The following is a 72,089-nucleotide window of genomic DNA, read 5'->3' on the forward strand; positions in this document are numbered from 1 at the left end:
TATACAATGAGAAAATGTTCTCAAGTATAGCTTCGACCTTGTCTATTTTCTTGGCCAACTCTACCTGTTCAAGTGCTATACCACTTGATATCTTCTCATTTACCTTCCCTTGAAATTTTCTTTCTGACCATTCCATGAGTTAGCATTAGTATCTTGGTCTTCATTGGTCACCTAGTCAACTATATTTGATAGTTTTTCTATTATGGGTCTTTGCTTCATCTAGTGATTGCAAGCTGAAGGCATCCATAAAGATGTCCTTAATCTTATGTAGTGCTTGCTTGTGTTTGAACTCTTTCCTGAGTATTTATTGCCTCATCCTTCTATCTATTGCATTTTGCATTTCATTTTTTTCCACCATTGTGATGGTCTTGGAATCTTAGGAGGGTATTACAATATCTTCATCTAATTCAAGGTCTCTATAGTGAAGTACCCTAGCTACTCTAGTTGAGCTTGAGCTTGAAGTTGAAAATTGCAAAGGAATGGCTTCAGTGCTTGGCTTCTGAAGGGTCTTTGTAGGAGTGTCAGTCTTTGATAGTTCTACGAATGTTTGAATGGTGGCTTGCTCCTTTTCTTTTGATGTATCCTCCTTCTCATCTGATTTTCCTTCTTCTATGCTTGGCTTCTGTGTGTTGTCACCTACTGTTATAGGTGGTCAAAGCATCAAAATTTTGGTATAAGTAGTTGTATAAGTGAAAGGTGGTTCCTTTGGTTTCACCTTTTCTCTTTGTTGTTCTACTACTGCCTTTTGAAGTTCATCTACACTCACCAATATAGGGCTTGTGGATAACTGTGCCTATAAAGTAGATTAGTGAAGGATCTTGGAGAGATCCTCTACAATAAGGGGATTGATGTTTTGAGGTGACTTGTCAAGAACATCCTTAATGACTATTGTGTTTGTAGGTGTAATGGTTATATGAGGTCTCATTTGTGTGTCTTGCAACCTCTATTCCTCTTGATACTCTTGTTGTTCAACTATTGCCATGTCTTCTCTCTTAGCTGATTCCTCCTCTTCTTTCTCCTTATTCTCTTCCTCTCCTTTTTCTTCCTCACCTTTATTTTCCTCCTCTTTCTTTTCTTCTTCTTGCTTCTCTATTTCCTTTACCTATTCCTTATCCTTGGTACTAGATTTTTCCTTATTTGCCTCATCTTTTTCATCAATTATCTTATAAATTATTTTCCACAATTGTGTGGATTTATTCACTACATCCTCTATCTTGTTTTGAAGGATGCTGAAGGCTCTATACTTAGGTGCAAATTTGCCACCATGTTTCTTGTTACCCTTTGTTATTTGACTTTTTTTCATGTCAGCCTTTACTTGAGCCAAGGTAGATTCTCTGATCTCCTTTTCCATTCTTAGACAATAATGCCATTTATTCTCAAATATCTCATACATTTCCTTGGGCATGGTATTGTCAAGTTCTAGAGGTGTATTTTTGAATTCTACCATCATGGCATACACAAATTCCTCTACTTTTTTTTTCTCTTCTCTACTAAGCTTATTAAAATCAAGAGTCTTTAAATCATTTAAATCTACACTCCTAATCATTTCACAATATTTTTCTAAGGAAGATTTAGGAGGATGACTTACCACTCTAAATTGGTTGATATCCTCTGATTCTATTCTTTCTTCATCATCTGTATCTAGTTGTGCCACATACTTTCTTCTTTTCCTTAGCTCTTTAGTAGGTTGTTTAGTGGTTTTCTTTTTCTATTTTTCTTCCTCTTTGGCCATTTGAGTGGATGCCCTTGTAGTAGCCCTTGTTGCTAGTTCTAGCTTGGCTTGAGCTAGCTTAGTGACCTTCTTGGGTTTGGGATGAGCTAGAGGCTATGTCTTAGCCTTTCTTTCCCTTTGCTCAACAAGTGTAGGTTCTTCCTTGGTTTCTTCTTCCTTGAAACCTTCCTCCTTGTCTTCTCCAAAACCTTGGGTCAATTCCATTGGATATTGCCCTCGCTCTTCTTCTTCACTTTCTCCTTCTACTTCTTCTTCTTCCTCTTCACCACTTGCTTCTCCTTCAATGCTTGCTCCAAATTTCTTCTTTATCTTCTTTACTAATTTATCTTTATTTTTCATAATAGTGGTTGTCTTTAATTTAGTCTCAACTTTGGACTTGACAACATCATATGTGCCAAAGTGAGGAGCTATCATATCAATTTTTTCTGCAAGCAATGTTGTGATTGTGGTGCAATGGCACCCATGAAAGAATTAATTTACCATCATTATGGTTTAATATTATGCACAAATGCAAGAATGAAATGCAACATGGGTGAAGGACCTTGAAAGAATTAATATCTTATCATTATTATCTAAGTTGATGTGCAAGTTTAATAGGTAATGTATCTTATAAAGAATCCTCAAACAAAAGGATTTTACACTATTTTGTAACCGAATGAGAATTGAATGAATGATCTTGGGGTAGTTGTAAAATGGTTTGTAAACCATTAAGATAGTCTTTAAAATACATCTCATAATGTAATGGAAGCACATAGAAGAGGATTGATAAAAGGGGAAAAGACAATAAGTTTGAAGAAGAAAGTAAATCGAGAAGAAACTCTCATGGCTCTCTGGCAGTAGCGAGAAAGCCATATGTCTGTAATCTATCATTAGTATATAATGGAAGTGTGTTTTAGTTTCAATAATGTTTTAGTCTTCTCTTTATTGATCTTTGTTATTACTTTCGAGAATTCAGTTGCAGTTCATTGGTTCATCAATTGATAGAAAGAATGTTATAACAGTTTGGTTTTTGGTTCCAAGTTAAGGATAGTCAATTTCATATTACCATTATTTTATTGTCATTATTGTGATTTCATTGCAATAGATTGGTATTAGAGCTCAAAAGATTCTGAGCATGTAGATGGAAGGTGATCTACACCAAGCAGTATTGTGGTTGTTTTGTATTCTTGGTATGAATTTTTTGGTTGCAAATTGGTGTCAATTCACTCAGCTACAGGGGGTGGACATGAAGGTCTACAAAAGTCCATAGGAGATGGTCTTTTATGTCACCAATAAACTAGGGAGAGAGGCATGATGGACTCCCAGGTGAGGGATATAGGTTGTGATGTAGCATGGAGGAGTGGACTGAGGAATGGGAAGCACCATGGAGGCAACTAGCTTAACCAAGAAACCAAGAAACCAAGGGGAAAGTAGAGTCTTGGAACAAAGTTCTAAAATTAGCACAAGGGGATCTATTGTGGAGCAATCACAATAATGAAAATAAAATAATGGTAATATGAAATTAACTATCCTTAACTTGGAACTCAAACCAAACTATTATAACATTCTTTCTATCAATGAAGCAATGAACTATAATTGAATGCTTGGAAGTAATAACAAAGATTGCTAAAGAGAAGACTAAAAATTTATTGAAACCAAAACACACTTCCATTATATAGTAATGATAGATTACAAATGTATGGCTCTCTGGCAACTAAGTTTCTTCTCAATTTACTTTCTTCTTCAAACCTATTGTCTTTTCCCCTCTTATCAATCCTCTTCTATGCCCTTCCATTACATTATGAGATATCTTTTAAAGACTATCTTAATGGTTTAAAAAACATTTTACAACTACCCCAAGATCATTCATTCGATTCTCATTCAGGTAAAAAATAGTGTAAAATCCTTTTTTTTGATGATTCTTTATAAGATACATTACCTATTAAACTTGCACATCAACTTAGATAATAATGATAAGATATTAATTCTTTCTGATTTCTTCACCCATGTCGCATTTCATGCTTACATTTGTACATAATATTAAACCATAATGATGGTAAATTAATTCTTTCATGGGTGCCATTCCACCATATTGTTATTGAGGCTTTATCTACATCAAGCTCATATCAAAATGGCCTTAGCCATCTTACTCTTGGTCTTGCTGCCTAGATGTAGGTCTTGTCAATATCAACCAAAAGGCATATGCCATTGACATGTTGCTCTACTAATGAAACCAGTATTCTCATTCTCTACTTCATGGACTTCTTAAAATCTTCAAAGCAACTTGTTATTTTTTCCTCGAAATTGTCACCCATTTGATCAATTAACTCATTGATTTGTGTAATTGCAATTTTCTTGGGGTTCCAATTCACCTTTCCTATAGAAGGAAACTCTTCCATAACATAAAAGAATATACACATAAGAACTAAACCAAATTTGCATTGAGTACCTTTTGATCTCCTTATTGCTCCTAGGTTTTCATTAATTTTATACAACATAAGTTCTAATAGACCATATGTGTGATCTTTCTTCACCAATTTTTATGCCACATCAATAGCTATACATGGAACACTATTCAATCTGTTGGATTGATAAAATTTGTGGGATATTATTCTCACAAAAAAATCTAGAAGAGGATTAGTTACAATGTCAATAGTCATACCCCTCTTATTCCATTTTGCACCAGTATTCTTTTCAATGATCTCTTTGGAATCATTGTGTAGAGTCTTAGGATAATCTAGGCTTTGAAAATCTATAATCCTATGCACTAACCTTTTGGTAATATGTACTAGTCCTATTTCTAGCCATAAACATCCATTGTGAATTCTACTCAAAACAATCCATATCCATTCAGTCTTAAACACCATGGGAAAAACTAGGGCATTTGTCAAACCCTTTTTCTCAACTATCTCAAATTGATTTTTTTAGAATCTTGTTCTTGCATAGTTTTTCATAAGTTTGGAAGATTTCAAGATCACCTATGGCACCAATTTTACAATTATAACACTTCCTCACATCTTGCACCATGACTACTTTAGGTGGAATAATGGATAATGTGCCACCTAGGTCATTTTTGTAGGCGACTTCAGGGATTAGCCTAAATTCAAGTTGTTTGAACTCATTACTAACTAACTAAACCTCATGAATCTCTTTTCCTTTCTTGAACTAGTATCCATTTTACAGAACTAGGGTTTAAAGGTATTAAAATCTCCAATTCTGCATAGCTTGACACTTGATGAATACTTTTACATCGATGAATTTGTGCTGAATTCTTGTTGAGATAAATACAAATGGCTTCAAGGTTGTTGTATGATTGCTTCTACTCTTTTCTCATCTTTTCTCTGTGTTTGAATGGTGTCAAAATTAAAAAAATTCAACTTTATACCTACCAAAACCTAACACTAAATGTTTATTGCTTATAGCTATAAAATCGACACTTGAAGGTTTCATCATGACTTGGCTCCCATTGTATTTCATTTACTCAGCTTCCACCAGTTATTCACTTGGCTTCAACTATCAACACAATCACTATTAGAAACTCGACATCCATTGGAGCTTTACTTGGAATCCAAGGGGAACTCAACAACTTCTTCAAAATTTTACTTGGCATCTTTTCTCATGCTGATTTCTTCTTTGCAGTACTCCTTTATTCTTTGGGACTGATGTATGATTTAACTTTCTATATCAGTCCCATACACCTTTCTTTTTCTTAGTTGGATGAGATGTGATCACTTGACCTTTTAGGTGAATTGATCCCTCCATCTAATGTGTTGCACTCATCTTTCTTTTTCCAAGTCTGGTTCATTTGCATTCTTATTTGTTCAACATCAACCTTCTGTTTTTCTTTTTTTGACTTCGATCTTGGATTCTTTTAACTTTGTTGGGAAATTCATGCTGATATGACCATTTTTCAAGCAATTGAAACATGTGGTTTTGCTTAACCATCTATTGTAATTCCGTTTAAAGTGTGTCCTTATGAAATTTTCAGGAATGTGTCCATACTCTTGACAATAGTGTTAGCTATACTTGGTATTGTAATCCCAGTTGTGGTGATGACCATGATTGTTTCCTCTTGCAAGGTCATTAAGTCTCCACATAGGCTTTGATCTACATTCAAGTGTTCTATGTCCATATTTTTGGTAGTTGTGGTAGTGACCTTCAAATCTTGGTGTCCTCATGGTCTTGGTTCTACATGCATGTGCTTGATGTCCTTGCTTTTTGCACTTGTGACAAAAGCTTGCATTTGTAGGCTTATCATTCTGATGATTGTTCTTGCTCCTACATACATTAGAGGTATGCCCCTTTTCACCACATAAATGACAAGTAAGTTTAGTGTTCTTACCTTTGTTACCCCTTTCTTCTACAGTCTTGGATGATTCTCCTTGCTCAATGCTAGTGTAACTAAGTCTTGAAGTATCATTACTAGCTCTTGGTGATTTCAGTAGTTGCTCAAAGTCCTTGATAGCCTCATTGGATTTGTTGAAGCTTTCTACTATCTCCTTCTCTCTTTTCAATTCATTCTGCAATTGTTCATTCTACAGTCTCAAAGTAGAAATCTCAATGTCCTTCATGTTTAGCTCATGATGAGCATTCATCATCTGGCATAAGGTGTATAGCTGTATGTTTGAGATCCTTTCAAACTCAATTGTCTTCTCCTCCAGTCTATTGGCAAGATTTCTCTTGTCATCTTCTATCATGGCCTTGTCTTCAATAACTTTCTTCTTTTGTTTAGTCACTCACAAAGCATTATGGCTTGTGATTCTTGTTCAAGCTTGAGTAATTTGATTTATTTAGCTTGTGCTCTATTTTTCTCCAATAGTTCTTCTATTGTTTCGTCAAATCCCTTGGAATCTCCATTGGAAAATACTTGTGTGGTATTAATCTACTTGTAGTGTATATCATTTTCAGCTATGGATATATCCTTCTTTTTAAGGACTTTCTCAATTCTTCTCTAGCTTCTTCCAATTTGTGTAGAGTGAGATGTACATCAATCACCTGATTGTGTATGATCTTCCCAAGTTTAAAGACTTCCATCTTTAGACCTTTTCCCTAAGCTGTTATGCTTCTTCCTTGTGAGAACCAAAGCTCTAATACCAATTGTTGGAATTTTCAAAATGGGAAGAGTACTTTTGAGAGGGGGGGTGAATCAAAAGTATCACACTCTTAACATTTTTCAATTCCTTAAAACACATAACTAAAAAGTAAACTACATGCATGTAAACTTATTAAATGAACATAAAGAAAATACATGCACATAACACACATAACACCAAATTTGGTAACCTAGAAACCCTCTAGGAATAAGAAGATAAAATTGGGGTGGGGATGATACCCACAAAAATCATTGAAATAGTAAATATTTGACCACTTCTGATGGTCTTCCCTATGAAAGGCCAACCCTATTAAAGGCTTTACACTATGTCAATAGTGACCTAGTTAGAGGATTAACAAACACTTTACATGAAGTGTCACCCTGTTAAAGGATTTAGTCACCACTTCAAAGGATCTACAAAATAGCTATCAAGCTAACCTATTAACATAGGATTCTCACTATCTAATACAATGGATAGAGAGTATTAGAAACCTTTAACTTGATTGCTTACAATCTTCAACTGCTTATTTTAGGAAATTTACCTACTCATTCTGATCTTGATCCTTTGAGATCTAATATCCGATCATGTCCCTTGTCCCTTGTACTATTCTGATCAACTAGATATGTAATTGTTGCTCTATTCCTCTAAGTCTTTCTCATTTTCACACTAAATTTTTCTATAGTTTACAGATATACTATTCTCTTCCGTATATGCAATGGAGTTTTCGACCTCCTTTTAAAGATTTTGAAGACTTAGGGTTAGGTATGGATCTATGATCCATATTGAATCTTAAGTTCCTCTCATTCTTTGTATTTTTGTTTTATTGGTTGCATGCTGATTACATAGGAAATGTAAAATATTCATCTTTATCCTTTTTATCCTTCAAAATCCTTCTATGTCAACTCCAAAAATATTTTTCATCTAAGTTTGTCAGGGCACAAACTCATATGTTGATTCTATGTTACTCAGCACATACTGGACTACTAGTGCTCGACACCTATACTATCCTAGATTGCTCAACACCTATTACACTCTATTTTGCTTGACACATGTGTGACTTTGGCCCACTTAACATATATAGTAGTCTAACTTGCTTGACATCAAATCTGACTTGTCATCTATATATCACTTGGCAATTATATAATGCTAGGCACCTATTAGAATTCTAACTCGGCACACACTGTGGCTCAGCATACATAGTGTACTCAGCTTCAATATAAAAAGTGGTTAAATGTATTGATACTCGAATGTCAAAACCATCTAAGGTCAACAGGTTTTGTGCCGCCATCTCGTCAACCTTATCTTCCCCTTAGTTCACAAGTTTCAAGAAATCAATTTTCTCATCTTAGATTTGACAAATCTTTGATCTTTAATATAATGTAGTAGCTCAACATTATCAATCTTTTGATGCTCAACACATACTATGTATCTTAGCATATAAAATCACTTAGCATCAACTAGAGTTTACTAATGCTTGTCATCAACTAAAATTTAATTAGCATTAACTACAATGCTTGGCATCCACTAGAATTTCTTTTCACTCGACTCCATTTAACTTTTTGCTTGGCTTGCACTGACTTTTCTTAGTACCTACTATCCACTCAGTCAAGCTTGGTAGAAAAACTTTATGTAACTTGTTCTACTAAATTTTTGTAGTCTAGCCAACATTTGTAGCCATAAGTATATTATCAATACATCATGTCATCACTATCTTAACTAATCTTTGTACTTCATTACATAATCATAACACAACCTTTCCTCTAGGTGTTATTGTTACCTCTTATTGATCAAATCCTCTTCATCAATCAACTAAGTGATAGTACATAAATCTTATAGTCAGTTGTCTTACCAGTAAATAATAGGTTTGACATCAGTGACAAAATAATGATGTAACAGATAGCCTTCTTGACCAATCTTCCTCTTCCAATAAGTGTCTTCTTCAACAATCTCCCTCTTTGACATTGATGGCAAAGCAAACTGATCAACCAAGTCAATCAAATGGTAAACATCTTGTTCAAGAAAACTGACTAGGTTAAAATAGTAAGACAATACCGAAAGAAAACTTGTATTAAAATTTATCCCTCTATCAAAAACTTCCATTTTTTGATTAGGTTACAAAAAAATTTCTTATAACTCCCTCTGAGTTCCTTCTTCTATCTCCCTCTTACTAGGTAGATTCAAATTTCTCCCTTTGTCTTACATTGTTCTTTATCTTTTTCATCATACATCAACAATTATCTGATGTCCCTCTAAGATCAGTATCAATCTCTTGTACTTTCTCCCTCAACATTTATAAGCATGCAATATCTTGTACATTTTTCTCACTCAACTCTTGATATCTTTCTCTAGTATACTTTCTCCCTCTTTGATGATGATAATTTCAGATGATGATTAGTTTAGTGTACTTTAAATAATTTATCCCTTTCTAGTCAGCAAATCTTCCTTTCTGATGATGATCAGTTTAATGTACTTTCTCCCTCCTTAACAACACTGCCAAAGACACATACCAAAAACTTGTCATCCTAAAGCATACAGATATAAGCTTGTGCAGTTTCTTCAGTTTCTTCCTCTATCACTTTGCTTGTGACTAATCGTAAGCTTCATCTCTATGATTAATTTAGGCAACTCCTAAAGTAAGATCATCTATATTAATGTGTAATATATAAATATCAACTTGTTTGATGTAGGCCACTCCTCTTCCTACTTAGATAGCTTTTGATAGGGGTATCACCCCTAATTTACCTCTTATATACTCAGGAGCATCCTTGGGTAATTGTTTTGTGAAGATATCAACAATTTGTTCCTTTGAGTTAACATATTCCATCTTCACCTCTTTGTCTTGAACCAACTCTCTCAAGTAATGATACTTGACTACAATGTTCTTTTTCTTTGTGTGTATCATTGGATTCTTTGATATATTGATAACACTTGTATTATCACAATAAGGTATTATTGGTTCTCTAATTTCTTCCTTCATTCCTTTAAGTAGATGTTTGATCCATACAATTTTTGTGTAGTTTACAACAAAAACAATATATTCAGCTTCAACAGTAGATTGTGAAGTAACTAGTCTTTTACCTAAGAAAAATGCTCCTCCACTAGTGCTCTTTTTGTCATCAATATTTCTAGCCCAATTAGCATCAATATATGCTCTCAACTCAAACTTTTCATTATTCTAGTAGTATAGACCAAATCCTTTTGTTCCTTTCAAATATCTCATTATTCTCTTCACAAGCATTAAATTATCCTCCCTAAAATTAGTATTGAATCTTGCAAGTATCCCTATAGATAATGCAATATTAGGTCTGCTATATACTACATATTGCAATTTTCCAATCATAGACTTGTATAATGTTTGATTCACCTCAGCAGTATCATCATTCTTTGACAACTTGTGTCTTTTCACCATAGGTGTACTTATTGGTTTGGAATCATCTAATCCAAAAGTTTTCAATATTGCTTTGACATACTTTGACTGAGTGTTGTAGATACCATACTTCATCTAATATACTTGCAATCCCACAAAATATTTGATTTCTCTAAACATAGACATTTCAAATTATTGCTTCATATGATTCACAAAATCCTTACATAAAGCATCTTGTCCTCCAAATACGATATTGTCAACAAATATTTCAAATAGAAAAATACCTTTTCCTTTCTTTGTCTTTATGTACATATTGTTGTTATCATTAATCCTTTTAAATCCAATCTTCACAAGATAAGTATGAAGTCTCTCATACCATGCTCTTGGTGCTTATTTCAAACCATATAGAGCTTTGTGCAGTCTACATACCATGTTCTTATTGTTATCATCAACAAAACCTTTTGTTTGTTCTATGTAAACTTCCTCCTCAAATATGCCATTCAAAAATGTAGATTTAACAACCATCTGATAAATTTTGAAACCTTTGTATGTAGCATTAGTAAGTAGAGTTCTTACTCCTTCCAATCTAGCAACAGAGGAAAATGTCTCCCCATAGTCAATTCCTTCCTCTTGTGGATATCCCTTGCAAACTAATCTTGTTTTGTTTTTTATGTCTTCACCATTCTCATCTAGCTTTTTTTTGTATACCCACTTGGTACCAATCACATTTTAGTCTTCTAGTCTAGGAACTATACTCCATGTTTTATTCTTCTCTATTTGTTTAATCTTTTCTTCCATGGCTTTTTCTTAGTCCCATCTTCTAATGCATCTTTCACTATTTTGGGTTCCTTCATGCTTAGTAAACATGATTCACTTCTCAATCTATTTCTTGTCATTAGCCTAACATCTTTATCTCTAATGATTTGATCTATAGGATGATGTCTTTTGACATATTTTGACAATCTTGGCTCAACTCTTGTTTCTTCAATTTATCTTTTAGCTTCAGAATCACTGTGTACATCTCTATCAAGTATCTTATCATCTCTATCATGTGTACTAATCTCAAAATTAGAATGTGGATATTCTTCATTTTGTAACTTGGCAGCTAAATACAACTTAGTTCTGAATGCAACTTGACATTCACAAGATGTGGCTCGATAGTCACTAAATATTTTTTTTTGGTTTGAAGTTTGATTTACAACATCTTCTTCACTACACATTCCTTCATAAAAGTATACAAATGATTTTTATTCTTCTAGTTCTTTCATGTGTTTAGCCTCATGTGCCTCTGTATATTCATCAAAATTCACATTTTGCACTTTCCACAATTTTGTTAGTGTTAGTATTTAAACACTTACAAGCTTTACTTCTTGTGGAGTATCTTAGGAATATACCTTCTTTACTTTTTTGCATCAAGCTTCCCATTCCTAACATATTTAAGAATGTAAGACTTACTTCCAAATACCTTAAAGTATTTTACAATAGGTGGATATCCATACCATAGTTCAAAAGGTGTTGAATGAGTTCCTTTCTTGATTTGCACATGGTTCAAGGTATATGTGCAGTAGTACTTATAGCTTCTCTCTGGCATTTTAGAGAAGAATTCTTCTCCATCATGAGTGTTCTAGTGTAGTCCATTATAGACTCATTTCTCCTTTCAATAATCCCATTTTATGGAGGGGTCTTAAGGGAAGATGTCTATCTTTCAATTCCTCTGTCATTACAGAACATTTCAAATTCATTTGATGTGAATTCTCCTCCTCTGTTAGATCTCAAGCATTTCAAAATTTTACCTTTTTCTATCTCAAATCTTGCCAAGTACCACTTAAACATTTGAAAATCATCAAATTTTTATTTCAAAAACATAAATATCATCATCCTAGAGTAATCATCAACAAATAGCATTATGTACTTATCTCCCTTGTAGCTTTGCACCACTGTGACTAGTCATGATGCTAGCTACGTTTCTCATTTATTTCATAGAGAGATTGTAATAATACATGGACTACCCCCAAGCATATTCTTTGATAGATGTGTGAGTTTTATGAGTCACTTTTGAAAGACTCTATGGAGAAGGATATGAACTAGTCAATCATTTGGTTTAGATTACCATCCTCAAACTCATGGTCAAACTAAGGTGATCAATAAAGTGTTAGGTAACCTTCTAAGATGCCTAACCAAGGAGTATGGAAAAACATGAGACTTGATCATTCTTCAAGATAAATATTCCTAAAATGATAGTATGAATAAGATAAAAAGAAGAATTACTTTTGATATTGTGTATGGTATGCACCTAATAGGTTGGTGTGTGTGAACTTAGAGATTTAGGAGCTATGGAGTATAGAAGTGGACATGTATGGAATTTCTCTCCGACCATGAAAGAGACACAAGAAAAAGTGAAGAAGACTATAAAAAAGGCTAATCACAAGTTGAAGGCCGATATAGACATGTCAAGAAAGGACATATAGTTTGAAGTGGGAGACTATGTTATGGCTCATTTGAACAATTCCAAGCTACATAAAGGAGTACAAAAAAATTTGTAGATGAAGAAAGTAGGTCCATGAAATATGTTAGAAAAATATGGATAGGAAACCTACAAGTTAAAGCTTTCTATAGATCTAAAAAATTCACTAGTTTTCAACGTGGTTGATTTGGTAAAATACAAGGGACCATTGTGAGAGGTAGGTCAGAACAACAGCGAGATACTGGAAGATGTCATTACTGCATCATTACCTCTAAAGGTGTAGCAACAAGATGAAAGGATCTTGGAATATAGGGTAAGGAATTCTACTTACCACAAGACCTACATGGATCTCCTAATCCAATGGAAAGGAAAACCAAAAGCTGAAGCCAAATGGGTAGAAGAAGAAAAATTTAAAAATCTTGGCATTAATATGTCTCTAATTTTTCCTCATGTTCCTCTAAAGTTATGCAAAGGGGGAGAATGGTGCATGAGCACCTAGGGATTGCCTAGGAAATATAAGGTTTCATGTTTATTTTTGTGTGAGTGTGAGGCTTAGGGAACTTTGGATTTTTTTGGATATAAGGTCATGTTGATCATAGTAGTAGTACAATGGGTTTTTTGTTCATAGAGTCTTAGAGTCTTTTACTAGGTGCAATTAAGGGCTAGCAAATTGTAAATCCCTCTAATTGGCCCAAGAATGATGATGAAATAATAATGAGTTCAATATGGTATAGAAAGGGTTAGGATTTGGGTTTTATCTTCATTGAGGTTTTTGGTTAAGTATGAGAAGAAACAAAGGTCTTTGGACCAAATTGGTAAAAGTTGCATTGTGCAACTTTTGTCAAGGAATTTGCGCATCTATGGAGAGGATTTTTAAGGGATAAATAACCACCAAATCACCATACATAAGGCATGAAAATTTCTATGAGAAGGGTTGGATGCTCATTGTATGGATTGAGTGTTTATGCAATTAGCATCTGGAAGCACTTTGTATGCAATTTCTTTGTTTGTGATGATAGTAGGTAGTTAGAAGTTTAAGATTAATACTATCACCTATGAATCATATAAATGATATTTTTTATTGATTATTTTTATTGATAGATAGAGTTTTTGATCAGTTTTTTTACCTTCTATAAAATTATTTTGGTTTTACACTCACTAGTTTTGTCTAGGCAATTATTGAAGATGCAACTCTAGCTCACTTTCCTACCATCCAATCTATATGGCCTCTTAGGAATATTTATTAGAATATATGTACATAATTTTTATAGAATCCATGTACCTCAAATAGAGAAGAATAATTTTTAAGGTCTTTCCCTAGGTGATCCTATGGTGAGTTTGGCTAGGGTTAGAAGACCATATCAAAATCAATATTTCTTGCAAAGGAGAAAAGTTAGAGTCTGAATTCCTTTTGGACATGGAATAAGGAAGTATTATCATCATCCCATGAATTACAGAGGATCATAAAAATCCTAGAGAAAGCCAAAACCAATATACAGAGATTGTTGAAGTAGCTTATGAAGTGAAAAAAGCCTAACTTTCACATAATTTAGGTTAGGGCAATGGAAGGAAGGATATGACCCCAAGACCCCAAAAGTTCTTAAGGGGATGACTAGTGAACCAAGAACCCTAGAAAACATTTCAAGGTTATTTTTGAAAGCATAGGAGAAAACCTCTATTTTCTCACTATAGGAGACCTAATTTGGGCTACTAGCCTTTTACACCTTTTTGTGAAGAAACAAAGAAATCATATGGGAAGATGAAAATGATGAGAGATAACACACACCTAATTTGTTGAGTTGAAATATTTGAAAATACCTCCACACCTTTGAAAGTCCTAGTTTAAGATTTGGAGGTTGAGAGCCTTTACGTTTCTTTAAGGGCTAGGGTGAATGAAGTGAGAATGCATCAAGTTTTGACTTGATAGAGGAATATTTCTTGGTAGTTTGGTTGACTAGATGGACCACATATGATTCTTAGGAAGTTAAGGTACTATAGGTAAAAAGTGGTGTGGAAGAGAAAACCTAAGAACCTTGCAAGAAGACTAAGAGTTTGAATCGGTGAGTGATTCATCCAACCTTCCTATCAGTAAATTTATTCAATAGCTAGAGAAATCGATTCAAGAACTAGTTGTCTTAAAAAAAATATCATTTTGTTCTAAAATTTCAAGTGGGTATTTGTCTGTGCATAAAATCCTAATTTGGGAAATATTTCACTTCTCAAATATATGAGTTTTATTAAATTGGGCGTCAGGTTACTTTATTTGCAATTATTTGGCTTTTGAAATGGCTGATTCACCATGGTTATAACAATAGGTGTTTAATTTTTCCAATCAATCATGTTGGACATTGCATCTATTCATTTATTCTTTTGGGCATTTCATTAGTGATTGAAGGAAGTAAAATATTAGAGTTTGGTAAATCATGTTAATGTTGAAGGAGCTTCCAAACATATAACTAGATTTCATGGAGGTTGTTGACCATTTGGTTTCCTATCTATATCATTCCTTCATGCAATCCCTCTTAACAATGAATGCATGTAAGGTAATTCAAGGTTTAGGAAACACTTATTACATCTATTGGAAGTGAGCATTTAATTTCCTTGTAACTATTAGCCCTAGACTATATGTGATTACTATAACAAGTTGAAAATATATTTGATTACTCTATTTTTAGGTTATTCTTCTTGTACATGAAATTGCATTGACTAGAATTTCTTGTGATAATATTCCTAATTTCTCTTCCAATGAATTATCACCCATAGTCAATGCTAGTTCACAATGAAAATTCCTCTTCATCTTTATTTTATTTATTAGATATACTCACCTTTTGAGTCAATAGACATATTTGAGATTTAATCAAAATTTCACATGTATCTCATAGTTTCCATATTTCAAATGTTTCACCAAGGTCATTATATATTTTCTAAAAGAACAACAATACAAATAATCTTATCTTCAAATTAGGTAGAGGGATGCAAATAATTTTATTCAAACATCCTTGATCAATAATGTACATGATGTTTTAAATTGCCAGCACAAGCTTCATAAACATTGTGACTCATGCACTACACCAAGTATGATATTCCTATACTAGCAGGACCATACAAAAGAAAAGCTTCCTAGGGCCTTCATACTCATGATTAGTTGGAATATATAGTTCACCAATATACCTAAGAGAGGGGGGAGGGGGAGAGGGGGTGAATCAGTTATACAACTATTACCACAATTATCAACCTGATTAATTCTTAACCATATGAGAAATATAATAAAAGACCACAACAAGATATTCATGCACAATAACACCATATATGTTAACTAGGTCTAGACACTTTAAATTGTCCCAAATACTACATTAATTTATTTAATATTTTACTTGAATCTACAACTAATTATATATGTCATGTTTCTCTACTTATTTAATCAAATAAGTTCAATTTCCTAATGTATTTAAATTTAATTTTAATATTCCACACTAATTTATTAAATTTATTTAATATAAAGTTCTCCATAAATCCCCTTTTAAATAAATTTCAATTTATTTCAATCCTTCCTCTTTAGCAAATTCTCTAATCCTATAATTATATTAAATCTTATTTGATTTAATCATAATCCTACCTAAAACCTAGCCTACCACTCATCACTCTCATCCTTCTAAGCCTACTCACTTGCTAAATCCAATTTATTAATCTCAACCTCCCTTTTAAGCACCTTTTATCCCTCAAGTGGTCTCTCATACATGTGTGACCAACTCAATCTCTAGGAGCCTCTCTTTCATTTAATTCTCCAAAAAGACTCATACATCCTTTTTCCCCACTCCTTTCCCCAAGGTTGCTCACACATGTGTGAGAAAATCTTGGGTTGCCCAAATCACAACGGCTCATTTTGACTTTTTCATGACTTTTCCTTTAGCCCATGTGTCTTTCTTGTGGAACGTATGTGGATACCATATAGATGCCACCTCTTCAAGGTATCCCTCAAGCTTATAAATAGAGTCCTTGTCTCAAGCATATTTTCATTTCCTTTATTGCATTGTTATCATGCTAGTATAGTGTTAGAGCTTTTGAGAGATTTTCATGCATTGTGGTAACCTTTGGTAGTTAATTTAGATTCATTTTATTTGCATTGGTAAGTTAGTTGTCTTTCTTTCATCCGCCTCCATAATCATTGAATGTTTTCAAGAATAGTTTCTTCCATATCCATTTCTTGAGGTGTTCTTCACTCATTTAGCATAGGTTCATGCTCATTTTCACCTTTAATCATATTTGGATTAATCAAAGTTGTATTTGAGGAGAGTACATCCACATCCATCAATCTTGAGCACACCAAAAAGGTCTCATTTGGGTGCCCTTGTTGAGCTGCTCTGAAATTGCATGGGGATTATTTCTTTTGGTTATATTATAGCAGTAAAATGCAAAGATAGTTCTATAGTTATTTGTTTGATTCAAATATTTGTATATGCACATGCTACTTCAATTTTCTTGTTTATGCATGCTCTCAAAAGATTAGATTTTCATGTATACATTTTATCACACCTAGTAGGACCCACATCCCTATTCCAAGTCAAATTTAGTAAAAAAACTTGGAGGTTTCTAAAAAAAGTGTGCACTTTCATTTGTGTTCAGATGTAATGTCATTTGTGAAGATGTTTTATCATCTCCATGGACCATCATCTCTATAGTTTGGCACATGTGCCATTGACAAACTTAAAAACTCACCTCAAGAAAGTAAAACCAAAACTTGTTTGGTCGTCTTTGTCATCTGACATCTCCATGGATTTTAATTTTCTCATTTGTGTTTTGGTAGTTGGATGTTCTTTTTGTCTATGTGTGCTCATGTCTCAACCTCTATGAATTTTGGCTTATGTCATCTGCATTGTATATGGATGCAATTATGTCGTCTACGTTTACTATCATCTCTGTTGATTTTGGCATATGTGACTTTTTTCTTCTATGTTTTGGAGGCTGGTATTTTTGGTGTTTGTGAGTTTTTTTTGTCTACAAATCTCACCTATCATTTGAAATATAAAAGTGTAAGTATTAGGTATAACTTTCTCAATTCTTTTCTATCATTTTTGTTTAGCCATCTCCGATGTGTTGCCATTTGCACTTGCATTTTGTTGTCTCTAATGTTTGATAGATTCACTAATATTTTAAAATTTCTTGACACTCAAGTCATTATTTACATGATATATAGTTATTATATTTTATTGTAGGAGACAAACCTTGGAGGAATTTAGAATTAGGAGATAAAATGAACTTGTATGGTTTAACCATTTTTCCTTTGAATAAATGTTGCATATAATCTTGCAAAATCCAAATATACTCTTGAATGCACTTAAAAGTAACATTACACAAATAATCTTGAATGTCTTAAAGGAAATAAAAATTTTCTCATTGGAATGGATGTTTGAACACAATTTTGAGTGCCTTAAAGGAATTGACAATCTTTTCATTGGAATGAATTATTAGATAACAAAACACAATATTGAATGCATAAAGGTTAAAGAAGAATGCAATGAAATATTTTTATTTGGGCTTAAACCATTCTCATAAAATCTTGAATGCCTAAGGGACAAAGAAGCTTTCTATGAATTTTGTTGACTTGTTGCTTAAAATGAATACACTCAATCTTGCATAACCTAAAGGAACTTTCTCTATCCCTATCAAATTTATTATGTTGATGTCGATCAATTTATTTTTGTTTAGAAACTCTGAATTTATTATGTTGTCAACATTCTCAACTTGGAAATAACTTTGCATGCTTAAACATGAGTGTCTTCAAGAGTAGATAGAAAACCTAAATCTTCAATTAGAAAAGAACAAGCATCTTTTAAACCTCGAGTCCACTTAGAAATTCTCCTCTCTCATGCCTTCTAGTGATCTTGAGTGCACAAGAAATAAGTATTTTCTTTTTCTTTTAGGAGGCTTGCTTGGGGATTTCATCATCCCTTGGGATGACTTCAACTCCTTTGTTTTAGCAGAGTATAAATAGTGGGAGGTGAATCCAAAGACACCTGTCTTGGAAGTAAAATCTTGTCACTCTTGGCTATGCCCCAAAGAACTTTATACCTTTAGGAAATGAAGGTGGAGATTTGGGTTATCATCTCCTTCTGACTGTGTGGCATTATTTTCTTTCATCTATAGATTTGGGCCTCATGTACCTTATGTATATTGAGGACACCCTATAGTTAATCTTTTTACATTCTAGTTGAATTCGTAATAGGATCATTGATGTGTTTGTTATGTGCTTGAGTTTTTTAAATTCCAAAACCAATACAAACATAAAATAGGTCTAAATAAGTGAAATGGCGAGCTAAACATTCAGTTAGAAAAGTGGTTGTAAGTAGGTCCTTTTTACCTACAATTATTTGCATAAGTCCTTGTACATGTTCCAGAATTTGATATTCATTGGGTCTTTTCTTTCTTATCTTCACAACATTTTGATGAAATTCTTGTACTTGGTCTTATAGTTGGGGTTTTTTTTTCTTGCTATATCTAACAAAATCAAACTTAAGAAGGTGAAGTTATCCAAACCATTTTCTTAAAAGGAAAGAAAAAACCTAGCACATAGTGATAAATAATTCTAATTCACCATCAAAGACATCAAAAAGGAAGAGGACGAGCAAGACTATTATGACAAAATTGTGTACAATGCCAAGAATGGTCCACTTCCCTAGGAGTAAACCCAATATTTTGATTTTCACAAAGAGAAAATTAGCTACTTGCATAGTGACCACATCACCCTTATTCTCCACATCAATCTATTCCCCTCTAATTTTTTACCAAAGCTTATAGTATTCCATTTGCAAACTTTCCTCTAGAGAGCATTATATTTGAACCTTAACCCTTAAGTCCAAGAACATCTTAGTCATGATCCTCTATTCAAAATCAAACATCAAGAGCCAATATTTTTTCAAATTCAATTATAGGTAGATGGTCTTCTGAGGTTACAACACTAGACCTTTATCCATAGACAAATGTCTATCATTGTTTCACTCACTCATTTGGGATCACAAGTCCATATCCAAATATTGAGCACTCTATTTAGTGTCTTATCTTTCCTAAGGATCATTTTTATTGTTATCCTATATCACACTTGGTTTGCATGATTAGGAAGGTCTCTTGTTCACACTTAGGTTGTCTTATGTCTTATGCTCTAGTCATCTTCAACACCATAATAGATCACACAACTCTTGAGATGTTTCCTCTTTTTTCATATAAGGTTTAGATGCTCTCTCATATTTTCTTCTTCTACAAACTCTCACCCATCATTTTGGTCACAATTTTATGGTCCACACATGATCAAAAAAAAATTCATGTTTAACCCCATGTCTCACTTATTAGAATCGCTAAGACAACAAGAGATGGAAAATCCTTTCCCTCCTTGATCAACCTCATTGGGGAATACATTTCCCTCTAGTACAAACTTTTCTATGCCTAGCTCAAAATTCATACATGAACTTTAGAATCCCTTTCAAAACACCACTATAGGTAGTAACACATATCATTAGGAAGAGGCCTACCAAGATGAAGAACCCACTAAGAATGTTGACATTCCTAATGACGTTAAAATGTTTCTTATAGACACATACAACTTGGAAATGTTGGAAAAATCTATTACGTTGAAAAAAACTAAGATCTTTCTAAACCTTATCAAGGATGGTGTCAATGTCCCTAAGAATTTCATGAGAATACTTTGTTTAGATGAATTACTAAAGATGGTGCCCTAGTATTGACAAATCCCACCATAGCACAAACATCTATTAAAGGAAAAAAACCTATCATAGGAACCAATTCTACACCTACATTAGCTTTGGAGCAACTCACATTCCAATTAAGTACAAAACCAATTTAACAAATCATTAGTGTTATGCCCAATACAACTATGCATGCCAATATTCTACAATCAACCTTGATAGGTCCAACTATAGGATGCTTAAACATTAGGCAAGTACCTATCCCAAAAATTGCAATCATGACACAACCAATGTATTCCTCTTATCTACACATGCCAACAAATATGTTGAAAAACTCTGGGACAATTTTGACATCTGCATGCCAATACATTGGTCAAAGTGGTGCACTGCTAGTTCCATAAGCTCATAATCCACCACCACCCTATAATCCATTTGGAGACTCATATAGCTTTGGTGGTGGATTCAACATCAATTCTTAACCATCATAGATACAACCAAACTAAGATCTAGCCAAACAATTATATGAACTTTAGAGTTTTTTCCATGATATGAGCAACAAAGGGAAGGAGTATTTATCTTTTAAGGAAATTTTCTCTTTTCCATTTGAAAAATCTATCAATATGATACCATTTTTGGAAAACTTTGAGATTCCAAAATTTGAGAAATACACAGGAGAAACATTTCCCATCGCACATCTCAAAAAGTTCTCGATCTTATGTCAAGAAGTTGCTTATAGTAATGATTACTTTAAGAGGCTTTTCACATGAACTCTTTGAGGTCCCACACTTGAATGGCTAATGAACTTAAAAAGAGGATCTATCACCTCCTTCAATAACTTGACAAGAAATTTTTTAGCACAATACTTATATTATAGTGAGTGTCATGCCTCTTTGAGTGATTTGTGCAACACAAAACAAAGAAATAGTGAAACATTTACTCACTTTCTACAAAGATGGTGACATTTTGAAAAATGTATGGCCTAGAACATTAAAGACTCACACCTTGTAGACATATTAATCAAAAATTTGATTTCGAAGATGTCTTTCCAAATGAAGATGGCTAGTCATAAAGAATTTTCAACATTAGTCAAGAAAGGAAAGAACATTGAAAATATACTCTTAGAAAAGGGTTCCATTAAACATTATAGCTGTTAATCATCAACTAATGAAATGAACCATAATGGAAAGCTGAAATTATAGTCCAAAAACAAAGGCATTACTCATAATGGTGTCACTGATATCAAGAGCGTGAAAAATATTCAACGTGGAAATAATAATAGTGATAACTATCATCGTCAAAACAACAAGAATCAAAATTGTGACACTTAGAATTAGAATCAAAATATTGAACCACCTTGCAATTACACATAGTTGTTTCCTCACAACAATAACAATACTAATAAAAACTACAATCGCTACTATGACCAAAATAGAAAGTTCACTAAATTTTGTGAACCCTTAGATGTCATATTCCAAAAAATAGTAGAACACAATTTGATGGTTTTTCCCAACACAAGACCTTTTGATGAAAATGAATGTAAATCTAAGTGGTATAGAGTTAATGAATATTATAATTACCACTACATCAAAGAATGTGACACTAAGGAGTGCATCAAACTTAGAATATTTATCCAAAACCTTGTTGATGATGGACAAATTGAGGTTGAAGCAGGACCACCTTGTAAAAATTCTAAACTAAAGATCTTTCAAAATCCATTCCTTGACCACAACAATGAAAACAAGAATGGAAAGAATAACACAAATAATATGAACCGAGCTTCCACATCTAATCCACTCCATTATGACTATTCTACTAGAGTAAGTGCAAGAAGTTGGGTCTAACTTTTGGACAAAATTGGAAGTGTTTTTCCTATCTTTGAAATTTCTTCTGAATTGATGTCAAAAAATTTTCAAACTTTAGACCACAAACTGGACATTACCTTGGCGATTTAGTCAATCATATTCCAACTTCCATAAATGAGGTGTCATTCTTCATGGCCTTGGTGTTGTCTCTTCTTTCCCATTAAAAAGATTTTTTTTAGTAATTTTATACTTATGATTATTATGGAGAAAGTGCCAAAACTGATCAAACACCTATATTCCTAAACTTCTTGAATAATGAGATTTTATCTTCAGACAACAAACTGGACATGCAAATTTTCCCCTTTGTCAAAAGACCTAAAAGATCATGTACAATTGGATCATTTAAAATTATCACGTGCAACTTAAATATACAAAAATAATGTGTAAGCACTATTTAAAAGACTAAAAATATGTGACCTTAACAATATAACATACCGCAAAAATGAGTTAGCCTAGGGGCATGATGTATTGTCCATACAAGCAATGTATGAAATTGAAATTGTCTTTATTCTATTGATCTAGAGATGTCATACATAGTGACCCTATTCCATAACTTCAACAACTCATCAATAGGGGACTCACTATACATGTTCATATCTTTAACTTGGTACTTACCTAGTAATTGAATGAATAGAAATATTATATAATTATTTTGACCATTTTGATGCACTATTTATAAATTAGTTAAGATAAATATTAAATGAAAAATACTTAGTATAATCATTGAAAACATTATGTGCTCCCTCTATAAAGACATACAAGGAGGAATGCTATTGTTAATAACAAAAATAAGCCACACTATGTAAACAAATCTCATATCTCCAAATTGATTGACACTGTCAGCCGCCAATGAAAGCTTGAGATTGTGAGGTTCTTCTTTAAAGTGTGACCATATTTTTTCTATATCTTTAAATGTAGAACCATCTGCAAGCATTCACATATGGTCATCTTGACTTCCATTGTGTGCATGAGAATCCATAACTTAATCCAAGCTAGTGGACCTGAATAATCGTTCAAGATGTGGAATAATGTGAATGTAATGAAAGATCTTGTGAGGCACCTTTTTTGTTATTTGATCTAACTAATATCTATTGATATAACAATCAGGGCATTCTATTATAAATTCATATTGTTTATGATATAAAATGTGATCATTGGGACATGCATGTATTATCTACTTCATTCTAGTTTGATTCATAATGGTAGATAATTCTCGGTATGAATGAGGTAGAATGTTTGATGGTGGTAACTAAAACTCACCTATCAACCTAAAACAAAAAATATGAATTGTTAATATAATGAATAGTTCACAAATATGAATTGGCTACATTGGATAAACCATTCATAACATTCAAGTTCACCAAAAATCCTATAGCAGAGAGAAGAGTTTCTTGGGAGCCTTGGTATTGAAGATCATATGCCTTCTCAAGTATAGGTATATCAAGACCATCTTTATGATCATCTTCATCAGTTGCGCCAATACCATCTTCTTCAATCACGTCCTTTGGCACATTATCATCTTTCATGGTAGCATTATTCTCAGCTTAAATATTGACACCTCCATGTTCCTCTAGTTGGAAATCTACATTCACCAATCGACAAAAATCATGGCCCCATTCAACATGACCATGTTGCCTATAATGATGTTGGTCTAGTGTGATTAGAGCTCTTTGATTCTTAAACCTCTTAAACTTTTTTCAAGCACAATTACATTTATCAAATTTTCTTTGGAACTTTGATCACAATCTTGTAATTTTCTCATTACTTTGTTATGGGTTCATATTGCTAGGCGTGGTCTTTCTTCATTGGAAAATATTTACAAAATTATTGGTCATGTTGTACTTAATGTTTATATCTGCACATATGGTTTTGAAATAAAAATTTGGTGTAATTAATATGTATATCTACAAAAATATTGGACATGTTTTATTTAATGTTTATATCTACACATATGGTTTTGAAACAAAAAATTGGTCTAATTAACATGTATATTTACAAAAATATTGGACATGCTGTACTTAATGTTTATATATGCACATATGATTTTCAAAGAAAAATGTGTTCACCTTGCTCAAACTTACCCATATTATAATCAATGAAATATTGTTTTCCTACAATGGTCTTTTATAATATCCTCATTTCTGTCACTTCATTCTTAATTATTCTTGAAGATGTAAATTTTTAAATATTTTTTTATTTCATTGGTTTCTGAACTTCATCACTAAAACACCTAACTCTTGGTTTTTGAGTGTTTTGGTGTTAAATAATGTAAAACATGTTTATTTCACCTTAGACATGCATTTCTTACCATTCCTAAAGGTTTGGGATCAATTGGTGTCCATTAGGATCAAACATGCAATTTTGGAAAAGTTGTAAAAAATGTCTTTTTGGCCTCCCAATGTTCATAACCATCAAAAGCTTGTTTGAACCAATTGGATGAAGGTATTTAAGACTCATTGCATCTATTTCATAACTGATCATCAAGTTTTATGGAAAAATCAATATTTTATGACGAGAAAAACATTTTTTTTTGGAGAACCTTTGTTTTTGTATGGCATTGTACAGATTGGTATGGATAGATGATATACATGTGAAGTAGGATTCCTATGTTAACTTTCATTTTCAATTGATTTGGTTGAATTTTATTGAGTTTCGAGGTAGTTATAGAATTTTTTTTTACTGCAGGACTGAAACCCTTATTTCAAGGGTTTGAAGCTAGGAAATGGTCATAATTTGCAACTTCACCCTTGGTAATTGATGCCCTTCAATGAAATCCAACTAGGTAGGATGCATTTTGAGAAGTGGAAATTTTTCATAAAGCTCTTAGCCTCAATCAAAAAATTGGCAACTTGCTCCATCCTAACTTTAGTCATGCCTATTATAAACCAAAATATCTTGATCAAGTCTTCCCTTTGTTGTTGTTGAGGTAGAAACTCAATCTTTAGCTCACTGACTACTTTCTTGTACACACCATTAAAATCCTTGATAATTTTGTAGGTTTTATCAATATCAAGTTAAGATCATTCTTGATCTACTCACATTATTTTTGAAAATTGGCTACTACATGGCATGCCCTTAACCTCTTGGATTCAGAGGGTGATATGTCAATATCCACTTCCAAATTGACATGTTTCAAGTTAGAACTAACAATAGTTTGTGCTATTGGTGAAGTATTGAGAGACACAAACCCAGAGTTGAGCATATCCTAAATTGATAGAAAATATACCTTATAAGCATCATCATTGTAATCTAGTTCTTCTATATATCTCTGTGTGTGTGTGTGTGTGTGTGTGTGTGTGTGTGTGGGCGCGCGCGCGCGCACACACACCTTCTAATAGGAAATTTGGTCTACGAAACTATATTTTTCTTTTTTAGACAAATAATTCATGAATTAGAAAACCAAGTATATAAACAATGAAGAAAGGTTCTAAAAATGTTCCAAACATATTTGTTAAGTATCCAAAGTGTTTATGACCTTGAAGTGTACATAGTAGTTTGTAGTTGGAAAGACCATTATAGGCTCAAGTCTAGGGGTGTAATTATAATTGTATTTAATTATCTTTTATTTTAGAAGATTGTAATATTTATTATTTTATTTATTTATTTTGAATGATGATTTCCCTTAAATTAATATTGAATCATTCTATTAAATTAATGTCATCTTCTAGTTAGTTATCTAGAACTCTACAGTTTTATTTAATCAGTAGGCTATAATCAATTAACATTGATATCTCGTACATTCCTTCACAGGGGGAATGATGAGAGATGACACAACCTTACCCATTCACCTCGTGGATGAAATAGTCATACATGGTAGGTCCTAACTTGACTAGAGGCTTATACAAAATATAAATTAATGATTTCATTCCAAAATCATAGCAATGTTGAAAGTGTGGCATTATATTCATGAGGTTTGACATCAAATATCAAATGTTATGACCATAATAGAGTTATTCAAATCCTAGGACATTGTCAACCACACAAAACCATAACATTGATTTGATCTACTCATTACATTTAAAAAATAGGAAAATATAGCCTGTAGCTTAATTTTAACACCATAAACAACAAATCCTTGACATATCATAGCTAGGATTGCTCAAAGAACTCAAACTAACCAAATATTAACTTCATTTATGACTCTAAAATGAAGCTAATCCCAAACATAGAGGATTCTAATTTCAAATGATAGGATTATTTTCTATTAAATTTAAAACACTAATATTCATCATTACAAATAACAACTATACATTACTTTTCATTGCAATATTAATAAGTCTACTCTAAAGTTAACAAGGTATCTACTCTTATTGAGCAAAGTTGGAATTTTTCTTAGGCTTAAGGAACACAAATTCTTCCTTCATCTCAAATTTTAAGATCAAATTGTGAGTTGTTTGTATGCTATCAAATTAGAAATGATTTTTTGAAGAAATTAACAACTAACCAAGATGTTCAACAAATGGAGATTGAGGGGTAATTAATATCATACATGATTTTTGTGATATTTGTGTTGGGAATTTGGAGATGGAATGTATGGAAAGAAAAGCTAGAATAATCAAAATAAATGGAATGCAATTGGAAATCTCTGTAGCTATTATGTATTCAAACTAACAACTCTTGCATAATAGTATATAACAAAGGTACATTAGTCTCACCTTGATGATGATCAAAAGCTACTTTTATAAGATAAATTTTTAGTGAGTTTTAATATGCTTGGAATTAGTACATTTTTGCCAAGTTTTGAGCACAAAACTCAATATTTTATTATATTCAAAAATTTTAAACCATCATATGAAAGGTTGGGATTAGTGGATACTCTATATTGGGTTTTGACTACAAAATAACCATTGAGAAATAGATAAATCAGAACTACAAGTTTGATTTTCATTCCATTTACATCCTTGCACCTAAATATTGGATGTCGTTGTTGCTACTAGGGTTCATGCTTGGGTCAACACATTATTTTATTTGATGCAATGAGAACAACCATTAACTTTTATCACAATATTATAAATTATTCAAAATCCCAAACATGCACAAGAGAAACTACTCCAAGCCAAAATATAGTGAACACTAAACCAAAAGGACAACTAGGTAATCTACTTAAATGAATAAATAAAAGATTTCAATATTGTCCATGGGGTTGAAGCAACCTATGTGACCCAAAATAGCACACACCTCCAAAACATAACACATAAGCCTCAAAATAATTTGTAACCTCCTCTTTAGAATTACTCTTTTAAAGTGACTTCTAATCAATAGCTTTGTTGTTTTCTCCAACTTTTTCCCTTAAACAAGAGCTTAAATTGTTTGTTTTTAAAATGTCTCATAACTCGTATAGATATCATTATACATTGGGTACTCCATGATAAGATGTCACTCTATCTCAACCACTCCCATATTGAAAAATAGACATACTATCTTTTCTTTTTCTTAGAAATAATAAAAGAACCAAATAACAAAGGCCAAGTGATGTAACATACTCTTGAGTTCCATATACACGAGATAATGTAAGCTACACCAATAGAATAGCCAACTTATTAGTAAACTTAGCACCCACTAAATTGAATTCTTCTAGGTATCCTCCTCACATTGAGATCAACCTCCATGATTACAAGAACATAAATAGAAAAGACAACCAGGCAATCTACTTTAAATGAATGAAAGATTTCAATATCATCCACATGGTTGAAGAAACCTGTGGGACCCAAAATAGCACACACAAATAGACAAAGTAGATATAGACTTATAGAGTTATAAAAAGACAAAGATAGATATATACTTATGATGGAAAGAGTATTCATCTATGATAGGTTGACATCAACAATTCAAAAAATGTCATTAATATAAGATATACTAGAAGATATATCAATTTGTAGTCAAAAGTACGTACAAGTTGGAGAACAAAACAAATATTTTAGTATTCACCATAAGTCACAAGAGTTATGCAATGACATCATATGGGTCAAAGAATACTACATTAATCATTTGTGAGAAATATTATAAATTTAAATTGCAACTCACAACCCTAAACCTAAAATCTTTGCTCGGCACTTAAAAACTGCTCGACAAATGAAGGTGTTGAGTGCTAGTTTTGCTCAGCACTTGTTCGGCACTTGAAGGTGCCGAGTAAGCTCGACACACAAAAGAAAAAACTTAGCACCAATCGATGCCAAGTGAGCTCATCTCACAAAGAAAATGCTCGACACCCACAACAAAGTGAAGAGGATGCCGAGTGTTCTGTTCCAATCTGAAAAATTATAACTTAGAAAAATTCAATGTGAATGCTTTCACCATTAAAACCAAAAAGCCAAAGCTTTAAGCTTTCAAAAAAATTACTCAAATGCAACATACAAGGGAAGAGCAATGGATTCAATTATGCATGTTTTCTTTACTGTTTAACTTGATTAAACCATTACAAAATTTGGGAGCATTCGGCTTCAACCAGAAAATCCTAAAATAACCCTAAACTAGTAATACTTTAAAAACTTTAAACCTGCAACTCTAATGTCTGCATACAATGGTGCCTAGAGCAATCACTACTTCAACAGGACAAAACCAAACAAAAATAAACTCACAGAGTGAACAGGGGAAGTACGTGCAATTGCAAGCACAAACTTGTTTCCTTCTTCCTTCTCTGCTCTGCTTTGCAACTACTGATCTGCTAAAAATTTGTCTGAATGAAAAATGAATGAAGAAACATTCCCTTTTGTCAGATTCTATTTTCTCCCTCATTTTTTATTTCAAAAATCTCACCCACAATATTTATTTTTCTGTCTATTCTGGACATCAATGTGGTAGGTGAGTGTTTGGCTCAAGGGGAAAACATACGCTTCATTTAATATTCCAACACCCCCCCCCCCCCCCCCCCCCCGTTGTCCTAAGCCAAACAAACAAGAATCAATACTGATCCAAATCAACTACACCAAGACACTCTCTTAGGTGTACAAAAGATCCAATGCCTAATGGCTTAGTGAAAATGTCTGCTAGTTGCTGCTCAGACTTGCAAAATTCCATCTTGATATCCCCATTCTCCACCAACTCTCTGATGAAGTGATATCTGATCTCTATGTCTTTGCTTCTCCCATGGAAGACTGGATTCTTAGACAATGCAATTGATGAGATGTTGTCACAATAAATTATGGTTCCATCCTCTTGCCTTTCATTCAAATCTATCAAGATCCTCCTTAACAAATAGCTTGACATGCTACTACATTTGCTACTATGTATTCAACTTCTACTGTAGATTGAGCAAAAATAGGTTGCTTCTTGGATGCCCATGAAATTGCACCCAATCCCATATGAAACATATATATGTAAGTGCTCTTCCTATCATCTAAGCTTCTAGCCCAATCACTATCTGTATATCCCACCAACTTGAAATCATCATTTTTAGTATAAAAAGTTCCAAATCCCTTGGTACCTTTCACATACCTTAGGATCCTCTTTCCCACTTGCCAATGGGAATCCTTTGGTGTTTCCATAAATTTGAAAATTAAACTTATTGCATGCATTAGGTCTGGCCGAGTTGCAGTTAAATACATTAAACTTCCAGCCATACTCTTGTATAGTGTTGGATCCACTCTATTGCTAGGATCTTCCTTGCTCAATTTTAGACCTACTACTATTGGTGTGGGGGCTGCCTTACTATTCTGCATTTTAAATCTATCCAAGATCTGCACTACATAATTTTCTTGAGAGATGAAGATGCCATCATGCATTTGTTTTACTTCTATGCCTAGAAAGTATTTCAAGAGACCTAGATCTGTCATCTCAAATTCATTTTTCATGGCCTCTTTAAACTCACCAATTAGAGCCTTATCATTTCCAGTAAAAAATAAGTCATCTACATACAAGACAACAATCAATACATTAGCATATGTTGCCTTGATGTAAAGAGTGGGCTCGCCATTTCTTTTGCTAAAGCCATTGCTCATTAAATATGAATCAATCCTACTGTACCATGCCCTTGGAGCTTGCCTGAGCCCATAAAGAGCTCTCTTCAATCTATATACTTTGTTCTCTTCGCCTGCAACATCATAACTAGGTGACTGCAACATATACTTCTTCCTTCAATACACCATTTAGAAAGGCTAACTTCACATCCATTTGAAATACCTTCCATTTATGCTAAGCTACAATTGCTATGACAACACACAGGGTTTCATTCTTGCAACCGAGGCATAGGTCTCATCATCATTTCTACCATACTATTGTTTGTAGCCCTTGACTACCACTCTTGCCTTATGCCTATCAATCTTGCCTTCATCATTGCATTTGGTCTTATAGACCCATTTCACTCCAATCACATGCTTCTTGGGAGGCAATTTAGTTAGCTCCCATGTCTCATTCCTTTCTATAGCATCTATCCCCTCATCCATGGCTTTACACCATTTCTTCTCTTTGATTGCTTCTTGAAAATATATTGGATCACTATGAGAGAATAATGCAAAGTTAACACTCTCATCATAATCTTCATACCTTTCATCTTGGTATATCTCCCTAAGACTCTTGGTCTTTCTTGGTAATAGGGAGAAGAGTGTGGGATCAGAATCTTCACTCCTGCTACTTTGCCGACTAGCACGGTCATCACTGGTACTTGGCATTGACACTCGGTCATGCCTACAGGAGCTCGGCAATTTCTTCTATCTGCTCTTTCTTCTTGTTGTTCATCGGCATCCTCTTCATTCATAATTGGCACATTACTTGAAGTTCTCGGTGACTCATCAATTGGACCATACCAAGACTGATTTTCAAGAAATTCCACATTTCTTGAAAGAGTCATCTTGTTGTTCAATGGGTAATACAATTTGTATGCCTTTGATTCTGAGCTGTACCCTATGAAGATGCACTTCACACCTTTATCATCCAATTTTTTCCTTTTCTCTTTAGGAACATGTGCATATGCAACACATCCAAACACCCTTAGGTGCTCAACTGTCCATCTTCCTCGTGACCATGCTTCCATTGGAATTCTGTAATAGACTGCCTTTGTAGGGCACCTATTAGTTAAGTAAACTGTTGTTGCCACAACCTCTCCCCAAAATTCAATTGGGAGACTTTTCTCTTTCATCATGCCCCTTGCCATTTCAACAATGGTCCTATTCTTTCTTTCAGCCACTCCATTTTGCTATGGTGTATAGCTGGCTATGAGTTCTTTCTTTATGCCATGTTTCTTGCAAAAATTTACAAAAGAATTGAAGGTATACTCCCCTACTCTATCTAATCTTAGGACCTTGATATAGTGTCCACATTCTCTTTTAGCTTGGGCTTTAAATTCTACAAATTTATCAAATGCTTCAGATTTATTCTTTAAGAAATACATCCATGTCCTATGACTGAAATCATCTATGAATATCATAAAATAAGTACTCCCCCCAATGGAAGTAACTTGCATAGGAATGACTAGGTCAATATGCACTAACTCTAATGGATATCTAGCCCTCTTAGAATTTCTAAAATTAAAGGGAAGCCTATGTTGCTTACCCAAAATACAAGCCTCACACTTGTCACAAGAATTTCCTACATGTGGAAAACCATCTACCATTCTTTTATTTGACAACAAATTTAAACCAGCATAGCCTAGATGACCATACCTGAGGTGCCATAGCTGTGAGGGGTCTTCAATCACACTCCTTAGAGCTGATTTTGTGGGAGTTACAACACCAACTTGAGATGAGAAACATGTCTCTATCATCAAAGGAAACATTCTGTTCTTTGTCATTTGAACTGCTGCAAGTAAGTTCTTGCTCCCATCCTTTTCATGAATGACAACGTGTCATTCTCCATCAACACTTTGTATCCATTTTGAATGAGCTAACCAATGCTCATCAAATTGTGCTTCATGCCAGGGGTGAAATACACATTTTGTATTTCCTTCTTCTCACCTTTCTTAGTGCAGACCATAATTGATCCTTTGCCCACTACTGGTAGGGTTCCATTGTTACCCATTTTAATCTCAGATTTGAAACTCTTATCAATGAATGAAAACAAGGTTTCATTACCACTCATGTGGTTGCTACATCCACTGTCAAGGTACCAAACCTCAGGGCTTCCTTCTTCACCAACATTACACATGATGAAGGCAGTGACATTGTTTCCACTTCACATATTCACATCAGCCACATTTTCTTGTCCAGACTGATCATTGTGCTTTTTTCAACATTCATTTGTATAATGCCCATATTTATGATAGTAGTAGCATTCTACATTACTCTTATTTGAGTTGTAGTTTTTCTTACCTCCTCTTGAAGTATTTTGTGAGCTACTTGCTCCATCTGCTCTTCCTGAGCTTTCTGCTACAACATTTCTTTGTCCTCCATTACCTCGGCCTCTACCTCTAGAGTTTCTTCCTAAGCCATTTCTTCCTCTCCCCCTTCCTCTTGAATTTTACTGAGCCTTGAATGCTTGCTCTTGGAAAGATGAAGAAGTAAATCTGTTGATCCTATGCTCATGGGTTTGAAGTGTACCCATCAACTCATCCATTGTCAAAACAATGAGGTCTTTTGGCTCTTCTATGGTAATGACCAAATTGTCATATTTACGAGGTAAACTTCTCAATATCTTTTCCACTATCCTCTGCTCTTGATAGTCTTCTCCATTTGACTTTAGTTGGTTAATTACATTGGAGGTCCTTGAACTGAAGTCAGCAACTGATTCATTTTCCTCTATCTGAAGGTTCTCAAACTCCCTCCTTATATTCTACAGCTTTACTGTGTGGACTTTATCAGTCCCCTTGAGGTTTGTCTCAAAGATATCCCATGCTTCCTTTGCATAATTTGCTGTTGCAATCTTTGGAAATATTGTCTCTGTCATTGCTGCTTCAATCAAACTTAATGCATTTGCATCTTTCCTCCTTGACTTTTTCAAATGAGTCTTCTGTGCATTTGTGAGAGCAGCATACTGAGTTGGATCAGTCACATCATTGAATCCATTAACCACAAACTCCAATAAATCATTTGCAACCATAATGGTTTTCATCTTTTCCCATGTATCATAATTTTGTCCATTTAAGGGTGGTGGCTGCTGCCATATTTTTCTTACAATTCTTGCCATGTCAAAAATCTCAGAAAAACAAATGCCCTAACTCACTGTGGATGTGGGGCTTCAAAGCTCTGATACCATGTGAGAAATATTCTAAATTTAAATTACAACTCACAACCCTAAACCTTAAATCTTTGCTCGGAACTTAAAAACTACTCGACACATCAAGGTGTCGAGTGTTAGTCTTGCTCCACACTTGCTTGGCACTTGAAGGTGCCAAGTGATAGGAAACATGTGCCGAGTAAGCTCGGCACACAAAAGAAAAAAGTTAGCACCAATGGATGCCAAGTGAGCTCGACTCAAAAAGGAAATGCTCGGCACCCACAACAAAGTGAAGAGGATGCCGAGTGTTCTATTCAAAACAAAAAAATTATAACTTAGAGAAATTCAACGTGAATGCTTTCACCATTAAAACCAGAAAGCCAAAGCTTTAAGCTTTCAAACAAATTACTCAAATGCAACATACAAGGGAAGAGCAATGGATTCAAGTATGTCTGCTTGCTTTACTATTTAACTTGATTAAACCATTACAAAATCTGGGAGCATTCGACTTCAACCAGAAGACCCTAAAATAACCTTAAACTGTTAATCCTTCAACTCTAATGGCTGCATACAATGGTGCCTAGAGCAATCACTGCTTTAACAAGACAAAACCAAACAACAATAAACTCACAGAGTGAACATGGGAAGTATGTGCAACTGCAGGCACAAACTCGTTTCCTTCTTCCTTCTCTGCTCTACTATGCAACTACTGATCTGCTAAAAATCTGTCTAAATGAAAAATGAATGAAGAAACATTCCCTTTTGTCACATTCTATTTTCCCCCTCATTTCCGATTTCAAAAATCTCACCCACCATATTTATGTGTCTGTCTGTTTTGGATGTCAGAGGTGGTAGGTGAGTGTTTAGCTCAAGGGGCAAATGTACGCTTCATTTAATATTCCAACATCATGGCAGGACATGTCATATGTTTGGGTGATGACTTATGATGGAGACTAAATAATAAATTGCATCGTAGGAGTTTAAAAAATTCTAAAGTAAGGAATTCAAACACACACAATAGCATGAAGACATAGTTTATTGATTAGTACATATGGAGAAGTAACATCGTTGGCAACAAATAGAGAAGGTAAAAATATGGTCGATAAAAAAAAGGGAAACAATAATAAATACATGTCAGTATGGATAATACAATAGCCTAGATCATATATATTAAAGGTATTAAAAAATTAATAAAATGAAATAAAAGCTAGAGATATCGAGTATGTATTTTGTCTCTATAGATCATATTGTTTGTTTGTCAAAGACAACAATGTTCATAATCTTTAGGTTATCGAGCACATATATTCGATTTCCATCATTCCTTTTCAATATGAATTGCAAAGCTTCAAGGTTAAAAGAACAAGACCTTAGAGTTTCAAAGATTTATGGTGACATGCATAAAGGGGATATGTGTTCCATGGAAGACAAACATTATTTGAATGCATACAAGATAAAAATATAGATTCTGAAAACAAAATGCAAAATGCAAAACAAAGCTCTTACCTCAAATGCCTCCCATGTACGCAAACCTCCTTCGACCAAATTTATTGATGTCACTTTTTTTTCTTTTTCTTTTTTATTACTAACTCGATTTGGTTGAAATTTGGACTAGTTTGGGCTCAAAAACAAAACCGAAAATAAATTTAACAAGTCGACAACAACTTGGCCGAAATTAAAGGTCGAAAATTGACCTCAAATGTACTAGTGTATGTGACTAAGAAATGATAGATATAGGTAGATAGAGTTATAGAGAAAGTTACACAAGGATAGGTAGAGTTATTACAAAGATGTCTCTATCTGCCTCTCTCTCCTATATATATATATAACAATTGATCTTCAATATATCTTCGATGTATCTATTGCACACAAAGGTGCAATTGCTAGTAGATAACTCAACCCAGTGTAAAATCATTTACAACCATTGAGATACAACTAATCTATTGGCAACCTAATAATTTTGAACTGAATGCCGACAGTCAAATGGAGTTATGAATATTATGCACGGACTGGTAGGTTGTGGAATTGATGGTCGTTCTTCATCTACCAATAGGTGCCGCTGGATAATCATGATAGTGGTTCTTGATCACTTGTGTGGTTCATTATCGTTCTTCATAGGCTTCGATAGAAAACGTTCTTCATAGGCTTCGATAGAAAACCCTGCAAACCAATTTCAGTAGCATGGAAGGAGAGATGTGGCAGCTCCATGTTATGATGGTTCCCTGGCTTTCAAAAAGCCACGTCACAGCCTTCTTAGAGCTCGCCAAGCAATTGGGTGCTCACGGTCTCAAGATTTCCTTCCTCTCCACTCCCCTCAATATTAGATGGATCAGGCAGCAACTACGTCAACCCATTGCAGAAATTGATCTGCTTGAGCTTCCACTGCCCTCCGTAGAGGGACTGCCCGAAGGCGTCGAGTCAACTGCAGACTTGAAGAGAGGAGGAACATTTGAGCTTCTCATCAAAGCAATGGACGAGTGGGAGAAGCCATTCGAAGTGCTGTTGACAAGTGTTTCACCGGATCTCGTAATCCACGATATGACGCAGTACTGGGCTTCTCGCATCGCCGGCAAACTGGGGATTCCCACCATATTTTTCTCTATATCGTCCCCCGCCAGTTCAGGATTTCTTCTCGGCCATGAAGCCGCCCTGATAGCAGAGAAGGGCATCGCAGTCACAGATCTGACGTTGCCGCCGCCTGGTTTCCCCTCCGACCACATCCGCCATTCGCCATTCGAAGCCCGGACGAACCTTCATGTATTTATAAAGAAGGAAGGGCAGATTAGCATGGCAGAGCGGTGGAGAATGTGTTTTCAGGGTAGCGTGATTGTAGCCTACAATACATGCAGAGAATTAGAAGGAAAATACTTGGAGTATATAGAAAGAACCACCGGCAGGCCCGTGCTTCCCGTGGGGCTTCAGATGCCTGATCTGACGCCGCCGCCACCAGATGACCGTTGCATGGCGTGGCTTCATTTGCAAAAGCCCCGTTCGGTGGTGGTGGTTTCCCTTGGCAGCGAATGCATTCTCAGCAAACAAGATCTGGCTGCCTTGGCGCTGGGCTTAGAAGAGAGCGAGCTTCCATTTCTCTTCATTCTTCTCCACCAGATGGCGGCTGAGCTGCCCAAAGGCTTTGTGGAACGGACACAAGGAAGGGGGCTTTTGGTGACGGAGTGGGCGCCCCAGGCGAACATTCTGGCCCATTCATCTGCGGGAGCGTTCCTCAGTCATTGCGGGTGGACATCAGTGAGTGAAGGATTGAGGTTTGGGGTGCCGTTTGTAGGTCTTCCACTGCGGCACGATCAAGGCCTAAACGCTAAGCTCGTAGCCCAGGAATTGAAGCTGGGTGTGGAGATCACGAGAAACGAGGACGACGGCTCGTTTTCCAAGGAAGATGTCAGTAAAGCTGTTGGGACGTTAATGGTGGAAGAGCAAGGCAGACAGATCAGGTCTCGCATTCAAGAAATTGGAGGTGTATTGACAAGGAACAATTACGAAATCTATCGTTCAAATATGAAGTATTTCGTTTCTATAATCAAACAAAAGGCGCCCTGGAAATAGGCATTTCCGTAGTACCAGTTAAATTGTGTGATTGCATCAATTCTTAAGCGGCGCTTGTAATGGTTAAATACGTTGTTGTTTAAATTGTTTTTTTTTTATGAATAGTTTATAGTTTTTGAATTCTTTCGCGGGGTGCTCTGTATTTCTGGTCTTTTTTTGTGAATTGTAATCTTAATAAATTTTATTAATTGAAAAAGACTATTCATAAAAAAAAAAATTTACTTTTATTAGTTCGTACTATAGATTGTTGTTATTCACATTTATATTGTCTCACATATATACGATTGCAAAAGTTATGTTTTGAATCTTAACCAACCATATTTATTAGTTCCCAAAGGAGATACGCTTCTCTTCATTCAATTGACCTATTAACTCATAGAATTTAAAAGATTAAAAGAAACTTTCAAATGTTTATACCTTTTTCTAATTTTTCATTATTTATAAATCACATTTTTCATTCATTCTATTGGACCATACCATTTTTTGTAGAAAGAAAATTTAATTTTTAAACAAAAATACAAATATTTTTTAACAACTCTATCATGCATTAATTACAACTTTATCTTTTCCACAGTTGTGACAAGTTGATTAGATTTTTTTTTTTAAATCATTTTATCTTCCACCTCAAAAATGAATGTTTAATCAATATTAATTATCACAATCTATTTTTCTTACCAAGTTCAAATATGGCTAATCTCCAGCAAAAAAAATACCAAAGACAAAACAAAGTAAAAGTTTATATTTATTAGTTTTACATTGATGTTTATTTTTGACAATTGTAAAATACCATTTCTTTAACTTTACTCTATGTTTTACTAGCTACCATTTTACTATTTTGCTCTAATGTTTTTAGTACTATTTTACAAATTGTAAAACTATTACTACCCCTCAAACTTACTAAATATTTTGGTAGTTTGAATTAAGTAATCAACAATTTTTTTTTTAAATTAAATATTTCAACTTATAATTGAATTGGTAGAGATGAATAGTTCATTCATATAATATAATTTTTATTGTTATTTATATATTTCTTAAAATAATATAAATATTAATATTTTTAAAATTCCTTTCAACTCTTTCTATCATTCTACCTTTACTTGTCCTTATAATAACATATCATTCTCTCTTTTAGCTCTTTCTTCACATCCTTCCTTTCTATATAGAAATCTCTATTTTCCTTCTTTTCCAATTATTAGCTAGAACTTTGACACATTGCATCTCTTGTTCCAAAGATGCAACTTTGGGGTTTATTTTGATACTTTTTCGTCTTATTGTTCTTTGAAGATTGATTTTTATACTCAACAAAAATATAACAAGAGGAAGGTGGTGTTGTGTCTTTTTTTCTACAACTTTGTATAGCAATTTTTTTTTTAAAAAAATTTAAAAAATCAGTAAATGGCCCAGGCCAAGATAATTTTACTTTCAAAAAGAGAGAAAGATTACAAAATCTTACTCCATTCAAATGGACACTAGTAGGAAATAACGGAGAAGAAAACCTACAGTCTTGCCCTGGACAAAAGTCTTATATTATTACAAAATATTAAAAGGGCATGAAATGTCCCTTTCTCTGATTTTATTTGATATTTCAAGCCTCTAATCAGATCTTTAAGATCAAACAACCAATATTTCAAAGATCCACCAATTTTTCAATAAACTCCAAATCAGGTATGCCGGAAATAGTGCCAAAAACTTCACAGCTTCACATATTATTAATAAATCTAAAAGTGGATTTTTTTATAGAAATCTCTGCAGCATAATAGCCTACAAAATGACATCTTCAGATCTGTATAACATTTACATAACAGGTCCCAAACAGAGGATAAAAATAATGCTCATCAAGCTCCCAGAAATAACACAGAATAGCTCGAAAACACCACAAAAGCACTAATAATCTATCAAAGAAGTATAATCATGACCAAATACATATATTTAGCTCTATTTTAACATCTAAAATTTTAAAATACAATAGCAACCCAAACTGATATGAAATACTCAACTAGAAACACCAAACTCTTGCAAAAAACACACTCGAAAATCCACAAATCTGCACTGTTCAGCACAAAGGAAAACTCTACATGAGCATGCATAAGAAATGACTTCAAACTTCCATCGTTAGCCTTCCTGAAAACTTGCAAACTCTCACTCTTGGGTCTCCTTCTCCACAGGTTTGGCAGCTTCTGAAGAACAACAAAGAAATGAGCAAAAATCTAGTTCTCCAATCAGCCCAAACTACCTCCAAACCCCTTAAAAGAGGGCATAACCCTAACTCACATCCAAGAGGGGTTAATAAAACATATTTTAATAATAATTTTAATTTATTAGTCCATTAGCTTCCAAAGATTATCCCCTTTTTCTGAAACTTCACCTTTTTGGGCTTGCCTGCCTTAGCAAAGATTATTATTTTTAATTATTTGGAAAGGGGACATGACAAGTCCTCCCCTTTCAAATATTGCTTGTCTTCAAGAAATGGATAAATAATAGACCAATCAATCCACCTAGATCCCAAATGTAGTCATGAACAAAACTATTGTCAATTAACACAGGCTCCTGCAATATCCTCTGCAATATAACCAAGAGGAATCCATAATCAAACTGACAATTACTGCTCAACCAAACTCCAAAGTCACAACTTTCATAGTAAAAAACCCACGAGACACAAACTCTTAGAACATCAAAACTCAAGTAAAGTGGACAAATCAAATTGCCAACATAGTAAATACCATCAACGCATCCCACTGGCCTATACAGAATGTACAATCCAACTCTGCAAAATGGTGAATGCTCTTGAATGAAACTATTCCAAGTATGGAGAATCTACACACTATACAACTCCTGCAGTCAACACAACTTTGCAGATCACCGGCCACTGTCTCATAACCATAACTCCCATGCACCCCTGATGGTGAAAAGCCATCACAAGATAAACAATAAGAAATGGAACCCAAACCAAGTTTGTCTGCCATCATCTCCTCAGCACAAGGATCAAATGCTAACTAATGTACATACCCTGCAATATAATGTTGATAAAAAAAGCCAACCTCAGTCAACAGCTGACCATGAACAAGTGATACAACCTAGTGTGACTGATCACCAACTAAGTTTGGAGATGTCATAGCCAAAGCAGTAGAATCAATAACAACACCCGCTGAAGCATCACTCCAAAACTCCTGCTCTAAGTCATGTATTGTCAATTTGTCAACTACAGGACCTATCACCATGTTGTGCCCATCACAACTCTCATCCTGAGGCATCAAACTATCCCATAACTGATGATAAGCACTAGGAACCAAAGTACATCTCTGTATCATCATCTCATCAACATGGTCATCAAAGGTGAATTGATGAGCATACCTCACAATGTAATGTCGATAGAATGTGCCAATCTCAGTTAGTGGCTTAGACTGCAATCCAGATGTAACTAACTGCAATTGATCACTATTTAAGTTGGAACTGACTACTACCTCTGAAGACATCGCCAAGGGAGTAGTATTACTAGTAGGAACCTTGCCAACTATCGACGCACCAACATCACACATGGTCTTTGATACATCATCTCTAGTCTTCATGCCATTACTACTAGAGGTCACCACCATGTCAGGCATACCACAACAATATGTTGCAGCACCCAACTCAACTGAACCTGACTCTAGTGGGGAAAAACTTGATATGCCAATGCTAGTATCAAGGATGGATGCATCCCCATCTCCACTGTCTTTGACAATCTTGACCATGGACATCCTCGGATCACCGGACACCATAGCTTGTGACTGTATAGAATCTAGTAAAGACTATAGTTTCTCTAACTCCATGGTCACCTTAGCCAAATGAAACTATGCCTCCTTGAAAGCCAACTGTGTACTCTCAAGAATCTCAGAAGTCACCTCAAGTTGCTGAGTAAGCTCACTCACCTCATCTTCCTTGGCCAAAAATGCATCGTATGTTGTACTACCCCACTCCATAAGATAATCTCTATCGGCTACCAACTGTATATAATCCTATCTCAGAATCTGGATAGCCTCCAGTAAAGAGTGGAACTCTGTCAAGGAAAGATAACTGCCTCCCCGTTCATCACTAGTAGGAGAACCCCATCCATAAATGGCTAACAATTGACGAGCATCATCAAAATGCTGGCAAGCGATAGCAATGTCTCACTCACTAACTCTCAACTGATTAGACACATGATGGCACTAGCTAGACTGTCTCCTACAAACCTCCTCTGATGCACTGTCTAAAGGAGTATCCTCAAAGTTACTAGTCTCTGGAGTATTACCATCCATATCCTGTGAATCAACTCCAAAGCTCATATCAACATATGGAGTATCAAAAACTGTAGCATTGATGTCTAACTCCTCTCTACCAAAAGAAACTACCAAGGAAACTAAGTCTTCAAAACTACCCACTGCATCCTCTTGGATGTCATCAATGCCAATATGATCCTGGGACTCATCTGTACACACTGCCAAATATGAAAAATCATCAACACATTCTAGCAAGTATGGTTGACTGGATATATGAACAAAGCCCAACACCGGTGTATAAAAACTAATACTAGCATCAGACATGCTGCTAGCACAAGAAAAGACAGTACCGTATAATCTGCTAATCAAATCCATGATAGCACCCAAACAAACATTGCTACCAAAAAGTGTTAAAGATCTCCAGTCAACTGAATCCCAAATGCCAATGTAACAATCTCGAGTCCATATCTGTAAACTAGAATTAGTTGGTAACTAAAGAAAAATCCTCACTTGAGTAATATGACCAATACCAACTAACTCCACATACCTTTCATGATGAGATAATGAAGTCACAATACTATCTTTGTTCACTTTCAGCTGGCTGGACAAATCATGTGAAGTACTACCAGCCTCAACCTCATGTGTCGAAGCATCTAACTATGCATGGTACTCTTTCTCAACAAAGTCATGAATGCTCAATGTCTGCTCATCTCTACCAGGTATCTCACCATCATGCACAACAACATCTTCATAATCATCATCTGAACCCACTACACTGTAGTCACTACCTATAGTAACTATACAATCCTGAATACCTACGACATCACCCTTTGACGACCTGTATACAATTGTCTCAATTTGAGTATCAAGTTGACCATTACTATCAATCTATGAACTAAGGCACAATGCAGATTTTGGCATCGAATGAGATTGATGTGCCAAATCCAAACGAAATGTGATCTCTTAAAAATGAGATAGGTTATTTTAGGCCTCAGCATGAATTTCCTATAGCATTTGACGTTTCATCGATAGCCCTCACAAACTCCAAGTTACGACCCTTGGAAGATCAACCTCGAAACACACTTAGAGCACCTTGGAGACTGTTTGGTATGAGGTGGTCGTGAATGATGTTGGCTCCCTGTGATCTATACAAGGGTGTCACTAGGGTTCACCCACCCATTTGGAGGTAATGGCACTGACGATTTGATTCCAAGATCAGTTGTATCAAAGTTACGTTGTGATGCACCTGTGAACTAAGACATACTATGAGTTTTGGCAACGAGCAAGATGACTGTGCCAAATCCAAACAGAATGTGATCTCTTGAAAATGAGATAGGTTATTTTAGACCTCGGCATGACTGTCTTTTAGCAATCAAGATTTCATCAATAACCCTCATGAGCTCCGAGTTATGATCCTCAGAAGATTGACCTCAAAGTGCACTTAGAGAACCTTGGAGACTCTTTGGTACGGGGTGGCTGTAAACGATGGAGGCTCTTTGTATTCATAACAAGGGTGTCACTAGGGTTCACCCACCCATTCAAAGCTAATAGCACTAACGATTCAATTCCAAGATCAGCGGTTCCAAAGTTACATTGTGATGCACCTATGAATTGAGGCACACTATGAGTTTTGGCATTGAGCGAGATCACTGTGCTGAATCCAAACGAAATATGATCTCTCGAAAATGAGAGGTTATTTTAGGCCTTGACATCACCATCATATAGTATTCGACATTTCATCAATATCCCTTAAAAGCTCTGAGTTACGAGCCTCAGAAGATCAACCTCAAAATGCACTTAGAGCACCTTAGAGATTGCTTGGTATAGGATGGTCACGAACGATGGAGGCTCTCCACGACCAAAACAAGGGTTTCACTAGGGTTAGTATTAAATAAAAGCATTATTTTTTACACCTCTCAAGTTTTTGGCATTGGGCACAGAGCAAGTTTGGTGTTAGTATGTATTAAAATCATTTTTTAGGTCTCTCAACATAAATTGCATTAAGTAAAATCATTTTTATTTCTTACATTAAATTAACAAGTTTACATTCACAATATCTCAATTGTTAAATCATTATTACATCAATACACAACTATCAAAAATCATAGTTACAAAAATCATAGTGTCAAAAATAGAATAGATTTTTCTTCATTCTACTCCTTATTTAGTTTTTTATCTTCATGCATAGCTACTCTACATGATGTACCTACATTCTAATACCATAAAAATATTAATAACTTATTGTATTAAACAAGATAATTATCGATTCACTGAATCATTATAAACAAAATAATATAATAAGTAAATATACCTAGTTGAGTGTTCCAGTAGCATCCTCTCTATGTTTTAGGGTCTCCAATAGGGCTTCATGATCAACATTAGTAACAATAAAAAGTTCTTTTACTTTTGGTCTTCCTTGATGCTTCAACAATTTCACATTTGTTGTCATAATAAGATGCGAATATATGAGAATTTTTTTGTGCTTTTGATAATCTTTGAATGTAGGAATTTCATTCCTTCTAAGCATGTATGTCCATAACCATGTTCCAACAACAACCACTAAACTAGTATGCTATGTGAATCCATCATTATCTGTGATCGGTTATGCAAGCTTTTATTTACCTCTTACACAATGTGCTAACAAATAATCTGATTTCTCATCATTCCCCTATGGTGCAACCAATGCAAAGACATGTCTTGGCTAAAGAAGATCTGATAGATGGTTATAGTTAAGTGAACTTTCCATGTCATCATTTCTGATAGAGAGTATGATAGAAAATGGAGTAAGATAATGTGGAGCCCATGTGTCCACTCATTCACTTGACTCATAGTGATCCCAATCACACTGAGAACAACTAAGACAAAAGCAAGCTAGTTGTCATGTCCAAATGGTCTATGTATGAGAATCAGATCTCTGAAATGAATGCATTTTTTATGAGTCTCTCACTATAGCACAATCTAATCTATCACCTATGGACCCTTCCTCAACCAACCAAAAGAACCTACATACTACTGAATTAAGAGTCCCCCCTGTGATAATGTTGAACTACACCAATCAACAATGCTACGAGCATCAAGAAGATGTGCTCCTAAAATCTTCAATTGCTCCTTAACTAGAGCTCTCTTCACACATGCCCGGCTCCATCATGTTCCCTTTTCCCATGGCTGGACTAAAAAAAACTTCAAATATGAGACAACCCCCTCTCTACGTGCATCCTACACAACCAATAAAGCATGCAAGTATTCTTAAATTGACATGTGCAATTATCTGACCAAATGATATGTCTATCCATAGCAATGTCATCCTCCTATAAGAAATCAAAATAATTCCAGAAACAATGTTACACAAACTCGTGAGAGTGAGATCTATCATCACTTATATAAAAATGGTACTCTCTAATACTCTTCTAATTATCTTCCACACTATCAAGAGCATGTCTATATGTTATGTGGATAAAAATAGCAATCTGAATAGAATTGTAATATTGAGATTGTATCTCATTTTGAAGCTACAATGTGTAGTTCTTAGCAAAGCCAACAATTGATATAATAGTGCCAATGAGAAAAGTTTCCTTCCACATTCTAAATTGTTGATCCAACCATTGATATCTGTGACTATGTCTTGCATATTTGTAGAACAGATGTCTTAAAATTTGAAATAAAACTAGCCATACTAATTTATTTTGCAACCAATTCATGTCTAGATCCCTCACGCCCACTCTTCAATGCATATGTCATCATTTTATATGTCATTTTTTTTACTATTGTCTTTCCAAGATCTTGTTCGCACCCCTCATACAAACATGTGTCAAACTTGGATAAGTCACCACATTGTCAACAATTCTCATTTGAGCAAGCATTTCTATAAAAGAAAAAACCATCAACTCTATGATATAAAAATAGATCTAGCAAGTCTCTTGATGATTTTGGAAGGCCACTAACACCACAATTCTCCAACATTTCTTTACTATTCAAAGTAGAACGGATGGAGCATAAAAAACTCAACGTGATATTTGCAACATGTATTTCAAATTTTAAGTGGCACACAATAAAATGGCTTTAAAGATTCAAAAACCCTTTGTGATATATGCAATCTTTGATGACTCTTTTTAAATTCTTTGAATAACATAATTTGACTTACCTCCAAATAATGTTTAGGATGTGGTGTTCAATCTTTGATGCCAATTCTCAACTTTTACACATCTTTAGCATTGGGTGATACTCTTGAGCTAGAGTTTAATTTCTTCCTTCACATCATCAGATAGCTTCTTATCAAAACATGGAAGTCTCCTACCAGAAGCCCATGTTTCATTTTGAAGAGGATCATTAATTCTCTCTCGTCTACTACATGCTCTTCTCAAAGTAGTACAATTTAGGTTCAAGTCAATACAAGTTTGTCTCATATATCTACCCTTTCTCAAATGATGACTTACCAAAAGGGTTGTAATAACTCTTCAAGCAACTCTCTTATCCTTCTCCTTTCTATTTTTTCCAATGCTATTGAGAGCACTAAAAATATTCTTCACAATAATGGCATTTTTTTCTAATTTTTTATTGACACAAATCTTCAATTTGGAAAGCATAGGTCTCATTTTTGGCATCTTTAATAAGTGCATAAAAAGTTGGCATTGCTCCGCCACTGTCTTGTTGTTAAAAAACATCTTATATAGTCTTGAAGCTCATAACCGAATGGTTCTTTGTGATTTTTAACCTACCAAATTGGTAATAATCATTTCATCAATTTTAATTATCCATTTTGGTGTTCTAGAACCTTCATGTCAATTATAATTAGGAGATATGAAAATCTGCTCAATGACCTCAGGGTCAAGGCTAATGAAAACCTTGCCATCAGCATCTTTAATAATATTTGTCTTGGGAGTAAACCATTGTGCACATCCAAAAATAAAGTTAGGTTTTATAGCTGCCATAGGAAACATAGACACCAAGTGAATGTTGCTTCTCATAATACACTTCACTTTATGACTAGCTAGAGCTTCAACTCTTTGAAAAAAATCAGCCACATCCACATGGCCAATCTTTGTGTCCAACACGTTATCCAAACTAGATATGACTGAAGGAGCTGCATAAGCCATTTCTTTATCATATTGATATTTCATTTTGCCTTTGGATTTTGATGGCAAAGACATGTCTTGTGCTTGCTTTGCAACACAAAAATCCCAAAACACAAACAGATCATCAGAAGAAATCTCCATACAAGTGGATTTTGGATTAGCAGTGAAGATTTAGAAATGGATTGGACACTTTGTAAATCTGAGAAAGTGACTTTAAGAGAAAACATATGCATATGTAGTAGAGTGTGGAATGACATAAATGGAAAACGAAATGAAATGGTATGAAAGTGAAAATATGGAAGATGGACTGAAACGAAATGAAATAAGAGTGTGTGAAGGTGGAATGCATGGGAATGCGTGCAAATGAAAATTGTTGATTTCAAAAGTGACTCAATATTTTCAAGATAGTATTGCATGAAAAATGAATACATGTAATGAGAGATGAACGGTGGAATGAGATGTGAATGCGAGTGGAAGATACACTTCACATGTATGTGCGAATGAAAGATGAGATGGAAAGCATGAAAAGATATGAAAATATGTATTTGCTCACAGAGGCACAAATGCATATGGAAGGATGGAAGTGGAAAATGGAAGTGAGATAATGAGTTTTATAGTCACTTTTGGTAAAAAGAGAAAGTCAAAGTATATGGAAAATGAAAATGACATCTTTTCGACTTTTCAAAATGTGACTTTTAATCAAAATCGAACCTTTTTGATGTAATTACACGTAATTTTTTTCGTGTAATCATGTCATGAAAATGGATGCAGAAAGTGAGATGAGTGGAAATGGAACTGGAAAATGGGATTACATGCATGTGAGGATGATGAATGAGATGAAAAACATGTAATTGCATTTGTCGCATGGAAAGTGAAATGAGTGGAAATAGAAACGGAATGTGGAATGTGACGATGCTTTCATATGTAATGAAGCAAAAAAAAGTTCTTGGGAAAGAACTTACAATTTTTCCAAGTGTAGAAAAATTGGCAAGCAAGCACAAAATGAAAAACACAAAATAAACAACGTACCTTTGGAAAGTGACTCAAAACATACCAAGATGCAATGCACTTCAACACTCAAATTCAAAATTGGGACTTGGGAAAGAATCAAAAAAATGAAAATGAACAAAAGTATCATTTTTAAAGGAAAAATGCACTTTCCATGGCAAAGATTTAAACAAATGGCAACCATCAAATAATTTCATGCATAAAATCAGCAAGATAAGCATGAATTTAAAGCAAGAAAGAAAGAGTCCACTTACATGTGCCAAAAATGAAGTGAAAAGATGCTCCAATGTTTGAAAAATTCTTCCAAAACACTTAGAATTTTTCCAAGTTAACAAATTTGAATGGGAGAGGGTAGCAAATAAGGAGAATTTTTAGGAGATGCCAAAACATGCCCTATTCATGCTCCATAATCCAACATTTTTGGGTGTTTATACTTGTGGGAAGTTTTTGGCAAAAATTATTTTTCTCCATGATGCAAGATCAAAACATTTTGATCATTAAACACCAAAATATGAACCATAATGCAATGTAACCTCCAAAATATGCCAAATTGGTTTACTTGGGAGGAAAAACATGCATTAAAAATGGATTTATTTGCTAATTTTTCCAAAGCATGCCTTAGAATGAAGTTTTCAAAAATGTTTTTTAGCTTAATAAATCTGTTTTAGAAGCAAGATAAATCGTTGCTAACCAAAAATGCCTCCAATGGAACAAGTTGCCTAAATCCATTGAGAAAATCACAAATTATGATCAAAAATCGGGTTTTTGGAGGACAAGAACATGTTCTTCAAATACGAACTTTTGGAGGGTCAATGCATATATTAAAACATGTCTTTCTCCAAAATTAGACCTTGTTGGGTCACTTACATATTTTAAAACATGCATCTCTCTAAAACACACGTTTTGGGTGCCTTAACATATTATAATATGTGCCCATAGGAAAAAATGGACCTTTTGGGGGAGGAAGAATATTTTAAAATGCAACTCACCCTTTAGAGGCCTAAGCATGAAAACTTCACTATTAATGCAACAGCATCAAAAAGGTCTACTTATGATGAACTTTTGATGTAATGATGCCAAAAAGCTCCACCAAAGTAAACTTTATATGCAATGACATGTAAAATGTCCACTTTTGATAGATTTTACATGTTATTGCATATAAAATGTCCACTTATGAAGACTTTAAGTCATTTAATTCACTTAAAATTATAAAAATGTTACAAAATGGGTCATAAACAATATTTATTTCTCATATTTTGAAATATAACATATAAACATCCTTTAAAAGTAACATTTAAATAAACATTTATTTTTAAAACCAAAAATTAAACTGAAACTATATTGTTATATAGTTACTTTAAGTGAAAAATTAAAAAAGTAACTCCACTTAAAATTATAACATAAAGTGCACTATAGTCACTTTAAGTTAAGAATTTGAAGTTAAAGTGACTTTAAAACATAACAAAAAGTGAATGTAAGTTATATTTATCAAAAAGTGAAAGTCAAATTGAAAATATAACATCATATTTTTAATTCATGTTGTTGCACCCAAAAGGTCCACTTTTGAAGCACTAAAATGGACATATCTTTTGACTGACAACTCCAATTGACCTCTAGGTTAAACCGAATCAAAGGGAAAAATGAAAGGCATGACATAAGAAAAATCAAAAGACTAAAAACCAACAAATGCAAACCCAAAAGAAAAGAACAGACAATGAAGGCTTCAAAATCAAGCAAAGGCTCGACAAAAAGCAAAACGAAAAGACTTGACAAAGGCCTTCAGTAAAATAATTTGATATATGAATTAAAACTGAATGATCAATCAATATTAAACAATTAAATATCAAATTTAAGGTTAGAAAAATGTGAAACTAGCTTGAAAACATTTTGTATTGCTACCAACATATTGTGGTGACAAAATACATGACAATTTTAAGTTTTAACAGTTTGAAGTTTTTAGTATGTTTTTAGTTGAAGCTGAATGCTCCAAAATTTTGTAATAGTTTAACCTAATTGAATAGAAAGTAAGCAAGCAGGTATACTTATTGATCCAATCGAATTGATTCTCTGTTGTCTCCTCTCTATTCACTATTACATGGTGTTTTGTATTTAAGAAGTTCATATTTGACAAGGTTTATTGTTATGCTTTTCATTTTAATGGTGGACAAGTTCAAACAAAAAGTCTATTATTAGAAAGCTTGGTTCACTCTCCAACTGAGCTCACTCGGTCTGTTCTTTTACCGAGCCCATTCAATCATTGTGTTAGTCGTCTCAAGCCTACCAAGCTCCACCTCCCTTTGTTAACCAAGCTCACTTTGCATTCATACGACTGAGCTCACTCAGTAGCCTCTTGTGTTGTGTTGGCCCCCCTTGTTGTCGAGCTCACTCGGCTCCTTCGTGGGCCAAGTAACTCGGCACTTTCTTTTGCCAAACAAAACTATCACTCAACACCTTCAGTTGCTGAGTGAAATTGGTGAAGTTTGTGACTTAATTTTTACATGGTATGAGAGTTTTGAGGCCCCACATCCACTGTGAGTTAAGACATTTATTTTCTGGGTATATTTGACATGGTAGGAGATGCGAGGAAGATATGGCAGCAGCCACGGTTCTTTAATGGAAAAAATTATGATACATGGGCAGAGAAGATGAAAACCATAATGGTAGCTAATTATTTGTGGAATTTTGTAATACATGAATTCAATGATGTTATAGTTCCATCACTGTATGCTAGCCTCACAACCCCATAGAAGACTCAGATGAAAGAATCAAGAAGAAAAGATTTGAAAGCATTAAGTCTGATTGAGGTAGCAATTGCAAAAATGTCTTTCCCAAGATTGCTACAGCAAATTACTCAAAGGAAGCATGGGATATCCTTGAGACGAACTTCAAGGGGACTGATAAGGTTAGAGTAGTGAAATTACAAATGATCAAAAGGGAATTTGAGAGCCTTGAGATGAAGGACAATGAACCTATTGCAAGTCTAGCTCATGAATATCCACTTTGATAAACCAACTCAAATCAAATGGAGAAGATTATGAAGAACAGAGGATTGTGAAAAAGATATTAAGGAGTTTACCTCAAAAATATGACAACTTTGTGATGACCATTGAGGAAGCCAAGCACCTCACCACATTGGCCATGGATGAGTTAATCGAAACTATTCAAACCAATGAGCATTAGATTAACCGATCAGCAACAACTTCCCAAGAATAGTATTTTAAGGCTCAAGAGAATTCAAGAGGTGGGGAGAGAGGAAGAAATGGATCCAATAGAAACTCAAGAAGAAGAGGTCATGGAAGGAATGGTCAAAGGAATGTTGGTGCAGAAAGCTCAAGACAAGCAAGCAACTAAGAGGGAGCAAGCATCTCTCAAAACAACTCTATAGGAGGTAAGAATAATTACAACTCCAACAAGAGCAATGTTGAATGCTACTACTGTCATAAGTATGGCATTATGCAAGTGAATGCTAGAAGAAGCAGGGTGATCAATCAAAGCAGAATGCAAATTTGGCTGATGTGAACACGAAAAATCCAAACAATCTCAACCTTTACCATGTTCAACATTGGTAAAGAAGGTAGGCCTGAGGTATGATACCTAAACAATAGTTGTAGCAACCACATGAGTGGTAATGGGAGTTTATTTTTTTCATTGATAAGACTTTTAAGTCTAAAATTAAGATGGGAAATAATAAAAACCATTCTCATAGTGGGCAAAGGATTTATCATGGTCCACACCAAACAAGGTGAGAAGAAGGAGATATAGAATGTATATATTGCCCCCGGTATGAAGAAAAACTTGATGAGTGTTGAACAACTCATTCAAAATGGATACAAGGTGCTGATGAAAAATGACAAGTGTGTCATTCATGAGAAGGATGGGAGTAATAAATTGCTTGCAACAGTCCAAATGGAAATGAACTAGGTGTTCCCTTTGAGGATAGATACATGCTTCCCTTCTCAAGTCAGTGTTGCACCTCCCAAGCATGCATGTAAAACAATACATCAGCAATCAGCTTTTAGGAGCGTGATTGAAGACCCTTCCAAACTTTGGCATCTCAGGTATGGATATCTTGGTCTTGTTGGTTTAAATTTGTTGTCCAAGAAAAGAATGGTAGATGGTTTGCTAAGCATAATAGATTCATATGACAAGTGTGAGGCTTGCATTTTGGGTAAGCAAGATAGGATTCCCTTTAATTGTGTAATTTCTAAAAGGGCTAGAGCACCATTAGAGTTGGTCTATTCTGATTTATTAGGCCCTATGCAAACTACTTCTATTGAGGGAAGTACTTATTTTATGACATTCATAGATGATTTAAGTCATAGGACATGGATGTATTTTTTGATGAATAAATTAGAAGCATTTGATAAATTTGTTGGATCCCTGGCTGAAAAGGAATGTGGAAACTATCTAAAAGTCCTTAGATCAGATATAGGAGGGGAGTAAACCTCCAATTTTTTTACAAATTTTTGTAGACAGAATAACATAAAGAAAGAGCTTATAGCCAGTTATACTCCACAATAAAATGGAATGGCTAAGAGGAAGAATAGGACCATTGTTGAAATCTCAAGTAGCATGATGAAAGTGAAGGGAATCCCAACTGAATATTAGAAAGAAGCTGTAGCAACAATAGTATATTTGATCAACAAGTGTCCCACAAAGTTTGTTTGTGACAAGATTCCTCTCGAGGCATGGTCAAGGAATAGATGGATAGTTGAACACTTGAGAGTATTCGGATGTGTAGCATATACATATGTGCCTAAGGAATAAAGGCAAAAAGTAGATGAGAGAAGTGTGAAGTGTATCTTCATGGATTATAGCTCAGAATCAAAGGCTTATAGATTGTATGATCTTATCACCAAGAAGATCATCGTTTCAAGAGATGTGGAGTTTCTTCAAAATTATTCATGGGATGGCTTGTTTGATGAATCTTCAAGAACTTCAAGCAAAGTGTTGAGTATTGATGTGGAAGAGGAAGACATTGGTGATAAGCAAGATGATGGAGCAAAAAACCTTGAAAATTGCAAACAAAGGCAAAAAGGCAAGCAACCCCCAACATGTCGAGTGACAGCTCCAAGTAGTTCAAGACAGCCCCGAGCTAGTATGCAAAACAGTAGTAACAACAATACTAAAAATTTAGATCCCACTCTCACCTCCCTATTGTCGAGAAAGACTAAAAGTCTAAGTAAGATATACCAAGATGAAAGGTATGAGGAAGATTATGATGAGAGTATTGATCTTGCATTATTTTTTCATAGTGGTCCAATTTATTTTGAGGAAGCTATGAAGGAAGAGAAATGGTGTAATGCCATGGATGAGAAAATATATGTTATTGAAAGAAATGAGACATGGGAGTTAATTACATTGTCTCCCAAGAAGAAAGCAATTGGAGTGAAATGGGTTTACAAGACCAAGTGTAATGTTGAAGGAAAAATAGATAGGCATAAGGTACGTTTAGTAGTCAAGGGTTACAAATAGTAGTATGGTAGCGATTATGATGAGACATATGCCCTAGTTGCAAGAATTAAAACCATGTGTGTTGTGATAGAAATTGTAGCCCAAAACAAATGGAAGGTATATCAAATGGATGTGAAGTCTACCTTCTTGAATAGTGTATTGAAAGAAGAAGTTTATATGGAGCAACCACCTGGTTATTAAGTCCCAGGTGAAGAAGACAAGGTATATAGATTGAAGAGAGCTCTATATGGGCTCAAGCAAGCTCCATAGGCATGGTGCAGTAGGATCGACTCATATTTAATGAGCAATGGCTTTAGCAAAAGTGATGGTTAGCCCACTCTCTACATCAAGACAACACATGGTGAAGCATTGATTGTTGTCTTGTATGTTGATGACTTAATCTTCAGTGGAAATGACAATTTCCTAATTGGTTAGTTCAAAGAGGCCATGAAGAATGAATTTGAAAAGATAGACAGAGGTCTCTTCAAGTACTTTCTAGGCATAGAAGTAAAATAAATGCATGATGACATCTTCATCTCTCAAGAAAAATATGCAAGGTAGATCTTGGAGAGATTCATAAAACAAAATAGTAAGGTAGCCCCAACACCAACAGTAGTAGGTCTGAAGTTGAGCAAGGAAGATTGTAGCAAAAGTGTGAATCCAATATTATACAACAGTATGGTTAGAATCTTGATGTATTTGATAACAACTAGGCCTAACATGATGCATGTAGTAAGTTTGATTTCCAAATTTATGGAAACATCAAAGGGTTCCCATTGGCAAGTGGGAAAAATGATCCTAAGGTATGTGAATGGTACCAAGGGATTTGGAATTTTGTATACTATGGATAGTGGTTTTAAGTTGGTTGGTTTTATGGATGGTGATAGGGATAGAAGTCCTGATGATAAGAAGAGCACTTTCGAATACATGTTTCATATGAGATCGGGTGCAATTTCATGGGCATCCAAGAAGCAACCTATTAGTGTTCAATCTACAATAGAGGTTGAATGCATAGCAGCAAATGTAGTAGCATGTCAAGCCATTTGGTTAAGGAGGATCTTGACAGATTTAAATTAATGGCAAGAAGATGGAACCACAATCTTTTGTCACTAGTCATGATGCTAGCTACGTTTCTCATTTATTTCATAGAGAGATTGTAATAATACATGGACTACCCCTAAGCATAGTCTTTGATAGATGTGTGAGTTTTATGAGTCACTTTTGAAAGACTCTATGGAGAAGGATATGAACTAGTCAATCATTTGGTTTAGATTACCATCCTCAAACTCATTTTCATAGTCACTCTCAGGGATGGTGTCATATTCATAATAGCCATATGCAACTGTGGCATCATGAAAAGAAGGTCATTTAGTTTAATAGAAACTTTTGTTTGCATTATCTGCCTCATCATGTTCTATTTTGCCAAGTTCCTTTTCAAAGTTTCAATAGTGTCTTTGACTTGTGATTTCCCTATTTTCATTTGCCTTTCTATCTCTGTTCGTGCTTTTTTTAGCCTCTCTTCTTTTGCATCTAGGTATTTCGCTTTCTTTGCCTACTCCCGTGTGACCGCCAGTACCTTCTCATCACATGTTTCAATGCTTAATAGATTTACCCCTAGACCACACCATCTACATAATAGTTGTGGCATCTCCTTCATAGTATAGTCCCTAGCGAAGTGACTCCAAAGATTGCATGCTCGGCATTGGATCATCGGCCATCCCCTCATGTCGTATTGTATTCGAGTTTGACCTCCATTATTATTGCCACCCCTTCCGTGTCTATTATTGTTGTGATATCCCCTTGAAGTTGCATTGTTTTTTGTGTTATTCTTTCCTTTCTTGGTACTATATATCTCCGTTACTATTCCATTATCGTCCCATAGCAATTGGAACTTTGCTATAAACTCTTTTCTAACGTCTACCCATGTAGTTAGTTTCTGAGGGTCAATGTCTGAAAACCAATCAATTGTCACACCCCATAGGGTTGCTGAGAATTGTTTGACCCAATCATCTTCATTTGTCACACCATTTGTTGTACATATGGTTTTGCATGTTTTGCAATGTTTGATTGGATTTGTCATACCATCACCATTAAATTTGGGTAATTTTTCTTTTGGACTGGCCATCAGTACACTTCATTTCTTTTTTTGTACACTGTTGTTTGTACTTGCATTGTTTTGTACTCTCGTACCACTCTGAGCACCTGCGTTGTTCTGTATTGTCATGCCTCTCTGAATACTTGCATTGTTCTGTACTTTCATACCACTCTGAACACCTACGTTCTCAAGTGGCATGAAAGATTCCTCAAGGACTTGGTTGTTTTGACCAAACTATATTTTCTCATTAAGTGTATCAAGGATCAAGAGTTCACCCCACGCTCGAGTTCCTTCGACACTTCGAGCCACACTGGTCCTTTCCATTCTGTCCAGATTCTCCCTTGGCGTATACAAGTTTGCCAATTCTTCCTTTGTTTCTTCGATCACCCTTTGCCTTTCTCGAGCTTCTTCTCTCAACCTCTTTCTTGATCAACTTGGTGATTTCACTTTGTTCGTCAGTGCTCCCGTGGTATCGTGGTCACCTCCTATGACACCATTGTTGTACCCTTCGATGAGTTGTTGAAGTCTTTGCATCTGGTCACTTTGTTGTGTGCAGTTTAGTATTTCTTGTGCCACACGTATGCTATCATCTTTTAGATTCTTATTTCTATCTTTATTCAATGTGTTCAACATTCATAGCTCCCGCTCCTTATAGGCAATAGCACCAAATGTTTACCATACAGGGTAAATGGTTTACTAATGCATTCAGATAGTAGACAAGAACATATAACATAGAAGTATTCCTTTTATTATTCGCATATGCTTTCTTACAATGATTCCCATGATTACAATAAATATCCAAAGTCCATTCCAGATGGTGTACATATACCTTTTCAAAGGAGTGACTCAACCGTCACACGCCCATTCAGATACTATTCTACCCGTCGGCTACAATATAGATTTTACTAACAAAAATTGTCACAATGAATCACAGTGGGCTTAAAGGTCTTTTGAACAAATCAACTAGCAATTTTTGTAGCCATACAACTTCTCTAGCTCCCAAAGAAGAGGTAGTGTATTCTATTTTGGTAGAACTTAATGCAACTGAATACTGTTTTTTGCTGAATCAAGAAACCATTCCAGATCCAAGACTGAAGCAACATCCCGAAGTACTCTTACGTTCAGTAGGCTTGGGTCTTCAACTCAGTTTTAACTATTGTCTATTATTGTAGGTTGGTAACCTCTTACTCTATTTTTTTAATTTTGCAAAATTTCTTTTGTAAACATATTTTTTCTATATTTACATGTGTTTCCTTCCATATTAGTACTCCCCCATACATATATCTCTCCCCCATACATATATTTAGAGTATGCTAATATTCTCCTTCTATACCAATAAACTTCTCCCCCCTTTTTTGACATAAATGCCAAAGGTGAAAAATATTTATAAATTAATACTAAAATGTGACATGAAATCACTATTCACCTTCAAAATTATTGGCATGGTTTTGTGCCAATTTTCTTGCAATACCTTAGATGCATGCGATGTTATCTTTACTTTTGCTAAAAGTTCCATCATATGGTCTACTATGGAGAAGTTATTGTCATGGATCAATGTCTTCTTATGTGCACTATGCTTTTGTAGTGCATTCTTGTTGGGAAGGACCATACCTTGAATATCTACAAGTGTAGGCCTAATACTAGCTTATTCCCTTAGTAATTTTGCCCAAAGATCAATCAAGTACCTAATCTTCACAAAATATGCAGAGCTACAACTGGGATCAAGTGATAATTTTTGTCCACTTTGCTCCATGTCCTCATCTATCTAATGTAGGATTATCCTAGGTTGACATCTTATCCTACTCATTTCTGTTCTTTTTGCCAGTTTTTGAGTTGCAACCATTGCAAAGTTGTAGCAATTTTTGAGTGTTAGTAGTTTTGCAATATATGTCAAGTTGAAGTTATCCCATGTTATGTTAAAACTTAGATTAGCATGTTATCTCATCTCACTCTACAGTGTATGTAGAGTTCCTTAGTGTGTGCTAAGATATCCTTCATGTGTCAAGTGATCCTTCATGGGCCAAGTGTTCCTTCATGTATCGAGTGTTCCTGTTCATGCCTAGTGTCAGCATTTTCGATGTGTTTTCTATGTTTTGATTCTTAATGTGAGCTGACTTGCATGATTGATTATGATCATGAATTTTATAACTAGATCTTGTCTTAGGATGTGTGTTGACCATTTTTGGTTGACCTTTTAATTTTTTAATGTTCTAGAATATTTTGTAAGCCATTTTAGCAAGTATAAATAGAGTATTTGGGCTTAGAGTTACGGAAGAATGGAAAGGTTTGGAAAGGTTATTGCATATGTGTTTGGAAGTGAAAATTTGAAGCTAGTTATTGGTTCTAGAATTTATTTTGTATCTGCTTGTAGTTAGGTATTTATATTGATTATTTGAAGAATCAATAAAAGAATATTGTTCTCTCTTTGTGTAGTTCTATTCTCTTTGTGTGTTTTCTTCCATTGTGTTTACTCTACAAGGTTGGTTTGGATTGCTAGGTTTGCCTTTGGTCAAGGTTCGTATTGCCCTCCTTGTCTTAGGTGGAACTAGAGCTTGAGGTTTCTTCTTATGAACATTGGATCATGTAGGACCTTGATTCAAATTTGGTTGTACAATTGCAGATCTACAAATTTGACCTATAACTTGCAAAGGGTTACAATCTTGTAGGAACCTAATTTCTGAAGATGATCTATGGTAGATGAAATGTTGATAATGTTGTGTTAGATGCATTGAGACAAATTATAGCTAGATTAGATGATATGGAGACAACCCATAAGAGACAAGTGCATTTTGAGAATGTGAGTGATGATGAAGTAATAGCACCAAACCCTAGTTTGGAACTAGATGAAGATCAAGATGAGGAAATATTATTGAGAGTATTGTCTAAGGCACATTCAAAGCCTATTGTAGAAGTTGTACCTTATGATGAAAATTGGACACCAATATTGGGTTGGATTGGATCTCTGATATGGAGAATTTCTTTAAGTATGAAAACACTCCTAATAATAGGAAAGTGAAGATTGTAGTTACTAGGTTAAAATCTCATGCTTCACTATGGTGGGAGCATTTGCAAACTAATAGACAAAGGAGAGGAAGGGAAAAGATCAACACTTGGCCAAAGATGGTGAACAAGGTAAAGAAGAAATTCCTTCCTATTGATTACCAAGTTAGCTTTTTGAGAAAGATGCAAAATTTGAGGCAAAGGGACAATGACTATGAAAGAGTATACAAAGGAATTATATAGATTGGACATCAAATGTTGACATGTGGATGGTGATGTTGAGAAAATTGCAAGATATCTTAATGGATTGAGATCTAGAATTCAAGATGAGATAAGTTTTCTAAAATCGGAAAGTGTGGAAGAAGCATATCAATATGTCTTGAAAGATGAGGAGATATTGACAAAGAAGCATGAATAAGGACAAATAGGTAGAGGTGGTAGATCTTAGAGAGGAATAGGTAGATTTTATGGTGAAGGTGGTAGATCTAATAGTTTTATGCAAGATAAAGGAAAATTTGAATGGACGAATGATGAAAAAGACAAGACCGAGTGGAAAGGTGGTAGTTCATACAGAGGAGGTACTAGTTCTTACTGAGGAAGAGGTAATTGTTATTCTATAGGATGTTTTTATGGTAATTATTTTAGATTTGGTAAAGGACATAGTTCTTTTGAATATATATCCTCTGAAAGTGGACAAGGTAATGAAAATTTGTGGTTCAAGGAGACATTGAGAGTTCATTGAGTGGACCTAATGCTGGAGAAAATTTGACAAAATAAATCATCAAGATCCTTAGCCCATTCATCTTTTCTTTTCAAATTGTTCTTCTTCTCTAGGGCACAAGGAAACAAACTAAACTTTTGGCTCTTGTACTTATCTAAGTAGCCAACTATTATTCTTTGCAAATGAATTCTCTTATTGTCAAAGTCAATAAGATTAGAAACAATATCAAAAGTTTTCTCAATTAGATCATAGGAGATTTTTATAACAAAATAACATAAAAATGTGATCTCCTTCCTCCTTCTTACCCACTTATTCACAATGGGTTTCAAAGCCTCATAATTTATTTCATTTCATCCCAGATACTGATCACCCTAGCCAACTAATCATAAACTAGTGGCCATTCAACTTTATTCCCCAAATATGTAGGAGCCTTTCTGAATTTTTCCTCATATTTCACATTCAACTCCACATGTAAGGCCCACAGTTTATTCTTTTCTTCTTCAAAGTCCTCAATAGTGCAATAGTCTGGCCTTTGGGGTGTGTGTGGTACTTCTATGAGGAGGGTGGATTTAAAAGGTTCAATTGGGGGGTGAGGGTATGTTATTCTTGGTCTTGTGGACATCCCCATTAGCTTGTTCTCAAGCTCAATTCTCATGTTTACTTCTTTATTGTAGGCATCCACAACCACCTCATACTTGCTTTGAAACTAAGTCATTTATTTTTCCTTCCTCTATACAGTAGCCAAGGAAAATTGAGAGTAATCTACGTTCATGTGGGTTGCCTATACATGTGAGGTATCAACAACTCTCCTCACAATGATATTCCCTGTTAGTCTTGAATTATAAGGCTATGATGCAACAACTCTAGAACCTCTTCTTAATGACCACATGACAAAAGCAACTTGGTCATTATTGAATGCAGTTCCCAAGAACTCTTTTTTATTTGGATTTTGCAATCCCAAATTATTTGACACAAAATTGAAAATCAAGGCATCAACAATGTCCCAATTGGGAAACAATAAACTATTTGCAGCCCTTACCATCTATCTCCCTTCTTTAGGGGTTATATTCTGGAACTCTTGAATCATTTGTTCCTTTATTTGATTTTAGATGGAGGCTTCATCCATTTCTGGATGCTCTGCTTTCACATTCTTACATTTTTCGTCAAAATTGTGCATGTTTGCCCTCCAAGAAAATTGATGGAAAGCCCTAGACTTTACAAAAATATCATCAGACAAAAATTTCTTATTGGCTTTTTCCAAAACAAGATCCAATTCCCTTCCCCTAAAATCTGCTACAGTCAAGTCAAAACTTGGCACAGGAGGCTCCTAGGGGTTCCCTCCAACAATCTCTACTTGGGTAACAAAAACTCCCCCTTGTGATCCAATTTATTCAATTTTCTCATCAATGAGCTGCTCCTCCTCAATTCTCATGGGTGTTTGGGAAGGTGAGTAACTCTCATCATGTGGTTCCTCTTCCCTTATTATCCTTCTCCTCTTAGGAGAAGGTTCAGGAGGCCTTTCTTCAAAAATAGCACTAGTAGATTCAACTATCTATTTTCCTTTATCCACAATGGGCCTTTGACCCTAAATGATAGTATGTCCTTATCTCCTTTGAACAACTAGTGGGCCTACCCCTATATTAGGAGTGAAGCTCAATCTCCTCATTATTTCTCTAGCCTTATCTAGAAAGGAATCAATGAAATATTGCTTTTTCTCATTCATCACCTTTGGGAATGTATTCATAAGCTTATTAATTCTATTTGCATTAGTTACAACATTACTTAGAGGGTTGTAATCTTTGTCAAACCAATTAATGAAACTCAAAACTTTTAATAGACTCTCCATTTTTCTTTCTTTGTTTCTTGCTCCTACAAAGAGTACTCATTCCTTATTACATCTTTAGGGAGATAAAATTCATGCTCAATTAGATGAAGTTTGATCCTATGCCTAAGAGCCAAATGAAAGAAACCTTCTGCATCACAAAAATGAGGGTGAGATACTTCCATCTTATACTAATCCAAAAATTTGTAGAGGAAGACCCACCCTTCCTTGGTTATTACAAACTAGTAGGCTACTATGCAAGTGGGAAAAATTGATCTTGTTCCCCTTTTGTGCAAAAATTCTTCTTCTACTCCTCCCAACTGTCATAAGAATTCAGCTACTCCTACCTTTAAGGGTACCTAGTAAGGTAGTACATGAGGTGTTCCCTTGAATCCATAAATTTTGATAACAATTGAAACTAAATATGGGATGATATCTCTCCAATTATGTGAAACATTCAGATTATGGGGTTTATCCATAGGCCTAACAAGGTGCATTAGTGCCTTAGGGATCTTGGGATTGTTTCTTAATATGAGGCACCTCAGTTTGGAGGTGAAGTATGTGTCAAATCTGACAAAACTAGCATTTTCTGCTTCCCAGTCATATTTGCACTCCACAATTGAATTGGCAGTGCTTCCCCCTCTTGTTATCTATTCAAAACCATTTCTTTACCAAAGTATGTAGCCCCCTTAAATAGAAACATGTGCATCAATAGGGAGTATTGGCCCCAAACCTTCTCCACCTTGCCCTTAGCAATCCCAACCAATCCACTATGAATCTCATCGGCCAAGTAAGAAGCAAAATCAAAAATTATTTCCACACTAAAAGAGGAGATTTGAGTGATCATATACATGAAACTCATAGGGATAAAGTCTTCTTCACCCTCTCCAAAAACTTCACACAAGGTCCTGTATATCTCTACTACCTTGGCATTGAAGCATGTTTTCTTGAAAGGTTTTTTAGAGGATGATGTTATTGTTGGTAGGGTTCCAATTCTGCCAATGTGGGCCTTCAGTGCACCTTGTGTAACTATGTCCTTCTTATACATATATTATTTTTTGAAATCTATCAAATTAATGGGTACATGATACATAGTGAGAGTTCCCAAATGAAAAACTTCCCTAATCTCTTCTAGATTGATGGTGATTAGAATTTCACCATCTACTCTTCTCACTACTCTAGTGGCTTGATCATAATTCTTTGCCACGGCTTCAAGGAGATCATAATCCATAGAAACACTGAGGACTACTAACTTTCCCAGCTCAAAATTCCATATATTGGCATGTGGGGCAAACAGTTTCCTTTCTACAAACCAGTTCTTGAAAAAATTTAAACTAGTTTGCAAGGTTTGAGCATCCTAGACCCAATTACCCTTATCATACAATCCATCTTCTATCCTCAACCTAGGGTTTAATGAGGTCAACTTTTTAACTTGTGTTGTCTCTACAATAGACTTAGGAAGCAACTCAAGCAAATCATCATGTACATTTCTATCCAAATAATTTACGTGACCTAAAAAATCCTTCTTCAGAGGCATCTTTGTTATGCTTTACAGAACTGAGATACTTATAGAGATTACAGTAGGATTACTTACTTGAATTTTGTCGTCATTTTCCTCTATATTTCTACAAGTTTTTCATGAACAAACTACTTCAAAATCTTGCCAAACTTCAACATGATCTTCTTTAGTAATTGCTTCTACTTAGGAAATGCTCGAAATCTTTGTTTGCATAAGGTGAAACTGATAAAATCTTCTGTTTTATACTCTATTTTTGCTGACATGAAAAGCTTTCATGTTAAACTAATACATAGTGTGGAACCACCTTCTACATTTAAATCTACGTCTTCAATCCTTAAAAATCCTACGATCATGAGATATGGAGAAAGACACCTCAGTGTTCCACTTGACAAATTGGCCAGTCAATCCAATGAAAATTGCCCACGTACACAACTCCTTCCTTGAGGGAACTTCCATTTGGACCCACTAGTGACTGAGGACACATGTCGATAGGTTGCTACTTCACTATACATAAAGAACAAGCACTTTGCCATAGCGAAGAAGCTATAGCCATTGATTCGATCTTGATCTTGTGGATGATACATTATTGCATTGCTTAGAAGAATAGTGGTTGGCCCTCAATGTATACTTCACTATACATATCCTCCGAGAAACTCTTCATGGAGAGATAGCAATGGCCATTGATCTGAGATCAAATCAAAGAGTAAAGAAACTAAACAGTGTACCTTGAAGAAGTGGTGGGTCCCATACTTGCTATGTCGCATAGACTAAACATCACACAACTTTTCATAGCGAGATGGAGAGGATCACTGATTTAAGCTAATCTGACAATTGGGATCCCTTATATGCTTATGAATGGGGCATGGGTCTGAGGCACTGATGATGTAGACTATTTTTGCACTACTGGCACCCAAAAAGACCTTACTTTTAATCCTAGTCACTCTTCCACATTGCTTGAGGTCCCACCGACTGTTCTTTTCATGGTGTCTCACTACTTTGCTAATGGCGATATGTCAAATTTTTTTGATAGAGAGGTAGTGAGCTCCAATGAATTTACTAAAACTTGGCATTGAAAGAATAAAAATCCATCAAATCACCATTTCCCCTACTAACTGCTTCTGACAATAGTAGTTATTACTCGTCATGCCACCTGGATAGACTATGGTTACTGAGAAACTTGGAGGCCACCTTGTCTTTGATTTCATGACACCTTGCTACTTTGCTAATGGAAAGATGCTTAGTTTTTCTAATAGTGAGGTAGCGAGGCATTGGAAAGACCTTTATTCTAGCACTAACTTCTAGCTACTTCTACTGGGTCCCTTTTCCTATTCTGATGGTACTTAAAAGGTGCACGTGACTGAAAAGTTGGCCAAAAAACAAATACCCGACCACCATACCTCCATTTTACAGTCCCATTTTATAAAATTTTTGGCACTCACTACCTTGGTATGTATAAAAAGTGCTCATCCTTTTATAGTGAGGTAGCGACAATAGTAGATCTATTCAAATCAGATGGTGATTAACCTAAGAGGAAAGGTTACTTGAGGGCGCAGGAAAATTTTAAAAGAAAATAGAATATTCGCCCAATTTTTTTTAAAAAGGTTTCATGCCCAAAAATTACAAAAGGAATGAGGCAAGGGTTTTAATGAATTTTTTCAAAGGTTAACAAATTTGGATGACCAAAGACCATAAACCCTATTCACCATTAATGGGTACAATCTAAATTTTTATACCTGGACAAAGGAATTTTATCAAGTGAAAATTTAGACCAACACAATGTAAATGAGATGATGGTTTCGTTTATTATAAGACCATGTGTTTGAAAGCTTTTTTCCCTCAATGTGGTTGTTTGCAAAAGTTGCATAGATGTCTACATCTAGATAGCATACACGCAATTGCTATGACACCAGTTTCTCTTGGAAAGTATAAGTCAGTTGCATATGGTGTTTAAGATGGAAAATAATTAAAGAGGTGTGAATTTTTAAAAAGTTATGTATGTGTGGCTGATTTTATAAAATGTTTTGAAGAGAAAATTGTTTATGAGTACATGGGTGATACATAGAGAGCTAGATGGTTAGGTTAGAAATTCAAGTTTTGTTAAGGACACTTTTCCCTTGGGTACAATTGTGTTAATTGTTGACTTCTTTGAAAACTATATACTAAAAAAATAAAATAAAATGAAACCAATGTATTAGAACTCCATACAAGTGTCAATTTTTGTAGACTTCACGTTTATTCATGCACATGATAGAAAAGAGGAGAATAGAAAGGTATTAAGAGAGTATCACTTTTATATCAATGATGATCAAACTCATTCATTAGAGTTTGTGCAAGGATGTTTTAGATTTTCCTATGAAAATTTTTTTGGAAATAGAATGACAAGAAAATGATTGGGGGGTGAAGGGTGAATTAGGAAATAATAAATCTTCTCTTACCCAAATTAATGCTTTAGATTATCTAAACTAATTTCATGAATGAACATAAAGTAATAAAGATATCAACACCATGTTACACTTTGAAAGAACACATGGTAACCCAGAAACCCTCCAAGTAGAAGGTAAAAGTGGGGTGAGGATGACACCCACTAGCTTCACTACTAGAATAATAAAGTTGGCATGTTAGGACTTACAATTGATCACTTTTGGTGATCTAAATTTTTAGGAGAATGAAGGACTACTAGATCCACCTTGCAAAAGTATTTAATAATAGAATGAAGTATCTTCATTATTAAGAGACTTAGTATAAGACTATTAGGTCCACCTAGTTAAAAGATTTGACTGATGCACCTATTAGGATAATTTAGCAAGACAATTTCTACAATGAAAATTGATTTGTTGAATAAGATCCTTTTGATAATTTGTTCACCTGATAGTGATGGATGATTCTTTTCCTTTCTCTTTGTACTGCTTTGTAGCCTGATTACATATTCTGCTCGATATTCGCTTGTCTCCAAGATAAACATATATATTCTTCCCTTATACAAATATTCTTCTTCCACACTTAGATAAATTATTTTTTCTTTTCCTATATATGCTACAAGAAATAACTTTATATGAATTTGGCTCCCATAATGTATATCTTCATAGAAACCAAATATACCTTTAGTTTAGCTTATGTACTGATGCTCAGGCAATACAGTGCATTTGATCTTCTTCTGCCACTTAGGCAATATAGTGAGCTTAGATGATGTTGAACCTTGGTTAGCACTGGATGCTTAGATAACATTATGGAGATTGGGTGATATATCTCACTAATTAACTCAATGAACTTGATTCATGCACAAAGTTTGTTTCCACTAAAAATACTAAACATCTCAATTTATACTATGATCCTAGTTAGCATAGTAAACCTTCATCTTCTTGGGCTATATTTAAATATGTTCCCTAATGGAAAGCTTGATTGCAGTATTAATAGACCTTCCTCGACAACTTAAGTGATTTATTACTAATTGACAACATTTATTGCCATAGGATCAACAATCTATCCCTTTGGCATTAGTAACAAAAGTACTTATCCTAAGTAGTTTTGTCTAAAATCAAAAATAAAATTCTTACTCAAAATGTTCCTGTCGAAATCGCCCGTTGCATGTGCATGGTTCTATAACTCACTTTGAATTGGAATGTTGTTTATTAGTTACAACTTCTCTGAATTTGGATTTTTCAAAAAAAAAAAAAATGATTGACTTGAACATCTGATTTGACTCATTTGTCACATACATATTTTGTTCTTGATTATATACATACTATGATTCCCCCATTTTTCTTATAAATTCCAAACAAAAATATACTTATAAAGTAATAGAAAAATGTTTGAGGAAATCATTATGCACTTTCAAAAAAAAACATGGTTTGTCCCAATTCTCTTTTAATACCTTCAAGGTGTCCAATTCAGTCTGGAATTCAGCTGGTAACTCCATCATGAGGTCTAAAACTAAGAAGTTGGTATCATGTACTAGTGTCTTTGCATGTGTTAAATACTTTAGCATCACATTCATATAAGGAACTTACATGCTCTGGATGGCTATAATGTTTTCCCTTATCCTAGATTCCTCCCTCAATACTCAGCCTAAGAATCTATAAAAAACATGACCTTTAAAAAATGATTAGAGTTGGTACTCAGGTCATGTGCTATCTAACTATCACTGATCTTCAGATATTATTCATTTTTTGTTAGTTTGTCTTTTATTTATTTTGTGAGAATTGATGTATAATGTAATTTTGTGAACAATAAAACAATATTCTTTATAACATCTTCAAATGTTCTAATCAGAGAAGAAAGTTCGATTTGATAAATAGCAATTTTCTTTTCTAAATTTTCCAAAACTTTGTTCTCAAACTTTCTTTCTTGTCTATGTAAAAGTTTCTCCTTCCCATCTATGTCTTTATTGAATTTATGTACAATATCTACTAATTTTTCTATACCAAAGGCTTCATTATTTACTTCTATTTGTAATACATATGAAAAATATATCCTTGATGTCTTCAAGAACTTTTCCCTTATCTCTTTATGGTCTGAGCTTCCCCCATTGTGTCTTTTTTCTCCATAGATCACTAAGGATATCTATCTAATTAGAAGTAAGATTTGATTGATCTCATTTTTAAATTTTAATCTTGACATGCTGATCTATCTCATTGGCAAGTTTTACCTTTTCTTTTCCTTTTTTTGTGGCAAAGACAATGAGTGTCTTTCATTTATCCTTATCTTTCTTCTCCTTTCCACTTGGTTGAGTCAAAGTTTCCTTTTCTTTCTTTTCCAACCTTGTCTTCATCCTTAGGCTTTTTCTTGAATAAAGCTATCCCATAGGTAGATTGAGTCTACAACTTATAACTACTTGGGTGGATGGAAAAATTTGCTCCTTCTTCTCTAATTGGTCTATAGTAGGTTTAACAATGGCTTGGCTCAAAGTGGAGGATAGAGATGCAATCACTACTACTACCATTATCTTTGTATCAAACTCATCAATAATATGCATTTCATGATCTTCATCTTTCTTCAATTTTCGCTCTTCCTCAAAAATTGTTTTTTGCACAACATCCTCAATATTGTTTGAAATTTTTTTTAAGGCTTTGAATCTATAAATCTTCTTATTCTTACATTTTAACATGTCCTCTTTGATTTCTGCATTGGAGAGGATGAACATGACACTTTTTAGAGTTCTCTCTCTAATGTCCTTTTTTGTCTTAACAACATTATTCCACCTTTGTGAAACTACCTTCACTAGAACATTTGGACCTTTCTCTTTCAGCTCAATAGGGTCATATTTCCATATAGCCATCTTTTATACTAGGGAATCTTCAATATCTTGCTACTCTTCATTGCTTCTAGTTTCACACTTAATGAACTTGAAACTTTTCATTCCACTTCCTTCTCTAAGTATCTTAACTTGTTCCATCAAGGATAGTGAAGGCTTCTTCAACTAAATGATGGTAGTGCTCTCCTCTTCACCATCTTCATCCTAAAGCTTCAGCTTCCTCTTGGATTTCCTAGTGTAGTAGTGAATACAGGGGTAGCTTCTTTCTTGGGCACTCTTGTATACACTTTTCCCTTCTTCTTGGGAGGTTCATGTTCCTCTTCATCCCCTTCCTTTTCTTTTTCTTTTTATTTTTCTTCTTATTCCTCTTCATCTTCACCTTTTCCCTCAATAAGAATGACAAGGTCACCTTTTAATTTCTCCTTTAGGGTCCCCATCATCTTCTTCCCTTTTTTCAAGACTTGATAAATCTCTATTTCTATAGATAGCCTAGTCTTTTCTTCTTCATAGGTACCAAAGTGGGTTTCCTTAGGGTCAATAGTCTCATTGAGAAGAGCTTCGATGATATCCCTAAAGTCATCAATGTTATCCTCATAACCCAGGGGTTTCACCCATGAAAACCTAGGAATGACTTCTTGAATGTGATTTTTATCATAGTCAACCAAGAAACAAATATTTTGAGCATACTCTTCAACTAGTTAATGAGGTATCCTAGGCCTACTTTTCATCTTCTCCTTGGAGTCCTCAAAGTATGCTTCCATTATCCCATCAAAATTCTCTCCCAATTCTTGAATTAAATCATTGATTTGATAAACTATAGGTCTATCTTTACTCCAGACCACACTATTTTTGGATGGAAAGAACTTTTGAACATAAAAGAATAAGCACATGATTAGGGATCCAAACTTACATATGCTTTTTTTTGAAGCTCAGATGCTCTCAATTTTCTTGTTGAACTATCCAAGTTGTAACTTAGCAAGGTCAAATGATAAATTGTTCTTCACCACCTTGTAAGCCAACTCAACATCTTCACAAAGAAAATTGTTTAGTCTACTCCAGTTGTAGATCTTATGTGCAATGGCATGGGTCCTGAATTTTATTTCCATGTTAGTAACATTATTGAGCTACATTCCCTTACCAACCCATTCTTTGAGGGTCTTCTTTATTAATTCTTCTTGAGCTAGAGTTTTTCTTTTTTTGGATCTATTTAGCATAGGGTAACTTATTACTTGATGAACCATCTTCTTCATGATCTTCATAGGTTGCTTGAGCCAAGAGGACATGTCATCCACTCTACTCAAAATTAACTTGATCTATTTGATCTTGAAATCCCTTGGCATGTATAAGGCATGAGTTAAACCCTTGATCTCCAAGTGTCTATGTTGGGATTTGAGTACTCCATTATTACATAGGGCATTGTATGCTTCATTCATCTCAAAAGTTTCTAATTCTTGAATAGTGCAATGGTAGAATGACTTGATATCATTAATCAAAAGTACCTTAGGTGGTATGGTCAAATACACTCCCATTAGATCTTTTTTCTTTGAAACTAATAGATATAGTTTGAAATTTGTTTACTTGCAAGCTACATTCTTTACTAACATTTTTGAACCGTTCTTCACCTTCATGTTAGAGCTAGATTCCATGCTTTCTTGGTGAATGATGTAATTCACAAAAACTAAGAATTTCACTTCAACTTCACTCTCCAACAACAACTTTCCCAAATATTTCTCTAGTGCTCAAATTCATTTTGAAAACCAAGTAAAAAGTAATAATAAAGCCCTCAATTTTTCCTTTTATCAAACATTTTCAAAATTTAGGGCCTCTTGAACGTATTGTAATATGGTAGGTGAGACTGTTAGAGTTTTAGGTGACCCTACAACACCCCTAGGATCAAATAAAACACCAAGATAACTTCCACAAGATATTGGAAAGACAATTTCATTAGGATGAAAGAATGCTATTATTGATAATGGAATTGATTGACATTCAATGAATTGATTTGGAATGTACATAATTAGCTCCCTTATATAGGAGAGGCAATAATATACAATGATAAGGAGAAGATAAGCTATCACCCACACAAGGTTGAGTCACATGTCCACAAAAGGTGGATCATCCTCCATTATGTAATGAAGTATGTGCAATGATGAGGATGATAATCTAATAAGTACACTAAAGATGGAATGAGATAACAACTATGACCACCTAGAGTGGAATTCTCCTACACCATGTGTCTAATTGAGGTGTAAACTCTTAAGTGTCTCAATCACAAACTACTATGCAATTCATTATCCTAAGTAATCTTAAGTAAGTGTAATGAGTGAATATTTAATTACATCAACACCCCCTCTTAAGTGCAACTTAGGATAATGCACTTAAACTCACAATGCAAGATGGGTCCCAACTACTAGTCCATTTTAGGTACCCATGTACAATATGCAAATCAATACATGAAATACAATCTCTCATAAAGTGGAGAATTAGAGAAAAACTCATGGGAAAATCCCTCCTCCAAAAAGAGAGATGAAAAAAAGATGTATGGATGGATGGAGTACTCAAGACCCCCCGTAGGAAAGAAATAAAAAGACATGATATCCCTCCCCATTAATGAATAAACTCCAATGTAGATGAAGAGTACCTACAAGTAAAATGTAATCCAATGCCAACAAGAAACATGTCTCTCCTTAGGATGAGTAAATACATCAAACGATAAAGAAGCCACTCCATGGAAAAAGTGAGGAAGGAGGAAGGAGGTCTCCATGTATGCATCTTTGAAGACTGAAATACATGTCTCCAAGCTCAACGATTTTATCACACTGTCAAGCTGATCTAATCTCCAAAGAAGTTGAAAAAGTATCTCAAAGAGAAACCCCCTTAGATGTATTAACCAAATTTGCATTATGAGACTCATCTAAAAGAGCATCCAAGAATTCATCCCATAGTACCAGATCTAAAGCATGAATATCATCCTACTAAATAATAGGGTTCATGTATAAAGAAAGTAGGAGGTGGAGGAGTACAAAGTTCAACACTTGTCTCAAGAAAAAAATGATTCAAGTGTCCAATGTTCTCCTCACATGAGTTATTCACCCTTGATAAAGGGTTGGATACATCATGAATATCATCATCATTATCAACAAAATGTACAAAAGAATACAAGCATGATGTATGATCAAAAACTCCCATAGCTATGGCGTCTCTAGTCTCCATGTCCCTAATATAGACATAATTAGGAGTGAACTCAAGAATTTTACCTTGTGCCCCATGAGTAATTTGGTAAATGGAAAGGAGATTAGTGATCAAGGATGGTACACAAAGGACATCATTAAATGTACCCTCTTTGATAAGAATAGAAGCTTTCCCACCAACCTTCATGTATGTATTATTACCCATCAATATAGGTGGAGAAGTACAAGGCTGAATAGAAGAAAATATTTCCATAAAAGATGCCATATGATGTGATGCACCTGAATCAAGAAGTCATTTACCTTGCTTAGGATGTGAAAAAGCAATGAGTGCTTGTCCTTTACCTCTGGATGATGATGATAATGAAGTAATGTATAATATTGAGAAGAAGGAGAAGCCACTGTTGTGGGCAACTAGATATTGTTATTTTGAAGAATGTGAGTGAGCTCATCAATCTTCTTATAGAAATGCTCATCATGTCCTAGCTTTTTTCAGTAAGTACATTTATCTCTCTTTCTTCTAGATGATTCCTCTCTTGAAGAGGACTTGGATTCAATAATATGTTCTCAAGGAGAATCATCACCTTTGTCATGTTTTTTAGGATCCTTGTGTTGTTTGTTTCCCTTTCCTTTGGGAGCCTTTGGAAAGAATTTGAAACTAATTCTTGATGATTTAAAGACTTCAATTAACCCATGTGTGCTAAATTTTCTTGTTCCCTTGTGAGCTGAGCTACAAATTCATCATGAGTAGGAATTTTGTATGTACTACCAAGAGCACCTATAGTAGCATAGAATGTGGAAACAAAGATTGAATATTCAGGACCTAGTTTGGAAAGAATAGATAATATCAATTTCTCATCATCTTTAGTAATGCCACAATTAGAAACCTCTAATCTAATATAATTGAACTTAGACAAAAAGTCTTGAATATTATCAAAATCATATGGACTTAGATCTATAAGCTCATTCTCCAATTTTAATTTTCTTAGCCTATCAGGTTTACCAAAGATTCCTTGCAATCTTGTCCAGGCATCAACAAGATGTGTGCAGGATGCTATATGATATAGAAATCATTGGAGATGGTAGATATAAGAGAGCCAAGTGCTTTATCCCTTCTATCAAACCATTTCCTTCTTTTTGAAACACCTAGAGCTAGTTCTAGATCCTATCCAAGAATCATTCTAAGCAATCCAATACTCATCAACTGATTAGAAATTGATTGTTTCCATTCATGATAGTTATATGGAGTGAGTAATGGAACTTTTGAACAATACATAATGAAATCAAATGATTATTGAAATTAATTGCTAATTCCTTCAAATTACTGACTCAATTAAGAAAATTACAATCCAAGTATTCACCAAGAGCAAAAATAGCGAAAAAAACCTATTTCTCAAAGTAAAATGCCCACTATAAATCACTAAAATATGATTATAGATCTAGAAAGTAAAGAAAAAATATGTACTTTAAAAAAAATTACACCTAAAAATTTTACCAAATGTTTCCAAATAGAGCCTTGAAAGTTGCAAAAAATGGGATTTGCTATTTTTAGAAAAATTTAGAGATAGAGATCCTAACTCACCTACACCACTGTGTAGATTGTGAAATTCTACCCCAAAGAAAAAAAGAAAAAAATTCTCAAAAAAAGGAGTTTGTGTGAGGGAGATATCACTATTTCAAAATTGCCTCTGAATTTATTCTCTTTGAATTGCCACTACTGCACCTTCAAAAAATGAATAGCTCTAGATTTGGCCTTAGATGTCTGATTTAGATGAAACAAAATTTAATTTTGTATTTTTTGAACCTCCTCTATATGATGCCAACCTCTCATTTGCACCAACAAGCTTCAATTTTCACTTGCAATAAAAGGTCACAAAATAGGAC

At 34.6% G+C, this 72,089-nt stretch overlaps 1 protein-coding gene across 1 annotated transcript; it reads left to right on the top strand.

The window, feature by feature from the left end:
* Positions 1-35,399: 35,399 nt before the first annotated feature.
* Positions 35,400-36,960, top strand: LOC149528765 (UDP-glycosyltransferase 91D1-like). Its single transcript, XM_089809553.1, has one exon. It carries the CDS (start codon positions 35,458-35,460, stop codon positions 36,835-36,837), a length of 1,380 nt encoding a protein of 459 aa, XP_089665679.1. The 5' UTR covers positions 35,400-35,457; the 3' UTR covers positions 36,838-36,960.
* Positions 36,961-72,089: the final 35,129 nt, after the last annotated feature.

This window comes from Cupressus sempervirens, chromosome 11 (assembly GCF_028749045.1).
Source record: "Cupressus sempervirens isolate cs-2001-9-10 chromosome 11, ASM2874904v1, whole genome shotgun sequence".
NCBI classification, from domain to species: Eukaryota; Viridiplantae; Streptophyta; class Pinopsida; order Cupressales; family Cupressaceae; genus Cupressus; species Cupressus sempervirens.

Coding starts and splice junctions, on each gene's coding strand:
- LOC149528765 (XM_089809553.1), top strand. CDS start 35,458: ATGGAAGGAGAGATGTGGCAGCTCCATGTTATGATGGTTCCCTGGCTT.